At 44.4% G+C, this 72,089-nt stretch overlaps 2 protein-coding genes across 2 annotated transcripts; both read left to right on the plus strand.

The window, feature by feature from the left end:
• Positions 1 to 2,779: 2,779 nt before the first annotated feature.
• Positions 2,780 to 28,521, plus strand: LOC142559229 (uncharacterized). Its single transcript, XM_075670857.1, has 15 exons — positions 2,780 to 2,831; positions 3,899 to 3,917; positions 4,315 to 4,439; positions 5,757 to 5,909; positions 7,836 to 8,038; positions 10,446 to 10,646; positions 13,259 to 13,370; positions 15,360 to 15,501; positions 17,750 to 17,884; positions 18,443 to 18,532; positions 21,131 to 21,235; positions 22,641 to 22,958; positions 25,328 to 25,381; positions 26,776 to 26,910; positions 28,460 to 28,521. The coding sequence occupies exons 1-15, from the start codon at positions 2,826 to 2,828 to the stop codon at positions 28,519 to 28,521; spliced, it is 1,860 nt and encodes a 619-aa protein (XP_075526972.1). The 5' UTR covers positions 2,780 to 2,825.
• A 7,163-nt stretch (positions 28,522 to 35,684) lies between these two features.
• LOC142559527 (beta-scruin-like) lies at positions 35,685 to 57,323 on the plus strand. Its single transcript, XM_075671107.1, has 7 exons — positions 35,685 to 35,792; positions 37,258 to 37,374; positions 44,504 to 44,681; positions 47,270 to 47,470; positions 49,476 to 49,693; positions 50,862 to 51,060; positions 57,227 to 57,323. The coding sequence occupies exons 1-7, from the start codon at positions 35,699 to 35,701 to the stop codon at positions 57,276 to 57,278; spliced, it is 1,059 nt and encodes a 352-aa protein (XP_075527222.1). The 5' UTR covers positions 35,685 to 35,698; the 3' UTR covers positions 57,279 to 57,323.
• Positions 57,324 to 72,089: the final 14,766 nt, after the last annotated feature.

Consider the following 72,089-nt stretch of genomic DNA (forward strand, 5'->3'; position numbering starts at 1 on the left):
GTCGGAAATCCCTTAAAGGAACACTGGAGTAACATCAATGCGAACTGTGTTTGTAAATTGTCCTTCCACAATACCAAAAAGGTTCACCCTTGCCGCGAGAAGACGCTTGGTGGACAAAAAAAATCGCTATAACAAAATACAGGCTGCGACGCCACCTTGAAATTCCTACACCAGCCAGCCGTCACGGATTTTGACGGCGTCCGCTCGAGCCTAGTTTAGTGTCTTGGTCGGCAAAGGTCGACTGCATTGTATTGTAAAAGAGACATGCACTAAACTTAGCAAGGTTGGATAACTTTTACTGCGAGACTAATGGTCGAAACACAAGAAGATACCTTGAAATCCGTGATGTCACATTGACGTATCGGTAACTAGGCTTTCGGTTCGATATTAAACAAAAAGAAAGGAGTTTATTTTTGTTTTCTTATATTTAACCCATTTCTGCGAAATTGAATACTGGTGTTTTGAAAAAAACACTGAAGAAGTTTAAGCTGTTCCATTACTTCTCTTAATAGTGTCCCTCTAACCGCTTCTCTATAAAATAAATCGGCCCTTAATTCCCCTAACTTACTAACGCCACCGAAAGACAAACGCCAGACGACGCCGGTGGCGGCGCTGTCAGCGATGCGCTCTGTGTAGAGTCGAGAAAAGCATTGTCGTTATTTTGTGCAGACACGAATTACTCACTCGTCCGCAGCGCGCAGTCTTTTGTAGAACGAGTTGTTTAGTGGTAACCGGCTAGTCGAGACATGGCGTGCCCAGGGGTCATTCGTTGTGAAGCGCGCAGCGTCGGTGGGTGAAAGGTCAACACAGCGAGTGAGGGATATTCTCCTAATCGTCACCTCACATGACCCGCCTCGGCGAAGCACGCAAAAAAAAAAGAAAAAAATGAAATGTGAAACTGAAGTGCCCTCTCTGCTTGCTTTCCAGGCAAGCCGCCGCTTCGCGAAACACCACCGCATTTGCAAATGACGTCGTCGCGCTCATAAACAACCGTTTTCTCTTTACGGCGGTGGCTTTCGCATGGCATACGCCTAGCACGTGCACGCCGCGTGGTGTGTTAGCACAGCCGACGCGAGGTGGCGACCCGAGCGCCAGTGTTTAGTCGGACTACGTGTTGCGCCAAGCAAAAAAAAAAAAAAAAAAAACGGATGTTTGCTTGGCGACGTGAATCATGTGCGGTTCGTACGCGCAGTCGTAATGGCGTACACAGCCAGCCGCTCCGCGTACGAACGCAGCACCGTGTATTATTTACTTTTTGTGTCCGCAACCGGCCAGACCTCGCTGTCTCACTGTGCGCGCGTCGCTCTGTGCTTCATTTAGTTTTACACGGCGTAAAGAATGAAATGAGTGGACGGCGACCGTTTTTCTTTTCATTTCTTTTTCTCGCGCCAATATTGCTAATGAACTTTGGCCCCTCTATAGGCGACCGTCGACAAACGGCGCGTGAGAGCTAGCGCTTTGCTTGGACAACGCGCGGAACGATGTCAGAACACGCTAGTGGAACGTAGATGCCAGCTTTCTCTATAGCCAAGGACCGTCCCGAAGCTTCGTGCATGCGAGGAGTCCACACAACTGACATCCTTGTTTGCCGTTGTGGAAACCGATATTTAGCACTCCATTTTTGCGAATGACGGGGTAACTTTTGTTTAGCAAGTGTTTATGGGCTATATGAAGACAATCGCGGTTGCTTTTTCTTTTATGGCATGAAACAAAAAGAAATGCTACTGACAGGAAGCGCAACACATTTTGGAGCCAGAACGTACGTTAAGCAATACGCGGAACGTGGAAGGCGCGGTGGTTTCGGCCCTCGAGTTTCCAAACGCAGCAGTATGCATGGCATCACGTCAATTCGCCTTGAAATTAAGCAGAGGACTGCTATTTGACCAGCTTTCGGCGCAGTTGTCAGCACGACACGAGAAGCTCCCCGAGAAGGCATCAGTTGAGCGAGCAGCTCAAGTAAAAGAGAAACAACAAGCTCCATTATGAGGCATGATTGAAGCGAATTGATGAGACGTGTCGCGAAAGGAGAGTTGTTTTATTGTGAGCCCATTGAATGAGAGCTTCGAGGTGCCTGTATTGCTGAGTGGCGTGGATACTTGATGAAGAAGAACACAATGGCGGGCAAATAAATAGCCACACCTTTCTGTGACAACTCTTAAGGGAGTGCTTTACGTTTTGAGGCTAGGGTTGGGTGTTCGAAGACTGAACGCTATACGAATGCGAATTTTCTCTAAAGAAAATGTTCTCTCTAGACTATGCGAATTTTCTCTGAGTTGCGTACAGCTATGGTTCGTTCTCCCTTTAAAGTATCTTCCTGTCCACATTTGAAAAATAACGGACATTATGGCCATCGCCACGCCATCGCATATCCAAACGAGGTTGTGCTCGCCCCTGATCCGCATCCTCCACAGAGGAATATGATTGAGAGGCGCCATGTGTACGACAGGAAAAAAACTTCAGCTGAAAATTTAACCGGTGCGTCATTTCTCTTTGTCGTCTAGCAAATGTACTTTTAATGGCGCCTGAGATTTCCCATGGCATAACAATAGACTGCACTGCCTAACATTAGAGACAGTTTTCTTGCATATAATAGCAACACACAAAAAAAGACAGATCATTCGTTGTTGCCGGCTACATATGAAATCATCTTCCTTTTTTTTTCTGTCGTCGAGAAAAGAAGACGATTGCGCAAGCTACCACCGAGCGCTCGAGGCTCGAGGCGGAACTGCACCAAAGTCGCGCGACCGGTGATGCGCTCGTTCATTTCGAGCAACGCGAATCAGTTATTAGCGCTACTAGCCGTCGAGTAGCTGTTGAAGAGGACCATGTCGGTAAGTTCTCCGTACGTTCATAGTTATATTTAGGGCAGTCACTCTTCCCGTGCATTGCGTGAGGTATTCGAGAACTGTTTTGCAGTCCGAACCACAACGCAGAAATTGACGACCGATTTCCGGCTAGGGCGTCGGCCTGTGTAGGCCTACAACAAATATAATTGGCGTCCACCCAACCGCAATCTACACTCAGCTTCGTCATATCTTAGTGTGGTGCAGCCAGTCGACAGACTGGGTAATACCAGTGGTCGGAAATCCAGCATGCGGCTTTTATGTAAATCAATGAAGGGGGCTAGTTGGTGAACGTTCATGGTTATATTGCGCTCAGTTTTACAAACACAATATTAAGGAAGGACAGGACGTGGACGGACGAAGCGCAAAATCATGTATGTAAATGTACTTATGTATGTACTTATGTATGTACTTATGTATGTACTTATGTATGTAAATGAACTTATGTATGTAAATACTGCGCTACCTTCTTTTTTTTTCACTTATGGCTGTTTATAGCTAAAGTTAAGCAAATTGCCTGGTCTTTTATTTGCACGTGGTCTCCTAGATTCCGCGCGCCCTTGCCTGTATCTGGCCTCGGCTCAGAGACCACGGTGTGCACCACTTGCTTGCCTATTACAGCTTCACTGGCATCTGACTTGGACAGACGACAGCGCCGAACGAATGTGACGCCGCGTCACATGGTTCGCGGTGACGCTATGAACAGTGGCCAGCGTCCTCACGCCGAAACTCAATCGGGTGTTTGTTCGTTGTGGTTGGGACTTCACGCTTAGTCGAATTTTCAACGCAATATATAGATGAAAATAACAGTACCTCCACGAAATTGGCGAAACGGGCCTATATAACACTTCGCAAGGTTTTTCCGATACTTATTATGTAACGATAATACCATTCACTGCCCAAATAACAAAATCTCTGAACGTTTTGCTCGTACGACTGCCCAATACTTTAGAATGGCTAAATGATGAAAAGGTTGCTTAATTTGGACTCATTGTGACTGCAGTGTAAAACTCTAATGCCTCTGTCTTCGACTGTGACGTTTCTGGGTGTTACAGGGGAGAAGCCAGACATTGGGTATGTATTTGCTGTATCTACGTTACTCAGTGGTTCTTTCAAACCGATACTGCTTCTGCATTTTCTTTCCTTCAACTTAGTAAGCCTGCAACGGTTGTTTACCTCCATTTTATATCTTCCCGAATACAATAAAAGGTGACTGGATTGCTTAGCCATGTAAAATAGAAGAAAGATGCAGACCTTCTGCAATCAACACGTCAGTAGCAATACTAGATCTGGGCTCGTTCTCAGTTATTTAACCCGTAAAGAAAGTAACTCATTTTATGAACAAGTGTTAACGTAACTGTGAAGCATGTAGAAGTCATTAACAGGCTATCTGCTACAAAAAAAAAATGCAAATGTACACATTGGGTTTGGTCCGCGGGTTCGTGTGTTGAAGAGGTATGCGACATTGCAGGTGGAACAGTAAGCGTCCGTGTAGCCGGCAGAACGTTTGAAGTTGACCTGGAGCTTCTGAAGAAGCACAGTTGCTACTTCGCAAAATGCTTCCACAAGCTCCCCCAAGAAGCGTTGAAAATACCGGTAAGAACTGTCGCACCGAGCAGTTACTAAACTCTTCTTTTTATTCTCTGTCAAGCTCCACAAATGATGAGTCATACTACATGCTCTGGGATGAATTTACATCTCCAAGGAGCGAAGGCACGTGGCAAATAAAGTTAGAGTGGAGTTCACGCTATGTGCTTATCGTATGCTTCGGCGGTGGCTATTTCATAGCTCTTAAAGGGGTCCTGTCGGCGTACTATCTGTCGGTCAAATCAAATTTGAACTGCCTGCCGCGGTGACATCAGTAGGCAGCCGTTGTGGGCCACTTCGCCGTAGCCATCGCAATGCACGACATTCAATAAAGAGAGGAAGCATCACGATCTTCGCGAAGCCGATATTTGACTGCCCAGAAGTACGCTTCGGCTGAGCACACTGAGGTACTTTTCGCTACAAAGTATTTCTAAAGTAGTCTAGTTTAACTTCAAATGCATTTCTCGACTTGAATAAAAGATGTTTCAGGGCTCTTTTTAAAGAGAGCTTTAGCTCGGGGCCAACTCTAATTTCCATATTCAAGTACATGTAAAACCCTCAAATGCTTTGATAAGAACTCCACTGGACAGATTCGAAAAAAAATTGTTCCGCTCGACATAAATGATTTAATACTAGTGATTATAAAGACGCTAGAAGGCAAAAATTTAATATATAGAACCTCAAATTATTTTGAAAAATTGACTAAAAGTTAAGGTTTGCAAATTTGTCACTTCGCCAAAAACAGACATACTGCAGCTGTGTAAGCTGCATCTGTTAGATAATACGAAGCGGACAAATTTCATCTAGAAATTTATAGCTTAGGCATGTTGTTGCAATGTTTACAAGAGTTTCTGAAAACCTTCCACCCAGAATTCAGTGGTGCATTTCAAGCGGTGTGTAATGCATCCATTTTGTTTGCTATAGATGTACTAGTAGGCGCAATTGACGGAATTACAATATCATTTTTTACTGCTTTGTTACTGAGTTCTAAAGCTGACACTTGAGCTTTTTGTTAATTTCGCAATTTTTAACGATTCTTGTGAAAAAGCTGCCGGCTTAAATAAGAGATCTAGTTCCTACGGTCACTACATTTCGACTTTTTTTTAAGTACAACAAACTTCATGATTTCGGTACAGCGGTTTCCGAGAAAAGCTTTCTGTATTTGCATATATACTTAGGGGCGCCCGAGTTAGATTCCTCTTAAGTCGTAGTTCCTACAAGAGCAAATGACTGGCGGAAACGTTGCGGAAATTTTACCGTTAAAGTAATTGCAGTTAATACCAAGATGCCAGCATACTGATGAAACCATGGACCCTGCAATTGCAGCTGGAGCTCCAAGACGTCAAGGCCGAGGTGTTCGAAGCACTGGTGCTTTTCATGGAGACGGGGTTTCTGGACGCGGACCCATTCACGGCCTTGGACATCTACGAAGCGTCCATGCTGCTTGGAGTTCATCGAGCCATCAAAGAGATTAAGAGGGTAAGCGGCTCCACGGGACGAAATTGGCGGACGTGTAACACCTTTGTCAAAGCTGTCGCATACAGCTAAGGAACGTTTGCACCGTCACTTGAAATTCACCCACTTTGGAATGATCTTACTGGGCGCCCCCAAAACTAGCGCTGCGAAAAAAAGAAGATTTGGAATGATCTTACTGGGCGCCCCCAAAACTAGCGCTGCGAAAAAAAGAAGAGGTAACTAATGCTTCTACATTTGACTGGCCGAGCATGCCACTCGTATCACGTGCTTCACCTGCAGCCCCGCATCCATGCTTTTCAGAATGTTTAAAGACTACGGAAAGAGGTGGCAACCCATGAAAACAAAGGTGTAGAATAATTTCATTTCACAGCAGTAGTAGACGTTCGGAGATGCTACAGGATCAATTAGCATTCGATAGGTTACTCAACTGCAATAAAAATTTAAAAAAAATACAAATGTCAGCAGTGTGTAGAATAGATAAGGAAATGAAAATCCTCCCGCAGACTGACGAATGAATGATGTCGTGGTAGTCGTCGTGCATTTTAGATCTGCGCTGTTTTGAACGCAAAGACGAACACAAACAGTAGAATGAACGACGACACAAAAAGTTATATGTTCCGGTTTGTGTCGATTCTTGTGCTATTAGTTGTGCAGACCTCTAAAGGAAACTGGTACCAACCATTACGTAAGTGTCATTGATAGCATGTTGACAGGGGAAAAGAGAAATCAAGGGGTACAGAAAACATAAAATGCACATGCCTACCAAAAATGATGCTAGTACAGTTGCCTGATTTGGGAGTAAATTGGCAGGAGGCTGTCGATAAAAGGTTGTGAGCAAAGAACAAGGAGAACAGAAATTTAAACCAGTGGGTGCGGAAAGGTCATGATAAACACCCAATGATGCAATTATAGAAGAGGTCAAAGGTTAGGAAAATCAGAGAAGCAAGCGTGGCAAAGCTCCACCGCCTGAACTGCCTATTTGGTACGCGGCTAAGTGAATTTGGCGCATTCTATTCCTGCGAGCTTTTCTCTCTGATTAGTGCCAGTGAAGAGATGACTCCGCGGCATATGTTCTGGGAGATTCGCTGATAGGGATGTGGAAATCGCGCTGACAACGCAGTGACTGTCTACGTAGCTAACACCAGTCAGGAGTGTAGAGAACAGAGGGGGAAATGATAGATAATGGGACAGGCAGATGAGGAAGGGAAGTGGGTGGCTCGGCTCACAGATACGGCCCACAGAGGACTAAACGCGATCATTCAGAAGTTCTTTTTTTTTTCTTTTTTGAAGAAGTCGATCAGAGACACTTATCCAAAGCTCTTGTCACCTAGGAACTGCCCCACCGGTGAAAGGTGGATATTGGGCCGTCGATTGTACCACGGGTGAGACGCTCTGAAATCACGAAAGCTTCGAGTAACGGGCATCGTAAGCATGTCAAGTTTCGTCCTTTATAGTAGTTTGTGCCTCACCTGTAAGGTGCAATATTTGGTCAAAGAGCGCGAAAATTCGGTGTCCTTGCAGCTGTACGACGTTTGGGAAGCTAAACTGTCTCCGCTTTCCTCGAAAGTGATTTTGTCAACATAAACAGAGACAGTGAAAGTAGACTGGTGGCACTCGAATGTTACGCGTGCACTCATTTATACTCATTGCCCCTCATTGCCCTCGGGCGTTCCCTGAGCATGGACGCGCTGCCCTCAAGCGACATGTGCCGTCTGGCACACGTCACCTGTTCATTTGGGGGAAAATTATTCGCGGCCCGACCTATACCACAGTGAGGGTGGTGAACAGACAACTTTGAGAAGTCAAGTAGACTTATATGAGAAGATATATGGCATAGACTTCGCTCAGCTTTTTTTAAAGAAGCAGAAAAAAGAATCGCTTCTGCATGCATACCATCCCATCTCCCAACTGTCTCTCACGCTTCTCCAGATAACGCTGATAGGGTCCAAAATGGAGCGCCTCCTGGTATGGTACCGCACGGCCAACAAAGGGAGCAGCGGCCGGGACCGCCAGGCGGCTCTGCGCCTCGTGGCCTCTCGCTTCGACGAGGTGGTGGCTGACGAGCGCTTCCTCCGCCTATCGGTCGCCGAGGTTGTGCCACTGTTCAGCTGCTCACGGCTGGGAACTTCCGGGTGAGCATTTATTTCGCTGCGCTTTAGTTCGAAGCGAAGATGAGAACGACATGGTCCGTAAGCCTGGATTTAAAGTTTTATCTATGTAGTTCGAACAGGGAATGCCAATGGAGCCAAGGTTTTCGAAAAGGAACTTTTAGCTTTGTATCTTCATTCTGCACTTACGTAGATCCCATTTTTCCCCATTCACGCACGTTATTCTACGTTACGGGTTTCCGAGAAATTATTTGCCCTATTCAGCTTTCGAAATTAATAATTATTTCGGCCTCGCACTGCGATCTGCTAGCCTCTTGGTTATCTGAGATGTTTGAGCGACCGCCCTCAAAAATCTGCTGTTCCAGAGTTCGATCCCCGGATCAAAAAGGATTTTTCTTAACTGCTACGCTCACTCCCCGACAAACCCATGTGGGTTTCTTAAGCTTCGTGATCGGAGGATTTTTTTTCCCTTTCAAAGGGAGTATTCGTCGGCAGGGCTTTTTGATAGGAGCAACTTAACCTTAACATTCGTTTCTCTTATAAAGAGCGTCCAGTTGAAAAAAAATGAAGTCGACTGAAACTAATCTGCAATGTGTATTTTGCTCTTACCGAAGTTACTTCCTCCCCTCAGTGTTACTACCACTGACAGTTTATAATATTCTTTGATTATCTTTGTGTTATTGACACAAATGTACAAATTCCATTGATTTTTTTTTTCACATTTCCCTGCGATGTTTAGATATCTGCATTCCGTACGTCTTCGAACCTACTTGTGTCCAGAGGTTGTAACGGCGCTCACAATCGCACAGCCAAGTCGAGCAGTTTATTGCATTTTGCCTTACCTTCTACGACAGTTTTTGCAAAATTGTTTCGAATAAAAACGAAATGAACTGAATGAGATGAAGTCTACTTTTGTCACATTGAGGGCGCGCTAAATAAGAACGATTGAATGGTAGAGTCCCGCGAGCGTATTTAAGAGGGTTTAGGTTACCGGGGCGCTACAGCGGTGACAACATTCTTAAAAAGAAATGGGATTCGTAGATTACTTGAAAAGAAATGGTTCGTTAAGAAATTTTAGGGAAAAGGTTAGAATTAGGCTCTCAGGGTAAACCCTGCCTCTCTCCACGGGCGTATGCATTGGAGCACCACGATGGTGATGGCACTGCTACCAGGGTGCCCCCAAAAGCTACGTATAAGTAACGATTTTCTTCATATTCCGCGCTACTATTCTATTTGTCACGAAGAACAACTTAGTTTATTATTGCGTGGCAGAATCTGCAATATTTAATCCGTACATAGCAGTAATGCAAATGTGGTAGCTTCATTAGGGGATCTTATTTAAGGAGTGACAGCGCCCCGCGATCTGATTTTATGACAAACGATGAAACGCAGCCCTCTGAAATTTATTGAAGAGTCAAGGTGTGACATGAAGGTTAATTCTGCATTTGAAAGGTGAGACAGGAAATGCCTCAAAGACAGCCTGCGAAAGATTTACTTCTACCAGCGCATGTGTTCGGAACAATTCTCTACGCGGGTGCCAAAACAAATAATATAGTACGTCAAACAAAGTTTCACTTTGTAGAGTTGCGCGGCGCATAAAGTAGATCTGTGCTGTTAAAATATCGTTTCGAGATTCAATTATTTTTAATTTCAAGAGGTTCGCTTCTAAAAGAAAAAAAAATGAAAACCGAGCTTCCATTTCTCGAATTTCGCGCGAGAACCTCAGCGTGGTCGGAACGCCAATGTGAAGTCACGGATTTCAGAGTATATTTTCGCATTCGGGCCATCATGGATCAGTAAGAATTCTTAAAATGTGTTCAGTCTGACTTCTTTTAGAATACAATGAAGTTGATCTTTCGTGATCGAAAAAGATTACAAAAAAAAAAGCAGACGGTGTGAAAATGTATGACTTCACGACGAACTGGTGTGTGAACTTCACCGCTGTGTCACCCACTGTCTAGCGTTTTTTGTTTATTTTTGCGTATTTTCTGGCTTACCGAACCTCATCTTACGGTAAGCATTTGTATTTTTTCTAATTATAGCAGGCTGATTCACTCATAATGCTCTAATTACACGCACTTTAGTGTCTCCTTAAAGAAAAAAATGGCTGTGGCTTAGCTAAGGTTAAGCCCAGGATGCGAAGCATACTAGCCTTTTAGTTGTTGAACCACTGTTTAGCCTGGTGAACTGCTGTTGCATGGCTATATTTGGTTCGGCTAGACGAAGAAACAACGCATGCAGGCGAGCGCACGAGCTGAGACCCGGCTATGTAGCTGCGCGGCCGCAACCGAGCGCACGAGTTGAGCCTCCGCTTTTGCAGCTGTTATGACGTCATATGGTAGCTACGCGGCCGCGCGCGGCGCAGCAAGGAAGAGCGTGGTTGTGCGGCTAGTATGCTTCGCATAAAACCGTGCCCGCGCGTCGCACGCAGGGAGGTGCCGGTGTTCCTGGCGGCCCTGCGCTGGCTGAACCACGACTACTGCAAGCGGCAGCAGTACGTGGTGCAGCTGCTCAAGTGCGTGCGATTCTCGCTGATGAGCCGCGAGGAGATCGTGCACTGCTTCCACCCTCCGCTGCTGAGCAACATCACCCGCTTTCCCTCGGTCGCCTTCATGGTGCTCGCCGCCTACGGGTGCGTCAAGACCCACCGCTGTCGTACCACCTCGAATGAGCTCGGGCGTACAGACGCACCGCAGTTTCCCAACCTGTATTTAAATTCGTCGCATTTCGTTTTAATTAGAGCGGGAAAAAAGAGAAAGCTAGTCGAGTCTCATTATGACACACAATTGGCGGTCATGGCACATGCTGTATCACGATGGTGTGTACACACGCTAAAAAAAAAGTATTTGCCGTGTAAGAATAATCGCCATCTGCCTTGCTGGCGTTTCCTTTCTTGAAAACGTCGCGCCCGCTACTTTCCTGTCGGGAATGCTACGTCATGCTGATAACGCGCACGCCGTTCTTTACTGGAAAGTAGCGGGCTCGCAGCGTTGAAGAAAGGAAGTGCGGACAAGACAGATGACGTTTATTGTTGCGAGGCAAGATACTACTCAAAGGGTGTAAACTTTTCTTAGAGTGTAGCTCTGTTTCTGTAGGGTGTTCTCTTAAAGGCTAAAGCTTATGACTCGTGTAGATGTGTACACACTCCTTGCGACTATCGTTGTTAAGGGGCCAAAGGGGGGGAGGGGGGTGTTCTGACGAATATGGGGGGATGAGTCACTCAGTGATCGGGCAATAAGACACGGCAGGGGTGGTTTCCACATCAATTTTGTCGACCTGACGTGCCTGTAAACGTAGCTTTTGGGACATTTTTTTTTTTCTTTTAGCATTCCGCAATCCTTGGTGCTAGCCCTGTGTGGTAATCCGGAATGCGGCGGGAGCCACCGCAAACCATACCGACGACTTCGGATAAAGCCACAGTCATAGGCACAGTCATACCGCGGCAAGAGGAACCGCAATTGGAACTAACACCACCGAGAACTTCGGTATAAATTGACCTGAAAGCACTACACGTGTTGCGTCAAAGAAGGCAAAAAGCGTTGAAAAAAGAAGCTTCATTTCTTTTTTTCATTCGCGCAGCACAATCTTCCATGTTGAGCTAGAGGTTTCTGGTGACTTGCAAGCTACTTACAATTTTTGTCTGATGTAGCTTTTGCTGTATTTTATGCAAAATGACGTTGGAAACAATGAATTTCGTGTTCGAGAGCGCCATTGGCGAGATTTCTCGTGACTCAATACCGGACACCTCGAGGTACACGGCAGATAGCGACCGCTCCGAGAGTGTTACTTTGGAGCGGTCTTATTCCGCGACGTTTACGTTTTGAATAGGGGTGCGCGAATATTGGGAAAGTCTGAATATCATCGAGTATTTTTTATTATTCGTATTCGATTCGAGAAAACGGATATACGAACATCTTCGAATATTCAGCTGGATACGAATATTCGAATCAAATCGAATATATTGCTGGCTGTGCGGGAACAAACACGGTTCTTAGCATTTGCTTCTATGTAATCTAAGAATATTGGCGCGATTTTATTTTCGCGCGAATTTCGCGATAATTTCGTGCGTCTAGAGAAATTTTGCCTGTAAAGCACGCCTAGCCACTAAAAGTGTCCTTCTGCGGCAAAGACAGCTTTTCAGTAGCAAGGGGTGAGGGTGAAGCGAGAGTGTATTTATTTTTATTTATTTTTTTTCAGCGCCACCCAAAATTCTTAGCTTATCGCTTGACAGCAAGTGCGATGAGTGACGACGGCTACAGGGTCATAAGCCTCCGATTTTACGGGTATTTGATGAGGTATTTGATGAGGCTGGTGAAGACAGCTAGTTGGAACTACAATATTTTCCAAGTTATCATGAGCTAAATACACAATGTTTTAGTATAACGGCTTACTAGTCTAGTTATTTAACATTGGCGATTACTTTGCCAATGTTAAATTGTAATTTTACAAAATAACAAATAGCCCAACTTGCTAATAAATACCTGTGCATATCATTATTCGACATTCGATTCGATATTCGAAGCTAAGTATTCGGGTTCGATGCGTATTCGAAAATTTTGATATTCGCACACCCCTAGTTATGAACAAATTAAGGGCCCCGCCTAGCAGCAAATCAGAGCAGACAGTTGGCAATCAGCGTTGTTCACCATAGCTCCGTCGAAATTGGAACTTCGGTATCGAAAAACTACTGCGACTCTTTATACAGACATCCGAGCAGTATTAGTATATTACACTACCGAATCAAGATGCAGGTTACTTTTACGTTGCATAGATGTTTGATATGTTAGAGATAGAGAGCGGAGCCACCTGCCGATTCTTATAGCAACACCGAAACACGCTACGTATAGCGACATTTTGAAGGCCAGCCTTAAGGTATTTTCAAGGTATTTAAAAACAATCGGACCATTACACCCGGCGAGAAAAAAAATGACGCCTCGGAACATTTGTAGTCTGAAAGAGCTATCTGGACTAGTTGGTGAAAATAAAGTTGGTAAAAAGGGGGTAATTCGTAAAAACGTATTTCTGACCTGTTCTGTGAGATTTAAGGCGACAGCATCAGAAGGCAGTCAGTCGACATGCCTGCCTTTCTGAACAATCTTTTCTGGCTCTCACGTTCTGACAGCGATGAATTGTTCGTGAAGCGAGTGAGCTCATACGTGCCTCTAGAGGCGGCCATCTTTGAGAAGGGGCTGTTTTTCCCTCTATTACTCAAGTTCCCGTTGTCCCTTGCTGTGTGGTGCGCAGGGTGGTGTCACTGCAAGAGGAAGGCCGCGAGCACCTGCTGGCCAGGTTCGCCAGCCAGCCGCGGACGTTCCTTTGCCCCAAGCCAGAGGGTCAGCAGCAGGCCCCCTTGTGGGTGGGTATTACTAATGTCGCTCGTGAGTAGGATAAGCGCGGTGCTAACGTGGGGTAACGAAACTTACTAGGAGGGAGCATGACGCCAGGCAGCTAGCCCCGACAAGCGAGTGTCCTGTGAAGCCCTCCTTCATTTACTTACACCTGCTCTTTTGACTATTGGTAAATATGCCCTCCTTGGTGTGCCGAACCTTTTAAGTCAGGTATTGTTTCGTTCGCGATAACCTTTAGCGACGCCCATGCCACCCACTCTACTCCCATGCCTACTCTCTGCGAGCTTCTCGGATAAAAATTACCGCTTGCCTATCGCATGGTGAGGTCCTATGTTCTTCATTTTACATTTCGATTGGTAGGCTCCAGCATTGGCGTGTGACGCTCCCTGGTACCCTTTTTCCCCTTCACCCATGGGTGCCGAAGCGCGGCTTTTCTATTTCACTTATTGCAAGGCTTAAACAATTTGTTTAACCACTGAGTTCTTATTAGCCATCTATTCAACGGCAACTCACTGTCGTTACGATCTGGATGGGATTCGAATTGACGTTCTTGGCTAGTCCGCTGTCGCACGCGCCACACGCATTCAGTGGAATTGCAGCGCCATCTAGGGACACGCATATTAAACGCCTTCGGCAAATAATTGAGGTCCGTGCAGGGTGGTCCACACGATCTGGCCATCCGCTGTTATAAAGGCTTTTTGGTGACCCTACGCATGCGTGGTAGATCAAGTGCTTAACAAAGACCTGTAGGGCACGACTACGTGATGACTGAACGGCAACGATGCATGTAGCGTACGTAGAGGAACACTGTCCACCGTCGGGAATATTCACCATGCCGTTATGCACTTGTGTATTATTACTTGTCGCCGACTGCCGTGTACAGCCCGACAAGCCTTCATGGCTTGGGCTGACCAGTTTTTGAATGTGTGATATTTTCATGAAATAAAGCATTATTATTATTATTATTATTATTATTATTATTATTATTATTATTATTATTATTATTATTATTATTATTATTATTATTATTATTATTATTATTATTATTATTATTATTATTATTATTATTCAATCTTAAGACTCTCTCAAAACACCTTCTGACATGTAGCACAGATTTCGCTCTCACGAATTGGTTACGCTAGAAGGGGCAAACAATACTTGTATGTGAACTAAAGTCATTATTTAAATATTTTACGGACTTTCAGTGATTCACTTGAATTGCAGGCCAGTGAATGCTCATTCATTTAAATAATGTCCTTTTAGAGAGGACAGTGTGAACTTGAAACCGTGCAGCGTATTTCGTCACACATTTAGTTAACGGACGTCTCGACAACAGAATTCCGTTTAGGTAGGTATGACTTCAGAACTCACCTGCTCCAATTCGTGCATAACAATGTACACCATAAAAAGGGGCACTTTAAGGTTAATTATAGAATTTATTGTTAATTCGTCAAATGTTGATTCTATTTCTCGCCCAAGTTAAGTCCGCCTCTTTGAATAAGCCAGCCCGAGAATCACAACTGTGCCACCTGCCACAGGCGATACCGATTGTGTTTAATAAACAAAAACATGGCGCATTCCGATACAAATTAATCCAGTAGGTACTGCTGATGCAAATAGTTTTACGTTAAGAACACTTTTGTAACGTCGTACTACAAATAGGAATGCCGGCGACTACTCTGCATCTGACATATCCAAGCGAGTTCAAATCTCTTCACAGCTATTCACGGAAAAACAAAGTGTAGTGCTGTGCGCCTAAAATTGGAACGATATTTGGTGGCACGACGTTTCAACATGAATTTACATGGTAGTGTGACTACAGCGTTATGTCTGAGATAGTGGACTGGTCAGGTTCGGGGACCACTTGTTGGGGTTATGTGCGTTCTACGATTCATTGAATTGGTAGTGTACTACAGGTACCACAGGCTTACGTGTAAGAGAGGTTGTGCAAGTGGTTCTTGCTTAAGCGCGTTTGCCACATATCGAGTTAATTGCAGCCGCTCCCGGGGCCGCCGGAAGGAAGCGTGGCGCAACGGCGTCATCATGCCGCCACCGCTTTGCAGACAGCCTGGCGGGTCAAAAAGGCACGCCGAGATCTATCCGCGAGACGCCGCCAAGCGGAGGGCGTCTCAGAGACTGGTTAGCACATGAAACATTTTTTTCTTGGCGGTCTAATGAAAAGTGAGGAACACTAGCGTGTATACTGCGCAGCGTTTCTAGCCGACAAAGGCGGAGCACGAGACTTCCGTGAGACATCACTTGCGTGCCATTTTAGTAGTCGTTGAATTTGAACACGTCATAGCTATCGAATCCTTTAGCCTCGTCATGACATATTGCTCTTCTATGTAAGTGAGTGAGTGAGTGAGTGAGTGAGTGAGTGAGTGAGTGAGTGAGTGAGTGAGTGAGTGAGTGAGTGAGTGAGTGAGTGAGTGAGTGAGTGAGTGAGTGAGTGAGTGAGTGAGTGAGTGAGTGAGTGAGTGAGTGAGTGAGTGTGAGTGAGTGAGTGAGTGAGTGAGTGAGCGAGTTTATTCATTTATTTAGTTACTTATGTATTTGTTTATTCATTTTGTTTATTTATTTGGATGAAATTGAAAATCTTGGCTACTGCTGCATCGCCGATTTGTTCACAAACAGTAAATCGCCTAATATAAGGGGATACAAAAAAAAACATTCCAGCAATAAAGCACATTTCGTAAACGAGCTTAGTCAGTCAGTATGTAAAAGGAAGTAACAAAATGCCACATTCTGCACACTCTGCAATCAAACAAGTCAATGAACAATCAATGGAATAATACAAATAAACAAACACAGAAGGACATACTATGAAATGGAAATATTGACATCCACCCGCCTTGTAATACGAAGCTACAAAGGGAACGCATACAGGTTTCCCATAGGGAAAGCCTCCACGTCGCAGGTATGCGCAAACTTATTTGCCACATTCAGTGTCCCAATGCTTTTCTTTTTCGAATAATTCGATCTCGATCTGCAGTGTGCTAGCTCCCTGGTTTACTCAAATGCAGCGCGACCGCACGGGAAAGGCATTGGGCCGGGGTACGAATCCCGGACCAGGCCTAATTTTTCTTCACCTGCGAAGCTTTCTTCGTGACAAACCCGTGTGGGTTTCTTTTATCGCCTTATGCTACAAAACGAGTGGATGTCGATGTTTCCCCTTCATGAACTTTCCTCGACCTTGCGTCCTTCCGCAGAACTGATTTGCCAGGTACACACTAAGTGCGCATACGGAGATACAACGTCACTTTCAGTTAAGAAGGCTATTAAAGCTTTCAGAGCTGGTCGCTGCAGTGATACGATATACCATGACCCAAGAAATTTTCCTAGGTTGAATGAACACTCATCAATTAAGGAGCATCACGGTTGTCTCCAAAGCAGACCTTTACTGTTGAAACTTTGAACAGTTTATTGGAACGTGTTCCAGGTTCTTCCACGAATGGCCGCAGTTTTCAACAAGCTCTCTTTAAATATGACACAGAGTACGCGACAAGAAAATACACAAGGTCCGAAGATGTCACAGCAAACCTAGGACAGCACCCCCCCCCCCCCCCCCCCCCGTTTAGCATAAAAAATATCTGTAAGTACCATGCAAAGTGGCGGTGGGAGACAAAATGGCGATCGTAACACCGGGAAAAGTAGATGTTTTAACCTGTGATTAAGGGAACACGAGTTATCTCTTTCCGGGATGTTAAGATTGCATTTGCCATGACATTGCCGAGACTGCAGGTGAGCCAGACGCGTTGGTTCTTTCAAAAGATAGATTCATAGGGCGTAAAATCATTGAGGCATTTTATATCAAAATGAAAGTAGAGGGGTGCATTAACCGTCCTTCAATTAACTTGTCAGACGAGGAGCACGCTTATTTACGCTCCATGTGTTACACAAGAACACGAATCACGTTCTTGTCTACTTACGCGTATATCTTTGAAACCACGAATGTGAGAGGACATTCTGCGCACACGTAGGATTGTTTTTTTTTTCAGTAAACGCAGTTGTGTATACGACTTATCTCGTCTGTCCCCTTCTAGCGTGTACCCATCCCTCCCCCCCCCCTCCCCCCTAACTAGCGCAGCTATCAACTAATCAAGTTTCTTTAGGTTACGTTATGCATTTGGCACCAGTGTGATAATCGTTCTCATTGATTGAAGTCGTGCTAGTGCGGAATTGTAAAAGCATTTTGTTCTCACTGCTAGCCTCCTGCTTTGGGCGCGTTGTGGGCACAGTTGCTTTCCCCGCTGTAACTGCGTCAGTGCGCACGTGCTCGTAGCTTCTCCGCGTGCAGCGAACGCCGAGAGATCACGAGAGAACGGAGGGACACGGTAGAGGATCGCGACAGTTATCTTTGAGCGGTGACACTTCGGCCTGCTTTCAGACATTGCGGACACGGAGCCGGGCACCACAGACTTCCATGCGCGGTTGACGAACCTACAAGAAAGCCCTCTTAAGACGGTCACCAACACAACCGGCGCAGAGGCATCCACAGAGGCGCAGTCGCCAAAATCAAGTGGTAAGCGGCCCTGACAGTAGGTGTGTGCCTCCAACAAGCATAGTGGTCTGTGCTAAGTTCAGGCTAATGACATACACGTGGGTACAGTGTAATAATACAGTTGCACAAGGACCTTGGTCATGAGAGCGATGCTATTGTCACAGCTGCATTAATCCTCGCGACAGGCAATGAAAGACCTGATGTTCTTTTACTGTAGTATCTTTCTTTTAGATGTTTGCGCGCATATAACGCGAGTGATTAAAGGTTAACGATGGCGCTGAATAGAAAGTTGTGAAAGCATTCGCTCAAAGTGGATGAGTTGGCAGTATTACAGATGGATAAGAACACCCACGCCGCTTCCAAGGCACAGAGTATACAGCAGTTACATACATTACTTCCCATGTTTTCCAGAATGGTTAAAGCTACATGTGTGCTGGGCTACCATGAGCGCGCGTCTAAGCATTAATTGTGAATGCGAAGTTTAAGCTGAATTTGCGCATAAGTTACTGCGCATTATTTTGATCCTTACACGACCCACGAGGACAACGAACTGACATGGATGCTGTCTTATTTTTCTAGAGAGCGTTGCATCCGATTCTTCGACCAAAACGATGCCCAGTCCCGTGAAGGAACCCTTCACGCCGATTCTCAAAGTGGTCATCAAGGACGGTAAGCATAATTTAACTCTACAGTGACACAGTTCTAGACTGATGTGCCTCTAATGTGCTTTCATGACTTGTCCTGGTCGATCGTATCTTAAACACAGCCAGCGGGCCTTAGAAATATTAAAAGGACAATAAAGATGACAACTAAATAAAATTTAACGTGATAAAGCATCCTTTCGAAATGGTATTTTTTATTTAAAGATACCTTACAGGCCCCTAGAGACATTGTATGAGGGGGGAGAGTATACGTAAAGATTATAACATTCAATTATTAGAATACATATGTGAATAAATATAGAAAAAAATACAGGCTAAGAAATGCGCAAACATACAGTAATATAGTGTTACAATATGTACAATGAACAAACCGAGTGCTTTTGAACGCGACAAGTTATTGATCAATAAAGTTTCACTCAGTAAAATATAATCAATAGAATTACAGAGCGAGTTGGACATGATTACGCAACAATGAAACAGTATTTAACGCCCAACTGCACATTTAGTAACAAGAAAAACAAAGGACGAAAATGATACGTTAGGTTATGTAGAGTTTGAAAAATCCGTTGTAAGCCGGAAATTTTCTTGGTCACTCTCATAAGCTATGGCGTTAGAAAGGCAAATGGCTCTTGGAAGAGCGGAGTCGTTAAACGAATTATACTGTTGACGCGCATGAAATTTAACCGATTGTACAACCATAGTTGTAATGAGGAGCTTCAAGAGGCAGAAGTGATGGCGCTGTATTAAGGACGTATTTATGAAATAATGTTAGCAGGGCTATATCACCACGATCATGCAAGTGCTGTAGTGAGAGGTCGCGTTAAATTTGTGTTGTGCTTTTGTTAGTCATAACAGCGGGAAATAAAACACGCAGCCCTATTCTGATTACATTTCAGTTTTAGATCAAATATTTCTTATGGGGAGACCAGATGGATTCAGCGTATTCAAGCTGTGGTTGAACAAATGTTAGGTAAGCTAGTTTGCGAATGTCTTTAGTAGAATGATGCAACTAGCGTCGTTGTACCCTAATGATGTCGAAGAATTGGCGCATATGCAGTCAAACTGCATTCACCATGGACGAGTCGAAGTTAGGTTAACACCAAGATATTTATATTGAGTATGATGTAAAATAGTGGTGTTATTCATGTGATAATAAATGTTGAAATAGTAAGCTTACAGCTTAGAGATTTGACATTTAGAAACGGTAAACTTCATTAGGCAAGTGTTAAACCAAAGAAAAATAAGTTCTAGATCTTTTTGGAGGATTGTACGATCATCGACGCACTTAATGGAAAGATAAAGAATGCAGTCGTCGACAAAAATGCGCACGTCTGAGGAAATGTTTTTCGGTAAGTCAATTATGTATATTAGAGTAACGGCTAAAGAACGCTGTCTTCTGGTGCACCTGAAGTAATGTGTGAAAGAGGAGAGGAAAAACTAACTGCTGTGAATTGCTGACGATTGGGTAGGAAATTGCGAATCCATGTTAGTGTAAGAGAATCTAAGAACAGGTAATTTCAAAAGCAAACGTCAACGTGCTACAAGGTCTAACGGTTTTGAAAAGTCTATAAAAGCGCAATCAGGTTATAGATCTTCCATATTAGTATGTAAATCAGTTGTTACTTCGAATAATTGTGTCTCACTTGAGAAGTTTCTCCGAAAACCGTGTTGATTAAAAAAGAATTTGTTGGCCTCCAGGTGGCTGTAGACATTTGAGGCGATCACATGTTCTAGCATTTTGTAGCACTTAGATATTAATGATATTGGGCGGTAGTTTTCCGGTGCGTATTTATTACCTCACTTAATTATGAATATGACATTTGCTATCTTTTAGTCTGAAGACAGCACGCCAGTCTCTGGTTGCCTGAAGATGTGAGACAGAATTTTAGAATTAATTCTGTCAACGCCACAGGATGTGGTTAGCCAGAGGTTATTTATCAGGCATGCGACACCTTCAACTGTTATTTCTATAGGTAAAATATATTTGTAGTTTATTTCCCATTTATCCGGTGGATGGTGAATATAGGGGAAAAAAAGAACTATTGAAAGTAGAAGCACAGTGAATATTTGGAAGGGGAGTGATGTTATTGTTATGTAAAGAAATGTTATTGTGGTCCTGTGGGAGTATTCTGTAAGAGTCCACCTAGTGGACTGTCCATTTCGACCGCTGCTGATTGGCTAGGGCCGCTCGTCTCCTCCTCTCTCGTACAGCTGCATCCAATCAGCAGCGTCCGAAATGGACAGTCCACTAGGTGGACTCTTGCAGAATACTTCCCCAGATCTGGGCTTATAATGTGCCAGAACTTTCAGGGAATAGATTTTAGCAGAGATGATAGGTCATGAGTGAACTGTTCAGCGTTTAGAACTATCGTAAGGGCGCTTCGTCCCGTTTCTGAGTAAGCGCAGGGATCTAGGTTAGATTTATCATTGATTATCGTAATATATATATATATATATATATATATATATATATATATATATATATATGACCAGCATACATATGTATAATGCGATACATACGTATCAGCAAGTCTTAAAAGTAAATGTCAAGTGACGCTAGTGAGATCAACAGTCGAGTACAGCGGCCGCACGGTTCTGTTCGAAGAGCGCAGTGTCCGAGACAAGTGCGGACTCGCGGCGGACGACTCCCTGCTGCGGTCGCAGGCAAGCCTGCTCAAGCTTGAGCCGCCGCCGAAAAAGGAGGACAAAGGTGAGAGCGCGGGAACCGCCGGTGTAAAGAAGACCACGGTTTGCTATACTTGCTCGTCGGTGTACGCCGACTCAGAATATTAGTTCCGCACTCGTCACGCGTACTCGGGATGTTTTTTTTAAATATTTATTTATGTGCCCCAAAGACCCCGGGAGGCACTGAATAGCAGGGGGGGATTTGAAAAAACAAACAAAATATCGTGCAACACTTCAACATAGAGAGAAATATTTATGATCGAAGACAAAAAGAAATGCGCACTACGTGAATATCGGTCAACCGATGTTCACCTAGACGGTGAGTGAATGATGAAAGTCGTGTTGAGACGCCGGCATGAACGGCAATGAGATGGCGGTGACTTTGAGCGCACGTATGAAAAGGCTGCCTGTTAACGTATCAACGAAAGTCAGCGAGCTTGAATTAAGTGCCAGTGAGGGTGAACGAAATCGAGTATTAAGGGAAGCGGAAGCCCAAGTGAGTGTCAATAAGTGGGAGTATACGTGAGTGCGAGTGAGTGTGTAGCGGTAAAAATTATTGAGTACGAGGGAGTATTACTGAGCCGACCTATGGGCACACGCATGGCTCTTTCAGTTTCGACACGCTGGTGCTATAATTGCAGGGATGGTAAATTAAAGATTAATGGTATGTTCGGCTGGTAACTGTCGAGTGTTCTGGCGACGCGCTTTATATTGAACTGGTCGAAATCCAGCGCTAGGAAGGCGTCCGCATAGTTCTTTCAGAGCGTCGCGCTCTTGCTCATAGTGTCTCGAGGCGCTCTCACCTCCGACCTTGGATCATGGCCGAGTTCTAGGGGAATTCTGGCCGTTTGCTTCCTGTCGACTTAACGTTCGGTAACGTCTAGGCTCTGCTAGAACCGCGGTACAAGTAGAAGGAAACGACAAAGGATAAAATTAAAGCCAGAAAATGTTGGCGCGGCCCGTGATCATGTCGCGGTTTGTCTCGGGGTGCTCTACCTCCGCACTCTGCGCATTTCGCACGCTCTTGCCAAAAAAGCAAGAGGTGCAACATCAACCTGCTCGCACGTTGAAACGAATACGGTAAGTGTCTACATCGGAATAAGTGACCCACGCTGTACAAGTATATTACCGGTAGAAAAATGTGCAGAGAGTGGTTGGCAAAGCCCCCGCACGAGGACGCATCTACCAAAATCTACCGGGAACCAAACACTCGGCACCGAGTCCGCCGAGCTCAGGATCACGCGTTGGGCTGACTTTTTTGGATGCATGTGTTTTAGGGGGAGGGGGAGCGAGAAAAAGCGAAAGGGACCGCTTCACTGGAACCTGCCTCAGGAAAACTGGCTTCATGACGTCATGCTCCCTCCTAGTTCCTCTCCTTCCTCCATGGGTAAAACTTTTAAGTAACTTGAGGTCTGCTTTCGCCTCTGCAGTAAGGACGCCGGAGAAGGCGCTTCCCTTGCCTGTGAAGCAGCAGCACAGCCCGAGAACGTTCGCCGTGGCCTGGAACCAAGGAGTAGAGAGCGGCCAGGATCTCGGAGTCCCGTCGCCGACATCGCTGTCGCTGCAGCAGCAACAGCAGCAAGCCGAGACACCGCGACAGCAGCCTGGTCCGCAACACGCACAGCCCCAACAGCAACATGGGTCAGCGGGCACATCCGTGTTCACGGTCCAGATCATGGGGGACGTGCAGACCACGCCCACGATGGCCAGGGCAAACCGAAGCTTCGAGTTCAGCTTCCCGGAGAAAGGTTCGAGCGCGGATCGTTTAATTACGTGCGTGACTCTAAAATGCAGCGTGTCAGTACGTTTTGTGTAAGTTTGGAGTCGTTTTAGTGTGGCCGCCCGGTGGGCTCCGGTTCGTTCGCCTTTGGTCTGACGACGAGAGAAAAACTCTTCTTAATTTCTCTTATCGTGGAACCATACTGGACTGAGCGCCACAGCCATTGCTTTGTCAACACTTCCCCCTTTGCTTGGCACCACATTCACGTACATCTCTCATGACTTCACGTGGCGGGAACAGGAGGCCTCGACTGATTTAGAGGCTCCTTCCACGACATGTTTCCCCGCCGCACTTGGTCGTGAATTATACGCTCGAAAACGCATAGCTGTTACAGTGACAATACTGTGAGGATACATTTTGTTCAATTGCACAGTCCTGTAAAGAACAGCGCTGGTCACGGGACACAACCTTAGGGGCAACACAGATAGCAAAGTAGAATAGTCACATACGTGCAGACACGCGCAGCTGGAGGATTGCTCTTCCACTCCCTCGCCATCACCCTTGTACCTCCTCGCACTCTTTCACGATATCCCCGCCCTTAAGTACTTCCTACAGCACATTTCTCATCCCACATTTCTGTTTCGGATCAACGATCGACATATTCTACTGAACCAGAAATGTGTCACGCATGCAGGAGCTTGCTTTTGCGGCCGATTTGTCTGTTTCGAACCAGTGAAAAATTTACAAACACAGAAAAAAGAAATCAGTACCAAGAGAAACAAGGCATTGTAACCGTCAAAGGAAATTGATAAGCTAAAGAAATACACAAAAACGAAAGACGGATGGCGGCGCAACCTTGAAGTTCCCGCACCTGCTCCTTTTCACGTCATGAATTACGGCAGAGTCTTGGAATTAGTTCTTTTCGTGTAGAATAGTGCGGCCTACATTATAATTTATGAGTCATAGATTGAACTTAGAAAGGTTCGAAACAATTTACTGCTCCACAACTGCCCAGATATAGAAGATATTTTTGAAATCGGTGACGTGACGCTGAGGTACCGCCTATGTAGACCTGGCGCAAATTTCAAGAAGTTGGAGATTGACGTTCATCATTTTTTTCCTTCTTTCCTAATAAACGACCCCCCAAACGAGAAATGAGCGAGAATGGAGCTTCGAAAGACTACGTCGTCAGTTCGAACCGACGTGCACCCACCGTGGTTTCTCAGTGGCTATGGCGTTGGGCTGCTGATCACGAGGTAGCGGGGTCGAATCCCGGCCACGGCGGCCGCATTTCTATGGGGGCGAAATGCGAGAACACCCGTGTGCTTAGATTTAGGTGCACGTTAAAGAACCCCAGGTGGTCGAAATTTCCGGAGTCATCCCCTACGGCGTGCCTCATAATCAGAAAGTGGTTTTGGCACGTAAAACCCCTTAATCTAATGTTTAACCAACGCGTTTTTTATTTAGTGTCCCTTAAAACAAATTTCTGGGAAATTGTGAAATTTTATGCAGTAAAGTACCGATTTGCGAGGACAGTACTGCGCGATGCGTGTATTAGAAGATATCTGAGAGACCTAGCTTTCATTTTTTTAGGGCAGGATGCCATCGACTTTTCCGCGGAATGCCACTTTTCCGCGGAAACATGGGTCCATTCAACGCTGCGACTGCGCGGTGCTTTAGTGCAACAGCGACAGGTGGTACTATCGTCCAACGGTGTTGCGTGGATGCGGAACGGTGGCGGAAATGATCGTGAAAAGCAGGCTTGAGACAAGTATAACAGATATGGCATGGTGGTACAGCAATGTATTCTTGGGTTTATTAAACTCCAAGTACATTTCTTTATTGCACATTCAGAGAGATAGTCGACTTGGTGCAGGGTGAACGAATCTGTTACCTAACTTTGCGTGAAAAATTGGGCTTCACGTTGTTTAAGATCATTTAAACGACTACGAGGCGTAGATTTTGGTTCGATTGAAAGCTCAGGATATCCCCCACCCTCATCTTTTGAAGTGATCTGAAAAACTGTTCTCATGTTTTCACATTATATCTGCACTCTTCGAGCCCAAAGCGGGACTAGTTTCTTGGAGAAAATGACGGCAAGACTTCAGCGTGTGCGGTCGTGTGTGGTCGAATAATAAAACTAGACGAGCAGATAGGCGTCTTTCTGTTGCAATTGCAACAGCGAAGTCCCAAACAATGCTGCAGTTATGGTTTATATTATGCCCCCTGATTTGCCTTGAACTTGAAGTGTGCGCGGAGCGTGTTGCATGGAGGGCAAAAAATCTTACGGTGAAAGTGAACACCCAGTTACGTCAGTAAACAGTTTCACCAATCAATATGGCTTTCAGCCGCACACTTTTCAACTTATGGGATCACCTTTTGCGCGCCCCTTTTCAGAAAAGATGACAACACCTTTCCCGTGCGACTTCGACAAGGAATTTGACATGAAAAGTGAGTTTCGCCTAACTGATGAAGTGTTTCTACCTACCTGTGGCTCGAGCATATCTCGAAAGCACCGCTTTCGAGATATGCATTCGTCTTGCGAACTTACCGGTTGTAATTCGTAAAGTATGTGAAGAGGCAATTATTTAGAAAAGTTGATTAGTGTGATTATGTTAATTATTCAATTGAACAATTTGATTTCTCGTAGGAGTAATGGCCGTCTCATCGTGAAATTTAGTCAAGGGCTAGAATTATGCTATCTACCGCAGCTGTTTTTCTTTAATTTGGTGCAGCCAAAAAGAAAACTGGTAAATTGTGAAGGTTACTTTGTCTTCGGTTTATCATGCGTGCGGTCGCCTAAATGCACCATGACCGTAGCAGCCTAAGCGAAGATATATATTAACCAACACAATCTCACGCGATATTGCTATTGGCATATACGAGATGCTCTTCCAAGGCATTCGATCATGCGTTGTCTCTGTTGCTGAAGATACAGCAGCCACGTAACTACGTTAAGAAATGTCATGCAAGCTTGTAAGCATTGGCGCAGCGTCGCGCAAACACTAATCACGACATTCAGTGGGATCCTCCGGTGTGATGATGACAGGTGCGCCCCTAGTAAGGCTTCTAATACGCTTGATCAACACCCCATCGACAACGGTAGCATTTATCTAAGCTCCTTTGAGCAGGTAAATACTATTAAGATAATAACTAACCTTAAGATTTGTTGTTTTTTTATGCAGTAGCCGAGCTCGAAGCAACACAAGCGTCTATGAGTTGCTTTTTCGAAAAAAAATACAAAGCTTTTCATTACATAACTCAACTGACTGACTGCAGCCTCCCAATTTCTTCGTAACGAGTAGAAATACTTCGCTACTGGGCTTAGTAATAAGCCCTACACGGGAACCTTCGCCACGCACAGCGCCGCTGGCCTCATCTGTCGGCCCACATGCCAATCGTTAAAGCTCAATGAAAAAAAAAAGTACTTATCACGAGGATTTTGCACCCAACGAAGGAAGCACACGAACAACTTAATGCGGAAACAGCTAAATGTGTACTGGTCAAGTAAAAGACTGCTAAACAGTGGCGAGGTGATGACACAGAATTCGTGAACATTGTCTATGTATCCATGGTGGCTTTGCTGCCGTGCAGTGTGTCTTGGGGAACCGCGTGACCACGCTCAACGAATGGAAGCGCGAGCGACGGGTAGAAAACAACAGAAAAACTGCACGCTTTTGGTCATCACAGTTGCTACTCCAGCTGTTTCCGGCTATTCCGACTATGAAAACCAAACAGCCCGTCAAATATTGAAACGTTTAGCGCGACAAACGTTTACGCAGAGTCGCATTGCAACCTGATGGGACTAAAGAGCTGTGGTACGCGCGGTGCTTCGATGCTTACAGGCTTCCAAGAGACTGCGTCTTGTGCGGGCGAGATCCCTCGGGCACGGTCCCCGTCCACCAGGACCGCGCGTGCAAAGACACCCGAGAGGAACATCAGCAGCCCCACCAGCTTCCAGACAGTGAAGACGCGCAGTGGTACGTTCGCCACGCTTACATTATTATACACAACGGTCATTACGCATGCGCATGACGGTCAGACCTCGCGGATTTCGCACGCTCATGTTCAACTATTTCAAACAAATGTTTTCGATGATTTTCCTCTTTCCTTTTTTTGCCCAGTCACGTTTTGCTACAATCAGTAAACCCTCGTTATAATGATATCGCTTTATCCGAAATATCGCTTAATTCAATATTTACCGGGGGCTCTAACTGCAGCGCGCTTATTTTATGAGCCTGATTATTTTTGGTGCAGCAGTGCCGAACTCTGTTTAATACGAGATGCGATGCAATAAATCCACACAGGACCTCTTGGTGGCTATTTGCGCTCCTTCGCACCAATATGGAAACGCAGAGAGAGTTGCGACGATCACTCCACCGTGTGGGTGCAGCTACCTGGGCCTAACTGCACTGCGCGATGACAACATACAGACGAAGCGTCAGTTCACGGGTGTCAGCGGAATTCGTCCACTGTCGCATCCCAACTATCGAGCGCGGCTGTACTTCACTATATGCTTTACGAGTGCCCACGCTGTGGGACGTGCGTCCCACCCTACTACGGCTAATTTAGAGCTTCTCCGCTTTTAACGAAGTACAATTCCCGATGACCTCCTTATAACGAGGATTTGTTGTATGTTGCTGCAGTTATATTGCCGTATTGTTAAGTAAAAAGAAATGAGTTAGTAGTAGGGTGTTACGATGGCTTCTATTTCATTATTCCTTCATCACCACCATCGTCAGCCTACTCTTATGCCCAGTGCAGGATGAAGGCGTCTTCCCTGCGATCTCGAATCAACCCCGTCTTGCTCTAGCTGGTTCCAGCTGGCGCCAGCAAATTCCGTAATTTCATCCACCTCACCTAAATTTCTGCAGTCTTCGACTGCAGTTACCTTCCCTTGGCACCCATTCTGTAACTCTAATGGTCCACCGGCTGTCAATCCTACGCATTACATGGCCTGCCCAGCTCGATTGATTTTCCTTATTGTTAAATTTGCTCTGTAACCCACGCATGTGTCTCTTAACATTACGACTATCATGTTTCGTCCCGTTTCGTTTCAAACTAAGGAATAACAAGGAACGAAAAATTTGTTATTCTTTGGTTTGAGAATTTTTCTTCACCAGTAACATAGGGAAGGACACGGAAGTTGCCTTGAGAAGCACCGAAGCAGATGACAGATTATCTAGATCGGCAGGAAGACTGATTCAATTAAATTTCCGCGCACTTAGACAAAGTAAAATGCAAAATAGCTTTCAGTTTTCTTTGTATTTGCTCCTACCTTCATCTTGAATTTCGTAAACTCAGCACCAGAATGCGTTGGCTGTGAAGCCCTGAAAATAATAAGGAAATAAAAAGGAAAGAAAGAAAGAAAGAAAGAAAGAAAGAAAGAAAGAAAGAAAGAAAGAAAGAAAGAAAGAAAGAAAGAAAGAAAGAAAGGAAAAGAAAGTAAATGATGCATTGCTTCTAAAGCGAAGGTGGTACCTTTCCAAATCGTTGGATAAACGTGGTGTGCAAGAACTCAATTTGCAGGTTTTTCAAAGGCTCGTTATCATCGCAACTTAGACATCAAGACTATCGCTCTGCAGTTATAATCACAGTTATATAAACGAATTGTGAAGCGACATACACTGCAAATCGTACTCACTCGGTTCCAATGCGCAGGGGAATCCTTAATAAACAAACTGGCATGACCCACAACTCCAGCATCTAATATGATCGTTTGTGAAAGTTCGCTGCTTCTTCAATCAGTTCTCTATCTTTGGCATAAGCCACTATTCCTTTCTATCTTACTTTCTACGTCTAGCTGTTTCTCTTACTTCGCCCTTGCACGACCTAGGGCTGCATGTCTTTTGAAGTACTGAATTCTCGAGATGCGGATGCGAACATCTTCCTTCTCAGCGAATTGAAGACTGATTGACAGCCTCTTTGAATTCCATTCCTTTCGGTCCATTGTCCAAAAAGCTAAAACATAAGATGGCACCATGTAATTGTTTTGTGTCGAACTTTCAAATCAAAGGTACCACTTTGTTTTCTTTTATACAAGTTTTTTTTTGCCTCTGAGATGAGTTTTGTTTTTGCCACTCCATCGGATATGATTATATATATAAATAGACAAATGATGCCGTCAGGTATTGCGCCGAATAGACAACTTGATGCTGGCTGCTGTCTGGTCTAGTAGACCGCTTAGGTCATGTTAAAGGATTGCAGTGCGCTACTACGATATAAGATGCTCGGACACAAAAACTAAGGACGGAAGGCGCTTTTCCAGTGTTGTATTCCTCCTTTTGTTTGTATCCAAGCGTCTTGTTTCACAGCAGCGCACACAATCATTCAACATGTACGATCACCTAGCCTCAAATTTAGCTCTTTTATTATTTCATGGGTATGAGAAGGAAATTCACGGAAGAATAAAAATTGGGTTGGAACGCATACGGCAGACATTGTCAGCTCCTGACTGGAAGCTTACCCTTATCATTAAAAAGAAAGGTGCACAATCAATGCATTCTACCGGTGCTAACGTATGGGGCAGAAACGCGGAGACTGACGAAGAAGCTTGAGAAGAAGTTAAGAACCGCGCAAAGAGCTATGTAACAGAGAATACTAGGTGTAACGTAAAGAGACAGAGATCGGTGCGGATCAGAGAGCAAACAGGGATAGCCGACATTCTAATTGACATTATGAGAAAAAGAAATAGAGCTGGGCAGGCCATGGAATGCGTACTTTAGATAACCGGTGGGCCATTAGGGTTACAGAATGGGTGTCAAGAGAAGGGAATCGAAGTCGATGACGGCAGAAGACTAGGTGGGGCGACGAAATTAGGGAATTTGCAGGCGCTAGTTGGAATTGGTTGGCGCATTACAGGGGGTACATGGAGATAGCAGGGAGAGGCCTTCGTCCTGCAGTGGTCATAAAATAGGTTAATAGTGATGATGATGGCGATTGTGATGTATGTCACTATTTACTGCCTCCTTAGACGTATTCAAGCGACGTTACACTGGAAAGGCTTAGGAGTGAAGATCAACGGCGGATGTCAACAACCTTCGGTTTGCAGATTGTTCAGCGACAATGGGGATGAATTGTTAGAAATGGTTGAGGACCTTAACCTGGAAAAGGAAAGTGAAAGGCTGAAGGATTAATATGCAGAAGACAAAGGTAATCTTGAATAGCCCGGTAGGAAAACAACAAGAATCCATTATCGCCAGTCAGCCTCTAGAGTCTGCGCAGGAGTACATTTATCTAGGTCAATTACTTACAAGAGATCCTAATTATTTTTATTTATTTATTTATTTCGGATACTTTCCTGGCCCGAAGGGATTACAGAAAGGAGTGGTAAGTGAAAGAAAAGTACATAGTTATACAATAATAGGTATTACATAATGGCAGAAAATACAGCAGTCTTGAAATTGCCAACGTCAGAAATGGCAGCGATGGAGGGAGGAAGGTCGTTCCAGTCGGCGCTGGTTTTAGGAATAAAAGAACCATGACACATCTTTGTTCTAAAATATGGAATACCAACTTTAAACATGTGATCGAAACGGGGTGAAATGTATGAAGGGCGAGTAATAAGATGATCCTTTAATAGTGGGTTGTGGTGATACAGCCTGTGGAAAAGACACAGTCTAAAACATTTACGGCGCAATGAAAGCTCCGGTAATTCAAGTGTATTTTTCATGGAAGTAATGCTGGCGTAACGGGAATAGTTAGATAAGATGAAACGTGCTGCGCGATTCTGGGTGGATTCTAGTGTGTTTATCAGTGTGATTTGATGAAGATCCCATACGGTGGTTGCATATTCTAGCTTTGGTCGCACTAATGTTTTGTAGAGGGTAAGCTTTATCGGCATAGATGCAGCAGTGAAATTTCGACGCAAGTATCCAAGAACCCAGTTAGCATTATTAGTGACGTGTTTGATGTGCGTATGCCATGATAAGTTACGTGAAATATGGACACCTAGGTATTTGTAAGACTTGACGGATTCAAGAGAAGTATCGTGAAGTAAGTAAACACGCGTGTTGTCAGTGTTAGTGCGGCTTGATACATGCATTGTTTTACATTTATTAACGTTTAGTCGCATGAGCCATTTATCGCACCAGTTGGATATGCTTCTAAGATCGTCTTGAAGCTTATCAGAATCAGTGTTGTTAGTTATTTTGCGATAAATGACGCAGTAATCTGCGAAAAGCCTAACAGATGAATGGGAAATGCATTTAGGAAGGTCGTTTATGTAAATCAGGAAAAGCAGGGGTCCCAGTACCGATCCCTGTGGTACACCCGATGTTACGGAAGTGCGAGAGGATGAACATTCATTAGCTGAAACGTACTGAGTTCGATTAGACAGAAAGCTTTTAATCCAGTTTAGTACATTAGGGTCAATGTTAAGCATGCTAAGTTTAAGAATGAAGAGATCATGTGAAACAGTGTCGAAAGCTTTTGCAAAGTCCAAAAACACGCAGTCTACATTATGAGAAGAATTATGAGAAGAAAATTTACAGAAATAAAAATTCGTTGGAGTGCATACGGCAGGCATTACCAAATCCTGACTGAGAGCTTACCACTGTCGTTGAAAAGTGCACAGCCATTACATTCTACTTGTGTTAACATATGAGGCAGAAACTTGGAGGTTAACAAAGAAGCTTAAGAACAAGCTAAGGACTGCGCAAACAGCGATGAAACGAAAAATGTTCGGCGTAACCGTAAGAGACATTAAGAGAGCGGTGTAGATATGAGAGCAAATGGGGATGGCAGAATTTCAGTTGATAATAAAAGAAAAAAATGGGATCGGGCTGGTCATGCATGGCGTAAGGCAGATAACCGATAAAGCATTAGAATTACAGAACGGGTGACAAGGGAAGGGAGGCACAGTCGAGGACGGCAGAACATTAGGTGGGGTGATGACATTAGGAAGTTTGCAGATGCAAGTTCGAACAGAGATAATTCAAGATTGCTGGGAGGGGCCTTCGTTCTAACAGTGGACATAAACATAGGCTGAGATAATGATGATGATTATGTGTTTGAGCAAAAAAATTTCACCACTGAGTATGTACAACCGGATATGTGGCATCTCCTCGCCAGTCCCCCAGATTGGATTTTCCACAGTCACAGAAATATGAAGCTTTAAGTGTACATCTGCGTCGTACTTTGCCGTGCATACATTTTTCATCATTCTTGCTTCGACAAGCCTCATACGGCACCACAGAGCTAATAAAGTAAATATAGCAGCTGAAGTCATTGTGAAAATGTCTAGTGACGCAACATTACAAATATCCACAAGGGCTCGTGCCAGCGTTACCCGTCATCGACACTTATTCTTTAATAAAATAAATCGCGTGATAGAGAAGTAGCGTGTTCCTGGTTTACTGTACGCGGATGAGATTTTGTTAGCCAGCGGTAAGATGGATACTCATCTCCTGTACATGTGTGTGAAAAAGAGGGCGAAGCTATGGGATTTTAATTTCATCGTATTTATTGAAAGCCGACTACAGTTCAGGGAAACGAGATTCAAATGGTAGGTGAGTACAAATACCTAGGTGGGAAGCGGCACGTAGAAAAATAGGAATAGTTAAAGCGAAAAAAATAGTGTGGTCATGATGAACAGATTCGCCTAGAAATACAGTGAATATGAAGTAGCATATGCAGAAAAGGGTAATGGACAGCGGGATTACGTTAGACAACTCTAGGTTGCGCTGCAAATCTGAGCTGAAGTCTGGACAGAGGATTTATGGGGAGCTCTTGAAAGACTCTGTGCACAAAGGAAAAAAAATCATGCAATAGGGATACTCAGGCTAGGCGTTCTTCAAAGTGCGGGAGTCTAAAAAAAAACTTAGTACTCCATCGAATTACGACTGAGTAGAGCCAAAGTGGATGGGCGGCGAGGTTATTTATGCACCTGCATAGGAAAAGCATTCACTCACAGAGTAGAAAAAAATAGTACAGAAAAAAAAAGATTTACGAGAAATGAAAGTACTGTGCAAATATATGGCACACTGAACAGTATGGTATTGTCATGCAGTGCCATACGGTTTCAGAATGCCCGATAAAAGCGAAATTATACAAAGTTTTTCTCGTGGGAACTATTCCCGCATAGCGTGTGGAAATTAAACCATATATAGCGTGTTCTGGTGTTCAGGGCATTTCCTCAATCTCCTGATATTTGCGACGTGCCCAGTCATACTTGCCTAGTTATACCTTCTGGATATTAGTCTCCTCGTCGCTACTTTTACATGTTAGGGCAACTTGAATTCTTTTGATTGCTTCATCGATTTGGGCTTCAAGGAACTTACAGTCTATTGCAATGTGCTGAACCGTTTTATTCGTTTTCTAAGGGGTTGGACTTGGCACGTCGAGTAGACATGTCAGAGCTGAGTAAATCTTCTGCAAGCTCCCATTTATGATTATGCTGAACGTACAATTTTATTGCAGAAGCTGCTTGGGGTTTCTCGGACGATTTCGATCGGAAATGTAAGTCTATTTTGTGCCTCAATTTCATACACCTCAGACAGTAAATTCAAGATTGTTTACGGACGCAGGCGAGCGAAGTCGCCTTGCTATTTTAGCAGTGCGAGAAAGTGAATATCAGCATTGGAGAGGCCGTTAGCTCTTAAACGCGGTAACTTTATTATTTACTACCCAGCGTATCCATAGATGCTATGCCAACTTTGATACTTCAAAATTTTGATTTAAGCGCGGAACACTTAACGCTCCGGGTTAGTAGCGTTTTTGATGTACTGGAGCACATCAAAAACTGATTTCTGTTTCTGTTTTGGGTAGCTCAACGAGCTCGTAACTTTCGAACACATATACTAATAAATTTTTACTCGAGTGACATTTCTTTTTGTTGTTTCTTTCTTGCTTCATACAGCACGCGGTCGATTTTGGCCATACGACGCAAAGTCGACGTTTACAAACTTGTCCGGATCCTTCGAGAGCCTCGATCCATTCGGCCGGCAGCATCACGGAAGTATGTCTTGGACGTTAATGACTTCCTTAAATGCCATCTTGCTCTAAGCCAACAGAAGGCCGATATCGAGGATACTTGGCCGAGACCGATCACTCGCCACGTGGTGTAGCCTGTACGTTTCATGTGTGTCTGTTTACCAGAAACCCGCGTTGGTTGCACTGAAAAGGGCACCTGGATAACTAGTACATACAATATGGTTGATTCCATGCTAAATAACCCCTCACCCTATAAAACCCGAAAATATTAAAAAGGTTGGTTGGGAAATACTTGCATACCTCAGATTTCAAGCTTGTGTAAGTACCTCGGAGTTCCCCCTCCCCCCCCCCCCCATCACTAACAATCTCTCTTCAAGAGTGCATGTTGACTCAATCGTATCTAAAGCCAATCGCATGCTTGGTTTTTTTTAAAACAATTTTTCACTTTCTCCTACAGCGCTCAAAAGACAACTAAACATCACTTAAGTTCGCTCTAATCTGGAATACGCCTCATCCGTTTGGGGCCCCAGTAACGCTACACTAATCAATAAGCTTGAAGCGGTGCTGAATTGCTCAGTTACCTTCGTTAAGTCTAAGTAACATCGCACTGCCAGCGTAACGAGCGTGAAATCCAGCTTAAACTTTCCTTTACTCGCTACCCGAAGAAAGCTGTTGCGGCTTTCTCTCTCATAAAATGTATCACAATAAACCCGTATTCAACGGAGATTGGATCAGACCAGCTCCCTTCATTTCACCGCGTCTAGACCACATGCTCAAAGCTAGCATGCCGACTTATGATACTGTCACTTATTCCCAGCCCTTCATTCCTAAAACATGTTTCGACTGGAATCATCTTCCTGCCTCGTTATTCAGAGTTACAGACACTGATTATTTCCGCAGATCACTCGCCAGCACAATCTGAGTAACAGTTCTTTTTTTCACATATCTGTTCAGTTTAGGCATTCTTCTGTTTTTTTTCCTTTGCACGTCTAAAAACATCCTTCCACTTGCGCGAAGAATTTATTTGATGAAATGATTCTTTATTGACTCATTGCCTTTTGCTGCTTTATTTTGTACCTTTTTCATACGTGTGATGTAGCCCCTCCCCTCTCCTATGCATTGTATGCCCTAAGCGTACAATAAATAAATAAATATTTAATAAAATAAATAATTACAATTAATTAGAATGAGAAAATAAATTTGATGCTTTAAATGTCTCGCAATGCCAGGTCTGGCGTTATAGATTATTATCGTTACGCCACCTGACAGCCGAATTTGACGACGTCGTGTGGCAATAATGCTACGTGTGATGAAATTCCTCCTGTTTCCCTCACTTACGGCAGCCACAGCGTTGACAGGAAAGGAGCGAGTTAGCGTATGATGACGTCGGGGCGCATCCAGTTTCTGGGTAGCGAAACTGGCTGGCAGAAAGAAATATCGTAGTAAATTGCGAAGGGGGACTCCGGCGCTTGCCAGCATGTTCCAATTATTCAAACGGTTGGGCTAGTTTTCTAACGCACAAAAAATGAAGATATCACGTCAGTGCTCGCCTAAGAACGTGTAAGAACGGGCTCTATGCGAAGTGGTTATTAAAACTAAACCTCACTTGACTGTGCCATTTTGCCACGTCGAAGTTTCTGGATGCGAAAACAATACAATGATAAAGTTTCTTATTATACAACCTGCGTTTAATCTCCGCGAACGTTCAGATGTGTGCATATAATGAGCTGATGTGCGCGTGCGGCTGAGGCTGAGCATCACGTGTCAAAAAGAAAAAGAAAAGAAAGGACTTAGTAGCCTAGTACACCTCGCGCAGACTTTGAAGTGTCGCCGAGCATGGCCAAGCGCATGGGCAAGGTGCAGCCAGTGGCGACTATTGAACTGCCCAGCATCTTGGTCACGGGAGGCCTCAACCTCGACACTGGCATCAGTGAGTCAACGCTGCTTGCTTCTATTTTTTCGGTTTGCTCGTATTTGCTATCCTAAACGTTAGGCAAGTTTTACCAGAGCAGGCATCTGCCGAAGCGAGAATTTCGTGCCGGACTAGGCTCGCACCATTACCGCATACCGTTAGTGTTAAGCGCGCACACGGTGTACTACGGCAGGTACACACTTTTACGTTGTACGTGGATGGTGCGATGGGGCTATAGGGTGCAAACGTCGTGTTGGAACGTTCTATTCTGTCGGAGTCTAACTACAGATCTATAAGCCTACGCGTTTCAGGAAAAGGAAGACATGCTTTTCCTTACAAAAATGACGATTATAATGTAAAATACGGTAAAAAGAACTGAGTAGTCCTATTGACTTATTTCACCAGTTCTTGGCGTGACTAATTCACTTGTCCTTGGAATACGGCAGACAGCACGTTCCGTTTTCAAAGTAATACGCAACACCCGTCGCATTTTCAAATGTCTATGGCACGACCGGATGGCTCTTTTAGTGCTAAATGTTGTGTCCTTAACGAACAACTCGGTGAACTATCTTTCCAAGAAATGAGATTCTGTGCGGGTATTCCAGTCTGCCACTGTAGAGAACGCACACTACTACTTGCCATCCATCCCACTTGAGCCTATTTCACCGTCGACAGTGTACATATCACATTTTCAACGCTTTTCGTCTGTCTGCCTGTCTGTGGCTTCCCTGCTATCGTCTACCGTCCTCCCAAAGGTCCCCGCGTACAGTATGCGGCAGTCGTGTGCAGCTGTCGCATTCAGTGTCACATACCGGCAGCACGAGAGCATCCACGTGCACTGAACAAAGTTCTTGTCTCAATTCGTCGATCTTTCTCGTCCCGGTTCAGCCAAGTATGCGACAGCCGTTTACAGCTGTAGCATTCAGCGCTACATGGCAGCAGCACGAGAACACTCCACGCGCACTGAACAAAGTTCTTGCCTCAGTTTGTTGATCTTTCTCGCTTTCACCGCGGAAACTAAAGGCTCAAGACCGCATTTTAGCAACGCTCTGAGACCTTCACTACCTCAGTATTGAAACGGAAATCTCACGTCTGACTCCCCGTCTCAATTTCCCGATTGCTTCCTCTGCCTCTCCTGACGCGCCCACCCTCCTCTCTCCTGTGCTGGTCATGGAACCCGATGTTCGCATGTCGGCGAATGAGAGGCTCGCAGGACATAGTAGCAGTCCCACTGCGACCGCGACAGGAGTACACGTGAGACGTGTCACCGCAACTTGCCCATTTTGGCACTAAAGGATACTTAGACTACGAAGGAGTCATCAATACTCACAAAATAGGTCCCAAAATAGGCCACAACTAGAGCCGTCACTACTACAGTAGGGGCACTGGTTAAAAGGATCAAGGAAAATTCGCATCACGGTCGCAGTCGGCTATGATCGTTCGAACAGAGAGGTGCGTCAACCACTAATGCCTGTCGTTGTAGGTTCGTCAGTGGTGGCCTTCGACCCGTCGTTCAACACGCTGCAGCAGTGCAGCGTCCTGCCCACGCCGCTGCATCACCACCGGACCGTTCTCGTCGACTCCGACATCATCGTCGTTGGTGAGTACCACATAGTAATAGACTGAAAGGGGTCAACCAGTTGAAAAAAAATTGTGCAGAGTCCACTGGCGATCATTGTCAGTCTAAGGTCACTCACTCACTCACTCACTCACTCACTCACTCACTCACTCACTCACTCACTCACTCACTCACTCACTCACTCACTCACTCACTCACTCACTCACTCACTCACTCACTCACTCACTCACTCACTCGCTCATGGAGGAACGAACCAACCAGCGAAGGAACCAACAAAGCAACGAATGAACGAACAAAGCAACGAATGAAAGAAGGAACCAACCAACGCTTTTCTTGTCGAATCCCACCATCGACTAACCACATAACAAGCCACGAAAATGGCTGAAAGAGCCAAAGAAAGCTATCGTGGCTTTAAAACAAACTACAATGGAGGGCACACCGCCTCGCGATCTCGAGTCGAAGGCAAGAAGTTCGGAGAACAGTAACAGGCCATAGATTTGTCCAGAATATGCACAGCGCGCGCCTCTGACGGTGAACCTAGTGTGGCAATGTCCGGTACACGAAGTAAAGAGACGGCGCCATCAGGGTTCCACCACTGACTACAAACGCGGGATTGGCTAAGGAGACAATAGAAGCCGCAAACAATCTCTAGACACGCTGCTCACATTTTCCAGAAGCCAAGGAGTCCCAGCTGCCGACTATACATTTAGTAGCACTTGGACAATCGTCCCATTCACCCTCTCTCCCCTTAGCCCACCTTTGGACTACAAACTATCCTTTCTGTGGAATGTTGCATAAATAGAAATGCAAGTAAATTTTTTTTTCTCGAGAAAGGTTCCCTTATGACATAGAAAAAGAAATCAATATATGAATGTAGCCCCTTATTGTGCAAGAAGTCCAGTAAGGCTCTGTAATGAGTCATCTTGACTCCATTCGAATCTTCCGGCTAAGGAGGTAGCTCGTTCGCGCCGAAATTTTGCACAGAACTAGTATTTCGCTTTGCGTGATTTTTCAAACCATGTTTTGGCGATTGCTCGTGATTTTCGTCCAGAATAAACACGAGGCGCGCATTTCCCATTGCACTACTGAATAAAAAGTAGTATTCATATTAAATAAATTTGTCATTGATCTGTCATTGACTAGGTGAAAACTGATGGTGAAACAAGGTGCGCACTTTGTTTCACCGTTGCATTAACAAATAGCACCACTGTCCCAATCCCGCAAATTGCCCAGTTACTTAGCGTCGCTGGGGGCGACGCGTACTTTAATGCATGGTTCATCCCAAATTAGTAAAATGTTTCTTCGGCGTTTTCCACATAGCCGTTGCGCGACGTAGAGCTGTACACGATAAGCCTTATAACTCTTTTAGGAAAATTTCAAAGATGAGCGAGCTTAATATGAACAAGGAATTGTTACCATCTACATTAAATGTGACAGTTCAGTGTGTATAACATTCATAGAAGTTGAGGGATCACGAATAAAAAATAGGTTATCTCACAAAGTTAAATTTTAAGAACCTCATAGAGATTTATTTTGTTATTTCAATCAATCAATCAATCAATCAATCAATCAATCAATCAATCAATCAATCAATCAATCAATCAATCAATCATTTAACGTGCGCAGTAACAACATTAGGGTCTGAGTGCTGGCTCATGCATACATTAAAACCAACCTATAACCAAAAATAAGAAATAAAAAACTTGCAGCCCGTAAGTAAAAAAAAAAGACAGACATATGTACAGTGAGAAAAAGGCATAATACGAGAAAACAAACACAATAAATCAAAATAACAACAATAACAAAAGGCAAGTTAAATAAAGAAAATAGAAAGGAGAACGGTGTGTGAAACTGGGAAACCGCGAAACTCGGAAAAGAGCAAAAAAAAAGGGGGTTTTACGTGCCAAAACCACTTTCTGATTATGAGACACGCCGTAGTGGAGAGCTCTGGAAATTTTGACCACCTGGGGCTCTTTAACATGCACCTAAATCTTAGTACACGGGTGTTTTCGCACTTCGCCCCCATCCAAATGCGGCCACCGTGGCCGGGGTTCGATCCCGCGACCTCGTGCTCAGCAGCCCAACACCATAGCCACTGAGCAACCATGGCGGGTCGGAAAAGAGCAATGACAGGGAGTTATTACAAATATTGAAATCATAAATCTAAGCGGTATAAAGACTCGTGATCCTGAGGATGGACGGGTTTTGGTGATTACCGGTAGAAATATGGAAAGGTAAGTGTCCTGTGATGATTTTGAGCGAAACGCGAAACGTGATACAACTTACGAGTTCGGGCCACGTGAAGATACCGTGAAGGACTTCGAAACGGAAACAGAAGGTGGGCAAGACTACGTCGGCAGCCAAGTAAGGGCAATGACAATATTCCTACAGTGCTAAAATGAGGTCCAGCGCCCGTGATATATGCTTAGAATTCTTTTGTTTTTCTTGGCGTGATCTATAATGCCACTGTTGTATCTGGAAATGCCATTCCAGACGATCGACGCGTATTCGAGTAGAGGAAGACAGCCTGCCGTATACAACTTTCGAAGAAGTGTAGAAGAATTAAACTCCTTCAATAGTTTGCGCACAGAGCCCAGAGAGCGCATACCACGCACTACAATGCGTTCAGTGTAAGCAGAAAAGTGTAAGGTTGTGTCGAAAAGTACACCGAGGTCATTGATCTCACAGACCTTACGTAATGGTACAGAATCTACAGGAGAAGAAGAAAGGAATGCTTGCCGTTTTATGAATGAAAGTGATGAGTTTGGCCTTAGCAGCATTCAAGGCGAGGATATCTTTGCACTATTTAGAAAAGGAATCAGGTCAAACTGCAGGATGCGACAGTCATCAGCAGTATATTCTTTTTAGAAATCTTTATGCCGTCGGCACACCCCCCCCCCCCCCCCCCCCAGAAGGAAATAAGAATTCTGAATAGCGGAAAGAACTTTATTGATAAGAACTAATGAGAGGAGCGGTCCTAAAACTGGTCATTCACAGGCGCCGCTAATCGCCATGTAGAAAGAAGGCGTTTGGACACTGGCGTTACCATAACGCGATGTATGAAGAGGATAACTGCGCGAGGGAATAGCGGAGAACATTAGTAGCCGTAAATATGCACCGCGATATAGTGATTGTGGCAAGAGAATGTTTAAATCGAAAAAATATGGGACTCACAAGGCACACATGCGCTTAGCATTAACACGGAAAGCACATTATGTTAAAAGCGCGCACAGGTGTTCGCGGAACGTTTCATGATATGTTGTGGAAAAAGTTGTTTCTGCATATGTACCGGGCAGCTCCATTCTGTGTGCATTTGAGCATGACAGCTAAGTAGTCACGATATGGCGCCCATAAAAACGAGGCAAATTTGAGCTGCGGGCGCAAAAATGTAAGTTATGCTAATTCAAGCACGCTAGTTGTGGAATTTCTCAGATTGCGCCGCAGAAAACCAAGTGCATTGAATGCAGTAGCATAGGTGGAGATGATACGCGAAGCGCATGACAGGTTAGCTGTGAAATACATGAAAAGCAGGAGCAGTTTCTTTCACATGAGCGAAATTGGAAGCTTTAAAAAAAAAGCCATTAAATAGATATATCAAAACCGGGACAAACATACTGCTGTCGGATTTTATAATCGTGGAGTGGATGCAGGATAAGGAAGGCTTCAGGCGCTTGGGGCGCTGGCTAACGAGCTTTTCGTCAAGCTACAGAGTACTAGATGTAGGAACCGTCGTGTGCTGCTGACTGACATCAGCGTTGAAAACCTGACGCTTTATATAAGGATGATAAATGGGGAGCAAAGCAGTCCGCGCTTGCTTGGACTTTTATTACGCTGGAATCCAGCAGGCGATAACTCCCTCCATGCTTACAAGAACGCTTGCAGATATACTTCCAAATTTCCGCTAGCCGTTAAAAGCCACTGTTTTTCAAGAATGCAATATATAAGTCGTGATCCTACTTGTACAGGCGTTTGCGGAGAGCCCAAAGAAAGCAGAATTTTTCTCTTCGCTTATTACGCACAGGACTCCTACATTTCTGGTGCGCGCGATCTTTATAAGCTTTAGGGAAAGTTATAAGTTCCGATGAGAACCAATGGGGTTATTTAGAGCGTATAGATCTGTAGTGGGGAATGTACTTACGCATATGGCTCGAAACAAGCTTCGTAATTTAATCTACTTGGTCATCGACTTCGGTTTTGTTTATATAACCAGTGACCAATCGGTGGTGGGCAAGAAACCATATAAACCAACATAATCGCTACTCTTGAAAGTAAAGCGAGAGGATTCGTTTATGCCGCTGGAGTAGCTCTGCCTCAGGGCTGACATAGAGGCACTCCAGTGACGAGTGAAACTTGTGGGATGCACAAGGGAAATGTCAGAACAAGCGACATGCACAACTTTAGCTTTCGACAGGTAGGTGTAAAAGACGTTACCACAGCAACTGGCGACCAAATTATGCTGCTGAAGGGAACAGAAGGCCAGAAAGCCCAACGATAGGCTACACTCGTTCTGTATGTAATAATTGTAATAAGAATATCTAAGCGGCTTCCACTCGATTTCAGGTGTATTAGAGAGAGAGATAAATGAGACATCAAAGTCAGGGATGTTAGCCGGAAGACAGATATCCAGTTTGCTACCCTGCACTGGGGAAGTAGTAAGGGGAGACAAAGATAAAGAAAAGGTATATTATAATCACCAAGAATAATTAATTTATGTTTGCTATGCTAGGGGAAGGTATACTTTAAATCGAAGAGATGACCTCATGTAACAAGACAGGAGAGATATTAGGCGACGCATAGGAAGATCCAATTAACAATATTGCGCAACGCACAAGGCATACTTTTGGCCAAATTGACTCCCGTATACTTCCTATGTCCTTGCACCGAACAAATCTCAGCGAACTGTCGACCGCAATCAGTATGCTACTGTCCTTTTTGGTTAGACCCACTGAAGTCCCAGTCACGGCGCAATACGTTGTAGTGTGGCGGGAAAAAGTCTCAAGAGGAAATTTCACCGCACAGTGAAGCTTCTAAAATAACGAAAATGAGAAAATACGACGAAATGACATTGCAGAAAAGTTAACTTGCTTTGATTACAGTATCCACAGTATCCACAGAAAATAAGAATGCAGACAAAACAAGGCTATATAGAGAAACAAATAGGGAAACAAAATGAGGAGGTGGCGTAAAAGGGAAATAATCATACAACATGTTTATCTACATTTATACAAAACCCATAATATTAACTGAAATATGCCAATGCATAAAGAATACTTACTGCATGTGTTTCGGAGTTAGGGCATAGGACATTGCTTAATGCAACCAGGCCGTGCAGAAAACGCGGAATGCTGCCTGGTGTACTTTTGTGGATTCGGAAAATCGCACATGACCAAGAAGGTTTGGACAATGTATAATGCCATGGACCACCTTATGGAGGATCAGGTCTCATTAATTACGTCTTCATTTGAAAGGGGCGAGTTGAGGTATAGCTTAGAGAGCTGTGCTACGGCAACCAGAATGGCAAAAGTGGTGCTTGAAAATAGACATGACTTTATTCTGCATGCATTCAGGGAACTACAGAGGCATTTTCTAGCAGTGGTGGGCACACAGTAGAATACAACTTAACTTCAGTAAGGCAATTTGGGAGTGGAAGTCAGGCGATATACGACAAACAATAACAAGAACGCAAAGGGCAGGTTGTTCCGCATATTTAGCGTGCGAAGAGAAGCTTAACGTTTTGTCAAAGCACACACCAAGATCTTTCGTTTCATGAGCCCTGGAAATTGGAGAATCGCGAGAAGGTGCGTAGAAATTGCACATGGGTGTGTTTTCCTGGTAGAATTTAATATGACAGTTTTGGAAGCCTTTCAGAGTAGCTAATTGCCTCTGCACCAGTCTGAAAGTGAGAAGAATATCTTTTTGTAGTTAGGGGAGTCGGGAACACTGCTGACAGTCTTAAATAGCTTGACGTTGTCGGCATATAGAAGGAAAGATGAGCGTTGAATTGCTGACGTAATGCCATTTATGAACAGTAGGAAGAGGGCCAAGAACGGATCCTTGAGGCCTGAACTCTGCTAGTGACGTCATACTTAACAGACATCTATCCATTATTTCTAACGAAGCATGATCTATTGCTTAAGTAATGAGATATACCAGGGCAGTGATGGAAGAATCTATGTCCATTTTCGTGAGCTTTGTAATGACGAGCTTATGGCTAACTACATCAAAGTCTTTACTGAGGTCAAAGAAAAGAATGTGTAATTGGCCCCTGCTATGTACCGCACTAGAAGCACCGGTCATAAACGTTGCCGAGTTCTTCATCTATGAGAATGTTTCTAGCACTAAGGGAAAGTATGGGTTGCAATGCATACTCAAACACTTTTGACGCAGCGCAGTGAATAGATTTTGGCCAGTAGTTAGTAACTGCACTTCTAGCACCCGATTTTTGTACGGGCAAGCGCTGGGAAACGTACTAGATTTTATGAACGTGTTGAATATGCCTGTTAGAACAGGGACAAGCATGCTTCCTGAAGTCGTAAGCAGTGCGGTCGGGATACCATCAGCGACATAAGAAAGGCAAGGTTTGAGGTGCTTTATATATACACTTGAAAAAAAATAACATGCAATCATTTATTTACCGTGCTCAGGAACAACATTAAGGTCGGAGTGCTGGCGCACGCATACATAACAAACCAATGAAATAATAATAATTAACAAACTTAATAAATAAAGATTCTAAAAGATCTCTTTATTGCAGACATTTGAAAAATCAAAAGCCAACTTAGGGAATAAAGAATGACAGTTCATGCTATAAATGCAACTCGTTTTTATTTAAGGTTGATAGCTAGCTACGTTACCTGCTTCAATTAAGAGACCACTGCAAACATTTCAGCCATTCAATACGGTTGAAATAAAACTTGCGATACCTTATAGTATGGTAATTTTAAGAAAGGAATGTGTACGACACTATGGTGTGCTCCGAAAACTTAGAATTGGTCGTGAAATATTCCGGCATCGTTACCGCAGTTAAAGAAAAAAACGTTTCTCCAAGACTATATTCTGCGTACATGTATAGATTGTGAGGGATGGAATTCAGTGGAGCCCTGTACATCGAGTTCGAGCTGCGTGACAGTCAAGTTCGCACGGCACGCAGGTGGCATGCTGGAGTCTGCGGACGGGCCGTACCTGTGCACGCGACGCTGCTACCGGCTGAACGTGGCCAAGATGCAGTGGAGCCGTGTGGCCGACCTCAAGACTGAGCGCGCCCACCACGGTCTCGTGTATTGCGACGGCCGCATCCTGGCCCTCGGCGGGCTCACGATCGGGCGCAGGTCAGTGTGCAACCGGGACCCGCGAATGCTTTCGTCGCCGATCACAGACCGGCGCACCGTCTAAACCGCATTCCTTGCATACGTGATCTATTCCAAATGTAACGTGACATGGACGCATGCACTGCAGCTGGCGTTAGCCAATCAGGATGACGTTCCACGCGATTGCTACGTGGTCTAAACTAACCACCCGCTAGACAGCATAGTTCCCACGCGCTTTGCCTCGTGACGTCTCGAGTGAAGGCGGAGAACGTCTTGAGAAAACTGCGTTTTGGCAATAGACGGCCAAGCCAAGTGTCTTCAGCGAAATTATGTGAAAAAATTGGAGGAACCAGCTTACAAGGAGATCGCCTTCCGTCCTAAGCGTCGGTGCTCGAATCATCACGGGCCTTCTATTTGCTAAGGTGGTGTTGGCTACGCCATGTGACCTCCGCGTCCAGCGGAGCAGCTAAGCGCAGAAGCGGCTCCGGCAGCCTACGAATGGGGAGAGACGAATTTAGCTGCGTTTTCCCTCCCTTGCCGAAGATGCGATTACGGCGACTGGAATTTTCTAATGACAATAAAATCGCTGCGAAAGCTTGTCGACATGCTGCTTCCTGAGGGTTTGCCCCATCTGGAAAACTTATTTTGTAAATCACCAACGCACCTGCTTCGGCGGTGAGTCAGTGCCACGACCGAACAAAAGCAGGCTGGTCTTCCTTTCTTCAATTGCCTGTGGCCCACAGCACAATTCTAACCCTCGAGCTCGATTATTCGAAGAGGCGGATATCGCTTGAACGAGAAATCAAAATGCATTATCGACTAACAAGCGAATTGTAACTAATGAGTTTATTTTACCCAATTTCATTATGACACATATCGCGGTATATGAACTGCAGCCGGCGAGTTCCCAACGCGTGTCTACTTGGAAGGAATTCTCACGATGATGCCAGTATAAAGATGTTGATTTTCAGAGCGTGCGATGAAATACCCTTGCGTCCCAGTTATCTTTAAGCTTGAATGTATGAAGCAGCGCTTTCTTTTAAAAGTGAGTAGAACAGCAGCGCATTTTCACCGCAATATTTGTTTCAAGTTACATGTCTTGCAAACTCACAGGTTACAATTTGTGATGATTATGATATGTGAGGACTTCCGACGCAAAAGCCGATGATGGCCAAAGAACGCCAAACAGTGGTATGAAGTAGCGGATGATGCGGTCAATGACAAATGGTAGATGTTACTTCACTTTATAGGGGTATAATAACAGTCGCTGTAAGCTGCGTAAATTATATACGTAATAAAATAGTGACAGTCGCTGGCTACAATTCGTAAATTGCAATATTTGCCGTAAATTTGTTAAAAACTTAATGAAATGTGGTAGTTAGTAAATCCTTCCTATTTATTTAATGTGCAAGTAATTTCCGCGTCTTCGAGCGGTTCAGTTCAAGGATTATAATTTTGATACATACCAGAGGTACTTTTAAAAAAAATTCTATATAATATAAAAAACGAGACGTGGAATACTAATGCAAGCGAGGTCGAAAGTACTGCCTTTAAGCTCGGAAACGGCAAGCTGAGTGTTCCCCAATGCTACGTTTTAACAAACCGAATAATTAGTCTAAAATACAGCCTGCTTTTGCATACACGAGCACCTGCAGAAGTCACGGCGTGCTAGGCCAGCATAATAGATGAACATTCATAATAAAGTTAGAGAACAGCCCCAAGCCGTATTTTAACCATGACCGTTTGGTATAAAGGAACAAGTGTTCATGTAGAGCAACTGCTTCCGTTCAATGGCGTATTTTGGGCGGCGCATCGTGTGCACGCATTTCGTTTGCTACTGGGCGTGACAGTCACGTGGCACCCGCTGCAGTTACTCACAAACATGAGATTCTGAGCGTAGAGTTACTATTTGTTTTTATGTGCGCTTTAGGGTTAATCACGTTGCTGAATAGGTATGACAAAAAATAACATAATGGCAATGCGAAAACGTTCACCTTGGCAACAACATAAGCTCATTGGTTTCAACAGGAACAGGGGTACGGATTATAAACACCGGGCTCTGAAACATACATGTGAAGCTGCGGATTCAACTGACTGAGTAATCTGATCGGCCTAGCTGAGAGCAATATAAAGGCAAAGCTGGATGATACGTAAAGAAACTAACTCAAGACCAGTCCCATTTAATTTTGAATACAGAATCGTCAATAGGGTGTCGCAGCTAACGTTAGCCAAGGTGTACGAAGAAAACGATTTGAGAAACGCCGTGCCACATACAATTTTAGGACTGACAGTGCTCGGACGACAGACCGCTCTGACGTCGTAGGTCTTACAATCGCATCTCAGACCGTGATTTTCATTATACTCGATTTCTTTCAACGCCTTAGCTAATGTTAGCTGTGACACACGCTATACGCGGTATCTGCCCTTGGAACCGCAGCTGGACGATTGTTTCACTGCGCTGCACGGCGCGGTACAAAGACGTTTCCGCTGAATTGCTAAAGCTTCCAGCTACCGCAGTATTTCTTACGGCAGGGTGTACACAGGAACTCGGGTTGTGGCGCGAGTTTTTGAAGAAAGTTGCCCGAACTGAAACACATTCTGCCCCGCAGGCTAGTGTCCAGCATGGAGTACTACGACGTGAAGCGCAACAAGTGGACCAAGATGAAGGGCTCACTGCCGCATCCCATGATGGCCATGGGCGTGGCGCTCTTCCGCTCGCTCGTCTGGGTCGCCGGAGGAGTCGTGGGTTCCTCCGAGGACGACCTGGCCTGCTGCGCGGCCGTCCACTGCTACGACCCCAGGATGAAGACGTGGGTACCGGGGACCCCCAACACGATCCCACTGAGTTTGCTTTCCTTCGCGCGTGTATAGGACACGCGTGAAACTTTATGTTAGGGCACCTAAATTAACTGTGGGCTTTTAGTGGCGCAGCAGACTTGCCGAATGTTGCGCGCGAAGGAAAAGTTTCTGACCTCCAGAGAATGGTCGATGGCATCTGCTAATAGTTAAATACGGATGGTACTCCTATTGCACAAAAAATCTGTCGGTCAGGTGGCCTGGGCTCTTTGCGATAGTGTGTGGTACATATGGCTAAGTGCCTGTTGCCTGTTTCCGCTTGCTTCTGCAAGAATAAATACTTCAAGTTGTTTTGTGTTGGGAATTGAGGTCAATTCCCAAGCGAAAATACTCGAGTTCTCCGAATCAATATAGTGGGAAGTATTTGACTTTCCACCCTCCAACCCCATCTAAGTTTGTATACTGCAGGCATAGTGGCAGGATTTTAGCGTGCATACAATGGCACGATTGCACATAAATACTCAAATTAGTTTACGTGTAACATGGTTATTGCCCGAAACACTCAGTTTCAGGCTACAGCACCGATCACCGCACTTTTGCTCAATTAATAAGCAGCTCGGTGGTACGAATAAAAAATAAGTACCACGACGTGTTGTGAGAATGTCTTGTTCCCAACTGAGCAGCCTAACGTATTAGAAAATGTATACCTGAGCGTCCGACCAAGGGAATGAAGGCCAGCGGTCTTCGTTGTGGTTTCATTGGGGTTGGTCTAGCTTGGGGGTGTTCAAATAGCTAAATTTTTAATTGAACCGAGCACAAATATTTGAGTAAAACTACTTTCCAATATCGGATCAAATAATGGACATTTTCTAATTTCTAAACAAGGTTAAACGTGAAGGTCGCCCGTAGTATGTTTAGAAAAAAAAAAAGAACGCTTAAACCTTATGATTCAAGTGTTTGCAAATCAGAAGAAACTGAAGGGTGATTGTATCTGGCGCACTGTGACGATAGTAGTGCTGAAACATGGGAACCGCACATCACAACATGTTGAAGGAGCAAACCTTATTACAAGAGCGAACATCGTTTTAAGGGGTGGGAACATAGCGATAGTGTCCAAATACGTCATAAAGTGCATTGCGAAAATTGAGGAAACAAATTCACCCGCATTCAAGCCGAGACATCCTTACTGATCAATGGAAACTTTTCAGCTTAAGTTAGCTACTCCATGCGCTCACTTTCAAACTGATGTTTGATAACGATTTGCATCTGGTTTTCTCTCTATAGACTGAAGTCATCGTCAGCCTATGTTCACGTACAGTGCAACACTAAGACAGCTCCCAACGACCTCAAATTACTCCCGCCTTCGGCTAGCTGATTCCGCTTTGCGCCTGCAAATTTCTCGGTGTCATCACCCAACCTCACTTTCTGTCGTCCTGGATTACGCTTTCCTTCCTTTGGTGCCCATTCTGTAACTCTAATGGTCCACCGATTGTTCACCCTACTCATTAGTTGCCATGCCCAGCTCCTATTTTTCTCTCCTAATGTCAACTAATATATCGGCTATTCTCGTTTGCTCTCTTATCCATTCCACTCTCTTGCTGTCTCTTACCATTGCACCTAACATTTTTCGTTCCATCACTCTTTGCGCGGTCCTTAACTTGTTCTCGAGTTTCGTTGTTAACGCCCAAGTTTCTGCCCCAAATGGTATGGGGCAGAGTGTAGAGAAGCGTCATTATTTGTTATATTCGAACCGAAAAGACTATTCGGAATCCCGAATTATCAAATTGAATACAAATCGAACAAAACGAATACAAATCGAATGGAAACCTCCGGTTTACATTCACCTCCGGTTTACGGTTCTCGCCCTTGTTAGTGTTCGAAGACGGATAATTGCTCATGCGACCACGACGTATGAAATCACGTTCGTTTTTTTTTTACAAAGACCTTGCTAGTATTTGCGGATGCTTTGCCCTCCTACAACTAGTCGGTGCACGATGGGTGCGTCTACGCGTCGCGCAGGTGGACCTCCAGCGTGCCGCCGCTGCCTAGGGCGTGCGCCTACCTAGGCCTGCTCTGCGCCTCCGGCAGCCTCGTGGCTCTCGGAGGCTCCGTGTCCTTGGACCAGCTGCAGCTCGGCAGCGTGGCCGACGTGCTACGGCTGTCGGATGACCAGCGTTCCTGGGAGCCGCTGGTATCCATGCCGAGGCCCTGCCACAGCTCCGACGCCGTGGTGTTCGGTGAGTGCAGACGAGAAGGCCGTTCGATATACCGTACGCAGACATGTACCAGTCGCTAAAGTGGTTCGTGGTGGCGCTGCCAGTGGTAAAAAAAAAACTGTTTCCCATGATGCTTGCTAGCCAGTTGTCCCTTTCGAAACATGCTCCTGTCGCAATTAGCTTGAGACACGAAGTTTACGGACACACATCGCGACAGAGGACAAGTACGGGTCGATGCCACGCTGAACAGGTTGCACAGAAGCAACTTGGCGCTCGTCAGTAGGGCGGACTGACGTTTCAGAATGCATTCTGACACGGTAAACGTCCCGATGCCCGAGTGCATGTTTTGTACAGTTGTCATTGCTGTGGCACATGTAGACTGTCACCTCAGTGACAAGTTTTGTAGGCAGGTTCAACTTGCTGGTAAGAAACTGTTTTCCGTTGAACGCGAACATTTGGTGGTATGGGGGAACAAGATTCTTCCTTACTTACGTTGACATCGATACTTCTTTAGGCTTGCACAATGCAAACCTACCGGCGATGTGCTAGGTGCCACCTCACGCATCAATTTTGTCTCACTCTCGTACTAACCACATGCAAAACTTAATGCATCATACATAAGACGGCCTTGAGGAAAAAAAAGTCCCCATAGAAACGTCGCCGCGTGATTTAGGGCAGCACAGTGCGGTTCAACGTTTATTCTAATGGCATACAACTCATAAGTGCCTGCTTCATCCGAATATTAGAAACTGAATGTTCCACTTCACATAAAAGATTCAGGAGCTCCAGTCACTACAGTTTTGTAAGGATACTTAAAGAAGATGTGAAAACCACGGGCCCAGCTGGGGCTGTCACAGCTATACTCCTTGCATGGATTTCCGTAATGCTAGGACGTACTGTCGGCATCTGTGCTGCCTATAATTTGTATCGCTGCGGTTCTCACGCTGTGTGGTTCTTTGCGGTCGTCAGGCTTTCGTTTTTTATATATACGTCAAGAAACGAATGTCTAACAAGCCCTTAAAGCTCAGCCGCAAAGAAGGCGCCAACAGGAGCTAACTCTTCGCAGAAATGTGTTTTTAACTAGCCGAAGCATAAGCGGCATATGCGAGTGGTGGCTGACGACAGAGCGCAGATAGCGTGGCTCGATGTGACGGCAGCGTGTTCCGTACTTCCTGTCGTGCGCTTGCAGGCGAGTCGCTGTACATGTTCGGCGGCATCAGCGATGGCCACGTGCTGGCCGATGTGCAGCTGCTGCACAAAGGCCGCTGGTCCCTGTGCGCCCACCTGCCCGCCTCAGTGCTCGGGCCAAGTGTGGTGGCGCTGCCCGGCTCGCACACGGGTGCCAGCGCGGTCGCCAGTTGCACCTCGGATGTCGGGGACCACAACAGGTAAGAGCCCCCGTGTAAAGAAAGGGACACCTCCGTATTCTACAACGTTCCTCCACTCAAGCTCGACCCAATATTAGATTATACATACATACATACATACATACATACATACATACATACATACATACATACATACATACATACATACATACATACGTACGTACGTACGTACGTACGTACGTACGTACCATACATACATACATACATACGTACGTACGTACGTACCATACATACGTACGTACGTACATACATACGTACATACATACGTACATACGTACGTACGTACATACATACGTACATACGTACGTACGTACATACATACGTACATACGTACGTACGTACATACATACGTACATACATACATACGTACATACATACATACGTACATACATACGTACGTACATACATACGTACGTACATACATACATACGTACGTACATACATACGTACATACATACATACATACGTACATACATACATACGTACGTACATACATACATACGTACGTACATACATACATACATACGTACATACGTACATACATACATACATACGTACATACATACGTACATACATACATACATACATACATACATACATACGTACATACGTACATACGTACATACATACGTACGTACATACATACATACGTACGTACGTACGTACGTACATACGTACATACGTACATACGTACGTACGTACATACGTACATACATACATACATACATACATACATACATACATACATACATACATACATACATACATACATACATATATACATACATACATTACACCAGCAATATTTTATTTGGTGCTGTTAAAAAAACACCCCTTATAGTAAATATACTAGGTGTTTTTTATGTTAACAAAATCTTGAAAAAATCACGTGGTATATAGCACAAACCTACAGAAATAGGTAGATCACTCGAAGAGGGGCACATTACTTGCACAAGCGATCAAATGCATAACTGACTATTCAGCAAAATTTGACTTTTCAACATGCAATATACTAATTGAAAACAGTGAGTTCCTATATAGAATCACTTAAAATTAATTTATTAAATTAGCTCCAGTTTTAAGAAGATGCTGTCAAACTTTCGCTACAAATGCACAGTTGTTTTAGTTGTTTTTAAACAAAAATTACAGGGTCTCTTAAGATCTTAAGAGCTGAACGGCGAAAGCCTACTCTTCCTCCTCTTATCATTCGCCTTTCTCTTTGCCTCTTCCCTTTCTCTTCTTTCTTTTAGTCATTACTGCTCACTAATAAGTATTTTTAGTCATTTGTAATCAACTGTAGTCCTTACAAGCCTTCGTTAGACATATTCGTCATTTCGTAGTCATTACTAGTCATTACAAGTCATTTCAGTCATTATTATTCATTAATGGTCACTACTAAGCATTTTTGGTCATTTGTAGTCAGTTGTGGTAATTACAAGCCGTCGCTAGACATGTTGGTCATATCATAGTCATCAGTACTCATTACAAGTCATTTCAGTCATTATTAGTAATTAGTATTCACTACTAAGCATTCTTAGTCATTTGTAATCTATTGTAGGCGTTGCAAGTTGTCTTTAGAAATATTGGTCATTTCGGAGTCATCAGTAGTCATTACAAGTCATTAGTAGTCATTACTGATCATTATTAGTCTCCACCAACCACTATTATAACATTATCATACACTAGATGTCACTGTCAATCATTTTTCATTTAATCTGTTTTTAATCTGTCTTCATATGGCGTGATGACGCTTCGGTGAACACTCCGGTGGTCAGGTCTGCTGACACAAACGTCACCATGAGCCTAGAAAGGATTTCGCCTTAAAAACGTCGTTTTATGCGCTGTACATAAGGTCAAAAACAAGTGAAACACCAATGTGTATGTTCGCACATTTTGGGGGAAGCATATCTCTAAACTGGTGTCACCATCAGAATTTGTTCCAATGCAATACGCCTTGCGAACTCATCTGCTAGAACTGCTAAATTGCACTCAGTGGTGCAATTAAATGAAATAATAATGAGCGATGCAGTCTAGTTTATCAAGAAAACATTTCGATTTCTCGTGCAATTAATGTACGAATCTTGCAGTTGTCCAGCTCAATGTGTAGAATTCTTTTACATGCCAAAGCGATTTTTTAGTGCACGAGCATCGAGTTACACTCTTGTTTCTTGCGCAGCACTTCCGGTTCACTTCCCGAGACGACCGGGGAGGAAATTAAACATAACAAAATATAGAAAGAAAATAGTACAGAACAATATTAATGTATTTCATTATAACTATGATCACAGAGCATAAGTTCAGTTACAAGTTGAGCTACTGAAGTCTCTGGAATAATTAGAATTAATTAGAAATCACTGAGCCTACCTGCCAAGAAATTCAAAATAAAGCAGGAAAATGGCAGAAAACAGCACAGTAAAAAATTGATGGGTTTCATTATAGATATAATATCGGAGCACAAGTTTAGTGACATGTTGAATCACTGAAGTGCACGCAATAATTAGAATTAGAAATAACTGATTACCGCACACAAAAGCACAGAATCGTAGACTTCAGAGACCCGCAACGTGAGCACGACTTTGGCGAAATTCCTGGAAAATCCGAAAGTAGAAAGCGGAAGTAATGACGTCACTAATTACGTCACACAGAAGGTGGCATGATATTTAACCGACTAATTAATGAAAAACAGTTGCCTCCGAGTTCGGTTCATGCGTTTAGTTCCCTTAAAGTTAACCTAAAGAACACGAACGGCAAAGTGCTAGTGCCACTAAAGGCTCACTCACACTAGGCCAACCCGACACAGATCTCGGCCTGCCGACTATCGGCGACAGTTTTTACCTTCGTGTCGGCGCCTCTGTCGTACTGTGCCGACTCAGAGCTCTCTGCCGACCGTCGGCAGATAGTCGGCGTCGGTACAGTGTGACAGAGGCGCTGACACGAAAGAAAAAAACGCTGTCGCCGACAGCCGGCAGACCCAAATCGGTGTCGGGTCGGCCTAGTGTGAGTGAGCCTTAAGAGTCGCCCAAGTCAAAGATTGTGGTCTCCCACCATTTTTTAAAGTTTGTTTTATTCTTTGTGTCCTGCGACAAATTCCCCCGAATAAAAAAAAAAAGCTTTCTCTATAGGCAATGCCAAACCTGCCTTGCCCTGATACGCTCATTTGTGATGACGGAATCGCAACCTTATAAGAGGATTCGCGTAACGCACCTTGTGGTGGTGGCGCCGCGTTGGTGCGAATTACATCAAAACACGCCATTTGGAGCGGGTAACCAAAACTTTTGCGTACAGTTTCCACCTTCAGAGTTAATTGCAGCAGCGATTCAGGTCCCACTAATTAAGCGCATGGAAAGGCCACCATATCGGACTTTGCAAAGCATCAGTGCAGCTTCTCCAAAACAAGTGGCTTCCGCTGCTTACTGTGAATTCTTTCGAAGAAGCCCATCGAGTGCCGTAATACAGTACTCCTTATTCCTACTTTCTAACACCTAGTCTAGAGCTTAGGGGAAACGAGCCAACATTTCCGGCTAGAAAAGCCCTCGTATCATTCCTCGACGGCAAGGCCACATTTGGCGTCGGAAGAGAGAACGTCAAGCGAACCAGTTCTCAACATTTGTCTGCGAAATTAGCGTGCGCTTTCAGCAACGTGAAAACTTCAGGTAACAGACGTTCTACATGCCTGTTACCTGATGTCTGTTACCCCCCCCCCGTTACTTCTGTTAACCCCCTCCTCCCCAAAAACCCAAATAATAAAACTAAGCTTTTGCAAAGAAAAATATTCCGTACTGCTCACCATAGCTGCGACCGTAGCGTCCGCCGTGCATGAAGCCTCGAAGACGTTCTACCGCTTCAGCAGCGCAATGCGCGGGCCCAGCCGTTGCCTAGGCAACCGATCAGATTAAACGGGCCTAGCCGCACGACTGATGTGTCGTCACAATCTTTCCTCCCGGGCGCCCTTCGCTCCCGCTATCGCGCTCATCTATATTGCGTGCGACCGCGAGATCTTCATCGACAACTTAATATTTTTGAGGCTTTGCTGCTCGCCCGAGGCGCAATGCGGAGCACACGAGTTTGGTGACGTTGTCGCATGACTTGCGATCTGGGCCGCCGCTTTAGGCTCGGATACCTGCAGTCCGGCGTTTCCAGCGTGCCAGGCAGCGGCCGCCGAGGTCGGATTCGTCACACCAGTGACGCCAGAATCATCGAAAATTCGGGCCTCCCATGCAGTTCAACGCGTTGAACGCGGCCCGGAGCCATGCGGCGACGAGCTGTTGCCGCAGCGCATGCGCACAACAGCTGCGGAGAGCGAGCACTTGGTCGTTTGGCAAAAGCGCACACTAGAGTGTACTACACAGTGCTAGCACACTCTTTAGCGCAAACTGAGCTCTCTCTGCACCCGAAGGCCGGCAATCCAAGCTAGCGCGCGATATACTGTAGTCTAGCGGCTACGGCGCGAGATGTCTTAAGACGTGTTCTATTCCTGCGATGGCCACGGCAAAGTGCGCTGAATGCCGCCAGTCACTCTAGCTGCGCGGTGACACACTACAGGTTTCCCCTATCAATTAATACCGACTGCCAGTCAATTAAGTCCAAGCGCCATTCTAATTAAGCCAATTGCCCGTAATTTTAATCCGAACGCCGATCGATTTAAACCCAAAACCACTGTATTTAATCCAAACGCCAGCCAAATTAATCCGAGCGCCAGCGAAATTAGAAAAATCACGTGGTACTGCGTCATGACATTACGCATGCAGCACGCAAGTGCTTTGCGGAACGTAGGAGCGCGTGTCGCGTTAGACGCCGGGCGCGTCGGAGCGCATTGGCCGCGTCCGCCGGTACGTCGAACCGTCGGTCGAACTAGACGCTGTTGATCTCGCTAACGTGATGTAACGTGCGGGCGCGTTCCCGCTTCGTCGAAATATATTTAGGCCTTTAGGAGACTACTTTTAATGCGGATTAAATGCACGAATCATATCGAGAAAAACAAAAAAACTGAGTACTTGCTTTCTGAGGCTGTCACGGTCATTTGCGACGAACTGCGCCAAAAGCAGGTCGAGGCTTTCGCGTAAACCAGCACACACTTAACACTTTCTCAAAAACAATGTTCCTATCTTTGCTATGCATTCCCACCGTTCAGGATCTGGGAATGTCTTCTGCGCGTTCACTTCACGCAGCTAGGGCCAAATCCTAGGCCATTGAAAAGTACAGCCTTCCGCTGGTCGCCTCTGACGCTGCCATTTTGGGAAACTCTTTTGTCTCGCATTCTCCCGAACAAACGAGAACCACGAGAGCAGCACACAAGGCTCCGTACGTACGCACACAAGAATCGGATGCGTGTGTACGCAGCGGCGGCGTACGCATCACGTACCGTTCGTGTTGCGTTCTGCACATGCGCACTTTGCAGGACGTAGTGATCTTACGTACGCAACGCCGTTACGTACGCTGCGTGCGCAGTACTAATACTGTATATTAATGGAAGTATAGCGTCCTTCAAGAGCGTTCGAATTTCCTGGCAATCGAAAATTTTCTAAGATATTAGGGGTTGACATTTTTATTCAAAATAAAAGGCAAAGCAGGGGACCAAGAGCGTTCTTCCCACGTGACTAACGGCAGCCTTTGGACGCTTTTCTTTGTGTTTCGAGAGCGACTCACACGACGAGTTCACGCACACAAGGAAATGTCAGCATTGGATTGTTCAGAGAGTTGGTGACGCAGTTGTCTTGGGTATCATCTGAAACACCAAAGGGTGGCTCTGTGATGACCACTAGTTACTGGTAGGTCTTGGTCATTAGTGAATACGAATCACTTTTTTTTTTAAATTCTGTTATCACTTCAACATTCTGTACGCATTCGGTACTTTTATAAGTATTTTTGCTCGACAAGCGTTGACGTAAGGTTTTGCTGGTAAGACATGTTTGACTGTGTTAAGGGAATTGAAGCATTTACGAGACGACACACACCTGCGCTTGTATGTTCCCTCGTTTGTCCTTGTGAACGCGCTTAAAGCACTTTTAATGTTTTCTTTTTTTTAATGTAGTTTGGATGCATAATGGTATGTGCACAATATTTATTGACAGACATTTTGGACACACGCTAGAATGCAAAACAGACTGAGCGCTCCGTGTGTCGCGCGTCTATAAGTATTGTATTTTATTTTTTTTTCGCAACGCAGGTCGGGACGCAAGGACGAAGACCTGATCATGTGGAGCTGGCACAACCTGTGACGCCACACGGATCGTTCTGAATCGCGAGCATCTAGCCTTATTCGTTTATGTACTAAATACAGTTTGGATGAATTTGCATCGGTGCACGCGAGTCACACGACGTTTCCTTCATTCCCATCTTCCAATCTTGAACGACATCGAAAAAAGATTGACTGAGACTGGTGCAGTGCTATTTCTCGAACTGGCTTTTGGCCGCCAAGCAGTTGAAGATAATTCGGCGGTGAGATCGGCGAACGCTTTCACACCAACACTTTCCACTCGCTCGGCTTCCTTCCTACTGCCGCATGCGACACATACGATGTTACCATGATCTACTAATCACGAAAAACGATTTCGAATCTCCCAAATCACAATCAATGAGTGAGCTCATTCGCTATAGCCGACGTTTTCGACATTGCGAGCACCCAACTCCGATGACCATAAGTGTGTTCACCTGAACATTACCAAGCCGATCACCGCAGTCAACGCCGTGTTGGACTCTGAGGCCCACGAATACCGTATGCGACAGCCAAACCTTTCATGAATCTCTTCACGTGAGGACGCATCCATCATCTGACCAATCTGAGATCCTCTCATACCCTAGTGATGTGGTAGTCCAACACATTGAGCATAGAAGAGTCCATCCCATCTGTCAGTTCTGCGGGCAGTATCCTAACGCGATATGCATGTACTGGGAACGTCATGGACATATTTATATGCGCTGGTTATCTTGGCGCTGAAGTGACTTCACAATATAGGGTGGTCTCGAGAACTGCCTGCACGAACAAAGAAACCAACTGCCCGAAATCTATTCACGCTGGCCCGCGAATGCTTCCGCCACTTTAGTTCGGGCTATAGTGTTCCCGGTAATAGAGTTCACTAAATAGTATGGTCAAAATTTGCTCACTCCCTGATTACATAATTTTAGTAGCGGCTGAGAATTCAAAGGCGTAGAAAGTGCGTGTTACAACATTTCTCCAAGCAGAATATGAACGTGTGTGCTGTCGGGATAAAAATACAGCTTTCTCCGTGATGTAAAATTTGCGGCCTTTATTACCTATCGAGTGTGGAGGCAGCGAGCGAGAAAAGAGATGACGCAGGGATATTTACCAGAGGAATATTGAATTGAATAGAATTTATTGATAGGAAAGACAGAGGTCGACCTGAGCTAGTGCGCTCTAGTCTGCTACTCTGCACTGGGGAAGAGGGAAGGGGAGTGAAAGTACTGGGATGGATGATGATGATAAGAGAAGTGGTGAGTGCTTATGTACATGAGACAGTTGTCTCGCTAGAGCCGCTCATCGAGCTTGGTGTCCTGCAGAAACTTCAACAATACTTTTGTTGCACGCATTGAAATTGCAGTGTCCGGCCTTGGGCAGAGGATAGCTTCCTCCGACAGTGGTTGCCTGCCAACACTGGCTAGGAAACTGTCTAACCTCCTTCGCTCCAGCATATATGCTGGGCAGGAAAGCTTGTTTGGCTACCCTGCACCTAGCGTGGAAAATATAGGGTAATAAAAACATGAAGGAGAAAGGCAAAACGTGGCCAACACGTCGGCGCTCACGGAGAACATGAGGTAGGCGAGCGCGTTTGCAACAGGCCAGCCATCGTCGAAAAGCACAAACACGCCTTGATTGCCTTGAGGGCCGGCGAGTAGTGGGATCAGTGTTCAAAAAGCTTCCGAACGCGACATGGTCATAGCCACCACAATACTTTGAGCGCAAGGTAAAAACAAGCAATTAAAAACAAAATACAATCTCTGCCTTTGCTTAAAATTTCTGTAAGTGTCCAGTTTGTGCCAAAAACTGGGAATAAACATTCAGGGAAACAATTGCGTTACCTCCAAGGATTTGAAAAATTTGAAAAATATATTTGGCTTTGTATTTCTAAAGCTGCATATGTTATTACAATGTTATACACATTGAGTTTATTACACTTGTTGCGGGTTTGTTCGCCTTGGAGAAGAAAAACATGAGCGAGATGCATACTTCCCCCCATTCGTAGCCTAGATAAAATCCCTTCATTAAAACGTAAGCAAAGCAAAACTAGATATTGCTATTTCGTAAAATGCGAGCACTATTAAAGTGCTTAAAGCGGACAGAGCCATCATTGTACATTACAGTTCCAAGGAATGTTTCTCTAGTTACATGAATGCGTTCAGAGAAATTCGCATTCTTTAAATCCGTGATTACTGGCTAGAGTTATATTGAACCCACCTGTTATAAAGAGAAATAATTTAAATTCTGGGGTCTTACGCGCCAAAACCACATCTGAATACGAGGCACGCCGCAACGGGTGACTCCGAAATAATTTTGACCACCCGGAGTTCTTGAACGTGCACATAAATCTAAGTAGACGGCGTTATTGCAATTCGCCCCTATGGAAATGGCGGTATCGAAACCGCTACCTCCAGTTTATCAATGCAACGTCACAGCCACTAAGCTACCGCGGCGGTTGTATCATAGAGTGAAAGAGTAAAGGCAAGGGGGGCTAACCTGAAAATGTGTGGTTTGCTAATTAACTAGTAGTTAAGCTTAATACAACTTCGATGGCTTCTTATGATGGCACGCAAGAGTTTGGAAATGTCTTCGCATTGGCCCAGTACATCACTTCATACTATTGCTGCTACTGAAGGATGCATAACAAAACAGAAGGAGCAGTACGATATGGAGCTGAAAAAGTGCATGCCATGATCATAATGGAATCGACTTTTTCCGTGACTGACAGAAACTATACGTCAATTGTACAAGCATCGATGACCAGCAAATTAAACTCCGCGAAAAGAAAATGCACCAAATGGCCGAAGTAATAAAATCGCTAAAGTAATACGATTTTGCTTATGATGGTACGCACTTTTGTGTATAGTTTAATGGATGCAGCAATATACACAATTTTTGTTATAGTTGTATTGAAAATTTCGAATAATGCGGGTTGTCACTCATGGTTTTATGCCAAGCCAGTGACCCAAATTTTCTACAAGCTTGTACCACTAGGTACATGGTTGTGTTGGCAATGCCGTCGTAGTTCTTTTCCTAGTCGCCATTCTAGCTTTGTCATCCAACTCTCAGGCTACCTATGCTCGAACCAGGTGGCTCGCGGGAAAATATCCGGGTGTCACGGCAGCAGCAAGCCCACCGGTTGGTGATCGCCTTCGTTTGAACAGCGGTTCAAAAGCAAATTTCCCATCTGTGTTGACGCCAAAATTCCCGACACAACAACGCTCCATCTTTGCATAACCAGCTAGCTGCGAAATGCCTCGCATAACATCAATTTCCACCCTGCGTACGGTCTATACAATTTTATCTCATAGTTTTCATGCATAGCCTTTTGGACCTTTATGTGGGGGATAATAAACTGGCTTTTATGTCTAGCTCCTCTGAACTACGTATGTTTTTACAGATTGCACGCTAATATGTAGCTTCTTAAGTCTTAACTAGCACCAGGAAAGCCAGCACTATACATTGGTTCTAGGCTGGACAAATCAGGTTACAAAGCTTTATGTTGCATTCTTGACCTCTTTTCCACAGTTCTATAGTATGTTTGTGTGACAGGACACTCAAAATTAGCATTGTAAAAGATCAAGATGAGACGCTTCATGCAACAAGAACGGCTTAGCTGGCTGATGGTACATTTCGTGGAGCAACAAATTGTAGTTACATCAGTTCTTTTGGTATTATGAAGACAACACTAGGAGATGCAAACATGCGGCAGCTTTCTTTTCTGCTACACAACACCAAGAAAGGAAATGAGTAAATGCAAGTAATCTGCATGGTGTATCCTAGCTGTATTGTGGGTGCAACATTACCAGAGAATCTTGCTGGCCTTTAATTTACCTTTGTTTTGGAACAAATCTTTATGAAGGCATGTCTTTACATTGTGTTAATATTCGTGGATATGCGTTTTCAATTTCATGCCAACTAAGTTCTGACAAAGGCAGACGCACTAAAACTGCACTTTCTAGCTACCTGCATTGCATTTTGCAATTGAAGGAATGACATAGGTTTTGAGAATAAATTTTTATTATTCGTATTTAAATATCTGTCTGACTTTTCTGGTAGAGCATGTGGTGCGTACTCGTTAAACATGTAGCTTGGCAAGTCAGAAACTGATGTGCTTTTATCTAGAAATAAAATTATTCCAACGATCAATGTTACTGTGATTTTATGGGACATGTTTCATGTCTCAATAAGCACCCATTATGGCTGAGAATATTTTTGCCATCGGGTCAGCTTTGGAAATATGTCAAAATCCTTAACCTTGACTCATTAGAAACACCTTGAGACAAAATGACTGTAACCCTTAATGCCATTGACAGAAAGGTGATTGTAAATAATTTCGTGAACACAGCAGATAAACATGCAGGGGCTTAGATGGAAAATCAGTTATGAAACTTACCATCCATATTCTGAATGCAAGTGTCAGAGTTTATAAAGATAAGAAAGCCCCGGGACAAGTCTCTGACATGAAGCGCAAGATCTTTGCACACCTATGATGATATTGCGGTATTCATATCAAAGACAGGGGATCATTCAACCTTGTACACTGTAACACACTGCGCATCTCTCTCAGATCGTCTCGTACCAACACGTGTAAACGTCATGTTGCAAAGATTAAAAGGTCTGTTATTGTCTTAGGGGCAGTTTTAATGTTTATTGTATTATCCTGAAGTTGTTAGTGCTGGCCATATTTTAAGAGATGACAACTTCTAGATTGAGGCAAGAATAATCAAGTTCTGGGCGAGTTAGGACAATTTTGGAAGACTAGAAACAGTGCAGAAAGCACGAATGACAGTGAAGACACCACATGGGCGAAGACTCGCAAAAGAATATTTATTGCAAACGTATCCATTATATGTACAAGAACAACATGCACATGTCAGGCAATGTGAAAGAAATGCAAGCAACAGAAGTGCACGGTATTATTCATCCATGAAGGTACAAAACCTTTATACCACGCATCATGATATATGTTATACTGATACTCGTTTCCGCTTTTTCTTTGATATGCCGGGCCTCAATATGGAGAGTCACGCATGCCTATGGTCTTACTGCGGTACAAAATTTTTCTCACAGATATGTCTGCACCCCCCTTGACCACACTGCAGGCAAGAAACGAAAATGGAGGTTTTCGCTAAGCAACTTCTCGAAGCTCGTGTAATCGGCTATTAAGACAACCCTGTGCAAGTTATTCCGCTTGTGGTCGACAGCAAACAGTGCTCACTGAACATCGAACACACTGAGTGGTCGTTTGAGATGACCAGATGCACTGCCATGTGCACATTATACATTTCTTTGTGTGCTTTACTAGTGATTACACATTTTCGAATTAAATGTGCCATGTAATGGTATCGAGGGTCGCACTCTATATTTGTTTCTGTGTAATAGCCCAAACATTGTATTTAATGTGCAATGAGGAAACGCACTGTTACGAGTGACCATTACACTAGGTCTGTTTGATTCGCGCTATCTGATCCTATTCACGAGGTGCTGCATGCTGCCGTTAGTTTCAGCGGTGCGGTAATTATGCCCTATGAACCATGCCATCCATTTCAAAAGAGGCAGAAGGGTTGAAGGCCTTGTTAATGATTTTATAAGCACCCTCCTCCATACAGGTGGTGGCGACTTGGCACAGACGTGCTGGTGCGAAGCAGTAGAGCAGCAGACGCAAAGCAAGGTGTGTTTACCCCTGAGTAGCCGCGATCTTATCTGCAGCTTAGAATCTCTCAAACTGACAAGAAAAGCCCAGTTTAGGAGGACGAAACATAACGCCTGCATCGCGTCTGCACTGCGTCGGCCCCTCAATATTTGCATCGAGTGTGGCATTGTGCAAGCACCGCTGAAATTGAGCTGCGCAATTTTTGAACTTCTTGGGCCCCACCATGAACTGCTTCCCAGTGGTGCAGGCGAATCGAACGGACCAATCGTGGCAGCTTATATCATGACTTCAAAGATGTGCAGGGATGTCTGCAGTGAAGTCTTGCTTGTATATCATAACTGTGTGGCAATTTGGAATCCGAATTTTATTTTTCAATTACGTTGGGAGGCAGGTTTAGAAATAAAACTCCCTTTTCACTTTTTCGTTTTGATAGCGCAAGTCAAATGGCACTATAATTTATTTTTAATCTTTCTTCGCAGCATGGTATGCTTAATGAGCACCCCCTATCAAATTAGTTAGCCTTGCATGACAATCATAAATAGTTTGTGCAAAACAAACAAATAAAAACTGACAAACATAGCCTCAACGTTTATATCTTCGCTGGTATCGATCTAAACATAGTTTTCGTTGAACCTTTTGAAGCCATTTAATCTTAACAAACAAAATGTGTTTTCAACCCCAGTTAGCGCAATTTTAACAGACTGCTAATTTCATGAAGATATGACTAAGGGGGGAAGCCATGGTCGAACTGTCTGTAGATAAGGCAAATGGCCTTCTTCCGGACGACTTCCAGGTTAATGTTGCTAGATTTTGCGCATTCCATACAACTGTACTATATTCGAAAAATGGTTATACTAGCTATTTATACATGAAAAGTTTACCATCTTTTGGAAATGATTTTAGCATTTGCTGCATATATAGAAGTTCTTAAGAAGGGTCTGTAGACAAATAATATCCACATACTTTGGCCGGGGAAATAAAACAAGGTGAAACTGAAGTACTTGTATTGAAAAACCCTGTCTAAAGTTAGTCGGTTATCTGAATAGCTAGAAATAATTGGCCATGTATGTTTTATGAAGTATTATATTAGTTTGTTATTATGTATTGTATTTTGTATTACAGTTTTGTTGAAAGCAATCATCTCCTGCTAAGCTTCACATAAGGCACAATATTCGGCAAATGAATAATCCAGGCAATGGCAGTAGACAGCAGAAGTACTTTCATGATAAGATGCGCCATCGCCAGCATACAATGAAATGTTACTTTCCGCGTTGCTGGGAAGGTCACTAATGTAAAGTAAATATAGTAAGTGGCCAAGCACCGACACATGAACACCTCAGGAGACCCCTAGCATGGCAGAATCAAACGAGTGGAAACTAACCAACCGCAACTAATTCAGGAGAAAGTAACAAAGGCAATCAGGTTTCAAGGATGAAGCTGAGCTTGTTGAGAAGTTTAGAACCGATAACGGTGGCATAAGCCTAAAGAAATAATCGAAAATCGCATCTAATTTTATTCTGATGTCACAAGCATGAGCGTTGTCTTGAGTGAATTCGATAAAGTGTGACATGCTATTAAATCCATGCAAAAAGCCGTGTTAAAACTTAGATAATATGTGATTCAATGAAAAAAAATATCCTTATCAATGATGCGTAGCAAAATTTTACCTAAAAAAGGTGTTAAGCAGATCAATCTGCATAGTATTAAAAGCGCTTTGTTACGATATTTATATAAATGGAGGACTTTTGCTTGTTTACAAGTTTAAGGAACTATACCTGTTTTGACAGAACGCTAAAACATAACAGCGACGTACGGAAGAGTTCACCGCGAACAATAGACCAAAAAAGATTCGCATTTATGTCTGGGACCACAAATTCGTAGATTTGCCTTCATTGAACTACATTGTCAGAAAGTTTCCAGACATACTTTGATGACTTAAGAATGTTATTGAGACGTACAATGCCAAAAGACCATTATTGTAGCATTTTCACTAGGAAATGAGCCTCTAAGGTTGAATGCACAATGCCTTCCAGTTGAAAGCTGCACCAGTCAAACTCCACGACATGTGTTGGCGGTGTAAACATGATGCCGTTTCATTGATGGAAACTATTGAGTCATGCAGGAAAAACTTCCAATCTATATGGTAGAAGACCGCTATTTGGTTAACCAGCCACAGGACAAACGCGTCTGGGACGTACAAAAAAGAAAGAAAAAGGACGACTGCTAATTGTACGACGCTTATTTATACGTGCATTCTAATACTAAGGTTATTTTATCTTAACTGAGGTATTTTGAAGCATTTGATATAGTTTCCAATTATTACCATTATTGAGCTTAAATCTTTGAACTTGTTTAGTATGTTTGTTATATGCCACATTGCATTTTAAACATAAAATTGTCGTTTTTCGTTGCTCGTCCGTTGGAGAACCTTAAACCGCCGTCGAAAATTGTTTTGTCACTTTTTGTGCCAATTTGTTTTGAGAGACCTTTCCAGAAGTCTCGAATAGTAAACTTCGCGCACGTCCTACAAATGCAAATTATCATTGGAGCCCTTAAATCATATCGTCACTCGCTGAAAGGGAATATTCCTTTTAAATGCACAAATTCCACAGCAATGGTTGCACGTTCTAGAGTGCTGTGCGAGCCTGCCAAGTCGGCGATTCGTGAAGCATTAGGAATCTTCCTCACGTTAGAGATGCCCCGTGTGGTGCCCGAGTGCGCCACGCTCGGATTGCTGTGGAAAGAAATCATCTGTAGTGTTTTCGCTCGGCGGCAGATGGCGACTCCCTTCCGGTAGCCGTCTAGCTGGCTGGGCATCGATCCGGGCCGGGAAAACGCGGGAATGTTCAGAAATCGGAGTTGACTGAAGTTTTTGAAACTGATGCTAACATGTTAGCGTGCTTTAGATTGACAACAGTGTAAAATTCTCTAGTCAGCTACAACATCATGTCAACACATTACTACTTGGTCAAAGCGAGCCATATGTCGGCTTTATTAATCTGCCGTGTAGCAGCGAGAACGACAAAGAATGCCTGTTGGAGGCCTAATAAAAGCAAGGTGACACAACTTCTGTGCCAATTGTGTACCCTAGCTCCACGAAAGCGTAACAATGCTTACAAAGTACCCAATTGTGTTCAAGAACGTTAATAGGAGCTACAAATGCAAGTTTACATCCCGCTTATCCTCAGTCCGTCAATCGTGATATACGGCTCAGTGTTCTAGTCGCTTAGTGGTGAGCGTGAGATTCCTAAGCTCGAAAGCGGAGGAATGGGAAGGAAGTGAACCTGGAATTGCTTAACACGAGGAACCCCTCCAGTGAAACTAGCTTAGCAGGACCCTGAGGAATTATCAAGCATTGCATGGAATGCCACTGGCCTTAATGAGGTACGGAGAAGTGGCAAGGCCTATACAGTGCTGACTAATGACCACATATTCTTCTATAATATTCTTCCAGCCAAGAGAGAATACGGGGTAGGATTTCTCATAGATAAAATCATAGTGGGCAGTAGAAATTAATTTTACAGCTTATATGAGAATGTAGCAGTCGGCGTAATAAAGCTGAATAGGACATATATATTAAAGGTACCGCAACCCAATGCTCCGTCATGACGATGAAGAAACAGAATTTTTATGAATACGTCGAACCAGCAATGAGAAAGGTGCTACTTCAGTACACTACATTCATGGGCGACTTCATGGTGAAAGTTTGGGAAGAGCAAGCAGGGGAACAGTCAATTGGCAACTGTGGGATCAACTATATATATAGCGGAGAAGAATGATTGGTAGAATTAGCGCAAAATAATCGACTACGAATAATTAATACCTTCTTCCGGAAGCGCAGCAAACGTAAGTCGACATCGAAAAGCCCTAGTGGTAAAACAAGAAATTGGCGGAACCCACGTACATGTGGGAATCGGTTATGAGCGAAGCTTTCTTCATTTCCACACCACCATTCACTTCTACGCATCTCAACACTTCTCGCTCGCAAAGCACGCTCTGTACGTCCCATATGATGTTGTCTACCGAATTTTTTTTTCATTTTTTTTTCACTTAACTTTTGCCTCCGCACACAGATGTTTCTGTGGCCGACTTTTTCGCTTTTTGACGCTTGTTCTGCTTGCATGTCGACTACATTCCTAGCGGCACATAACCTTTCTGGGACACTGACTGAAAATGCTCATATGCCTATCTGGCCACACCTTGTCTATTCGGGCATATACCCAATGGGTCAGTAGCAAGTTGCACATTACCAGAGGCACAAGTTGTCTATTCACGCAAATACACACAGTGTCACATGCACCGTTGCACATACCATACGGCTCAAGTTGTATTATCGGCTCGGCAGCAGCCAACAGCAGTAGTAGCAGCAGCAGCAGCAGCATCGGGAAAGTCCAAAGAGGAGGAAATGAAGGCGTCACTTTAAAATAGATTTCATACTCGATGCCAACACCAGCACACTGCAGGATGTAGGATTAGAGATCACAAGTTAGTGAGGTGTAGAACTGCTCTAAATAGGAAGAGAGAAACGACAAGCTTAGTCAAAAGGAAACACCAACCCAGACGCTGTCAGGGTAAAGTCAGACGAATTCAGACTATAGTGTTCACGAATAAATATCCAGCTTTAGAACAAGACGATGAAAATGACTTGAAGGTTATAACCGAAACGCTATAACCGGGCTGACTTCAGAAGCAGCAATTGAAGTCGGCCTTAAAACACCGAGGAAACAAGTACGTAAGCTCTCCCAATCAGCAAAGGACCGAATAAAGAAATGACAAGGCATTCAAGAGATCAAATAGAATTTGCTGTACTGTTAAAGCTGATAAACAATAAATTCAGTGATATTCGAAAATAATGATGTCTGAGATATTGAAGAGGCAATAAAAAGTGGAGGCAGCATGAAATAAATTAAAAGGAAGCTTGGTATAGTAGCAAGGTGGATACTGTGAAAGCAATTTTGATTGTATATTAGAGGCAGTAGAGGACTTTTATACTGGTCTGTACAGTACCCAGAGCGGTCCCGCAACCTTGATTGGAAGAGGTGACGAACAGGATACAGAAGCTCCATATTTAACAAGAGATGACGTTGGAAAGGCCTTGCAAGACAGGTCTCGGGCAAAAGTGGCAGGATACGATGAAAGACCAGTGGAGTTAAATATGGAGGAGATCATCATCAGCAGAAGCAACAGCAGCAGCCTATTTTTATGTCCCCTGGAGGATGAAGGCCTCTCTCGGCGATCTCCAGTTACCCTTGTCTAGCACTCGCTGATGCCAACTAGCGCCTGCAGATTTCCTAATTTCATCACCCTACATAATTTTCTGCCGTCCTCGACTGAGCTTCCCTTCTCTTGGCACCCATTCTGTAACTCTAATGGTCCACCGATCACCTGCCCTAGGCATCACATGGCCTGACCCAGCTCCATTTTTTTCTCTCAGTATCAACTACAATGTTGGCTATTCCCGTTTGTGCCTTGATTCATTCTGCTCTCTTCCTGTCTCTTAACGTTACACCTAGCATTTTTCGTTCTATTGCTCATTGTGCTTTCCTTAACTTGTTTTCGAGCTTCTTTGCTAACCTCCTTGGAGGGCTGGAGGGTATATCATACCTGAATAGCTTGCAGCCCTTTATTCGCAATGCCTCAAGACGTTAAGAGTACCAGAGGGTTGAAATAATTCCGAATCACACTAATTCATTCGAAGGGAGAGGTTAATTAATTGAATAATTATATCTTGATTTCAATATTGTTTAATATATTCACCGAAGTAATTGCCAGCATAATTAAAGCAGCATTTGGTAAAAGAACAGACAGGCTTCAGGAAGGGGCATTATATAACGTGTTATATCCACGTCATCAATCGGGTAATTTAGAAGTCCGCGTAGTACACAACGAATCTTTCTGTTAGTTCTCATAGAATATGAAAATTCATTTGATTCAGCAGACATATCCGCAGTCATGGAGGGGTTGCGTAATCTAGAATTATCGGAAGCATAGGTGAATATCTCAGCAAACATTTAAAAAGACTAAACAGCTACCTTAATTATCCGCAAGGAAGGCGGAGAAATACCGATTACTAAAGATGTCAGAAAGAATCTCTCCAATCCTATTTAATGCATGCTTAGAAGAAGGGTTTAAGCTATTAGAGTTGGAAGGATTATGAGTGAGGATGAACGGCGAATACCGCATGAATCTACCATATTCAGATGACATGGTCCTGTTCAGCGACGATGGGAACGAGTTGCAACAAATGATTGAGTAGGGTTGAATATTAATATGCAGAAGAAAGAGGTAACGTTCAATAGCCAGGTAAGAGAACAAGAAATCATGATTGGCAGTCAGCCGCTAGAATCTGTGAAAGAGTACGTTTATCTAAGTCATCTGTTCACACGGGAACTTGATAAAAATTTACAGAATAAAGATTGATTGAAGCGGATAGGGCATCAATCCCTAAATCCTTGCCGGCAGCTTAACTTTATATCCCTAAAAAACTGTACAGTCATCGCTTTCTACCGGTTCGAACATACGTAGCCGAAACTGTTAGGTTAATAAATCAGCTCCAGAGGGAGTTAAGGATCGTGCAATGGGCAACGGAAGAAAAATGTTAGGTATAACGCTAAGAGACAGGAAGATGACGGTGTACATTAGAGAGGAAACGGGGGTATCCGATATTCTAAATAACATTAAGAGAAAAAAATTGAGCTTGTAAGGTCACGTAAAGGGCAGATCAGATAACCGGAGGTTTATTAAAGTTAGCTAATGGGTGCCAAGGGAAGAGAAGCTCAGTCGATGACGGCAGAGAACTATGTGGTGCCACGAAGTTAGGAAAATTGCAGGGACAACTTGTAATCAGCCAGCGCAAGAGATATGTTAACTGGAGATCATTGGAAGAGGCCTTCGTCCTGCAGTGGACATAAAAATTAGGCCGATGATAAGCGTTCCGGCGAACAAAGCTTCTCGGCCTCACTTTATGCAAACACTCTTCGCTTGATATGCTCGAATGCAGGCGCACACCCGTGTGCATTGTGACGCTTCAGACGAGATCGTTACCGACCAGATCAATGTTGATAAGCCGATTTGTTGATGCTGATGTGCCGCAATCCAGAACGCACAATGGGCGTCATTTAATGCAATGATTTCTACCAGATGCGAAATAAACGTATTGCGTGGAAAAATGTGAAACCATTGTTCCTAATCTAAGCTCCCAAATGCCCTCTTAATTTCAGTGGGATACGGAATTAATTGGGTCTGTGCTCAAAATGTGGGCGTTGCATCACGTTCGATAGCGCGTTCTGTGCTAACTCACTCAGCGCTTTAGAGTAACGTCTTCTGTTTATATCCGGAATGAAAGTTTGCGGTGACGATTGTTAAGCTTGTCGTAAAATATGAAAAGAAGCCAACAGGCAACATGACGCCAAAAATACTGATAACTGATGAGACAGACAACTTTATGTATACTATGCAAGAAACCTCACAAACTCCCACAATCCAGAACATAGAGACAGGACGTCCCGCTGTGTGTGATACTACATACGCCACTTTACACCGGACATCCCTTGTCTCCGACCGGCATAGCATCGATGACCCACCTCGATGGCTGCCAGTTAGTTTATAGCAATGTTGCCGCCACCCGAGGCGTGCTTGCACGCGCCTTCGTGTTAGTCCTATCCTTCCGCTGCATTGTCATTGGCCGCAGGGGGCTAAGCAGCATTTACCACGTTACAGCATTACAGAGGCAGTTAGCTCTTGATTTCTTGTGCGATCGCCAGGCGTTCGGGCACGTTGTTGATCTGATTGTTTAGCCTGGGCAAGATGGCGCTAGGGACGCTGCTGTGCGGTGCCGCACCCGTGAGCAAATGAAGAAAGTCGTCAGGACGCGCAGTAGCAGCGCCGTGCTGTGTGCGGAAGTACGGACCGCAAGATTGCGTCTCTCGCGCATGTGTTCACGCAAGCCTGCCGTTAAATGCCCCAGCGGCCCCGAAAACGCGAAGGGACGACTTCCGTCCGTGAAATCCTACATATTTCGGGGCCGATAGCGAAAGAGAGAGAGAGAGACAAGCGTGCGCCTCTGCGGTTGATGGCAGAGTCAAGTCGAGCTTGTTCCCTTTCATGTGCAAACTCTTCTTCGTACATGAACTTTTTCGTCTGCGAAATTTTTATAGATGCCGCGCAGTCAATTGAGTGTGCTGTCACGAGGAACTTGGGTTAATTATTCAAAGGGCACTGGAGTTCACAGCTTCAAATGCGCGTCACCGCTGAACGCCGACAGCAGCGGCAACTTCGTGAAGGTGCAGCAAGTGTCACGACGATATGGGAACAACGTGTTTAAAATGGAAACGAAGAGAGACGCAAAGGAGCCGCCAAAGACTAAAATAGCATTAAGAAACTCGCATGGAAAGCCGTCTCACCACTATACCAAGAGATACCGTCAAGTCGCGTGTCACAATGAATGACGTCCCTGGGGTCCCGAAACACGTGACGAATTTATACCCTTGCCACACGGGCACTTTGTATCGCGGTCGAGTAGGAAACGGATAGTGTGCTTCCACACAGGCACTTTCGACAATGATTTTGCACCATCCGGATCCAGCTGATCGCGATCCTATAGGCTATCTTCCGCGCCGTCATGGTGAGTGCGATAAACCAACGCTATCCGCGTTGCTTGACCGTGGAGCAGTGACCACTATTGACTGCAATCGAAAAAATAGATCCTGATCGGGATTTATTGCGATCGAACGTGCCTGCGTTGCACCATTATAAAGAAAGACAGAAAGAAAGAACGACTCAAACCGCCGCTGCCTTCCTCTCGCAATACAACTCGAGGAGTCAAGATGCCACGCAGAAGGGTCCCCATTCTTTGGACAAATGGGTTACCTAATTATGCGCCTGTGGTAAAGCGCTCAACTGCTTGCAGCTTGCTGCTACAGAAATGTTCGCGATCAAGATACTTGTCTAAACATTCCACATCTGCTGTCAACAAACACGAGAAGGCACAATGCGCGTCGCGCATGCCATTGTCATGCGTCACTCAAAACACGGCGAAGTAGAGCTGCAGCGATATTCTCGTCGCCACGAGCAACCTGCCATGACTGAGCTACAAGGCGAAGCAACAACGCTACCGCGAATCACAGCAATCATTCAGGAAAACGGCAAACTTTGTCGTTCCGACTTACTTGATTCTGC

The sequence above is a fragment of the Dermacentor variabilis genome, chromosome 10 (genome assembly GCF_050947875.1).
Source record: "Dermacentor variabilis isolate Ectoservices chromosome 10, ASM5094787v1, whole genome shotgun sequence".
Taxonomy (NCBI): Eukaryota; Metazoa; Arthropoda; class Arachnida; order Ixodida; family Ixodidae; genus Dermacentor; species Dermacentor variabilis.

Excerpts from the sequence above, each read along its gene's own strand:
- LOC142559229 (XM_075670857.1), top strand. Across the intron at positions 4,440-5,756 it reads AAGAAGCGTTGAAAATACCG|CTGGAGCTCCAAGACGTCAA; the intron begins GTAAGAACTGTC and ends CTGCAATTGCAG. Across the intron at positions 26,911-28,459 it reads GACAGTGAAGACGCGCAGTG|GTTTTTCAAAGGCTCGTTAT; the intron begins GTACGTTCGCCA and ends CTCAATTTGCAG.
- LOC142559527 (XM_075671107.1), top strand. The coding sequence starts at position 35,699 with ATGGCCAAGCGCATGGGCAAGGTGCAGCCAGTGGCGACTATTGAACTG. Across the intron at positions 49,694-50,861 it reads CTCCGACGCCGTGGTGTTCG|GCGAGTCGCTGTACATGTTC; the intron begins GTGAGTGCAGAC and ends GTGCGCTTGCAG. Across the intron at positions 51,061-57,226 it reads GATGTCGGGGACCACAACAG|GTCGGGACGCAAGGACGAAG; the intron begins GTAAGAGCCCCC and ends TTCGCAACGCAG.